General features: G+C 31.7%; 2 protein-coding genes and 3 long non-coding RNA genes across 5 annotated transcripts; 3 read left to right on the forward strand and 2 right to left on the reverse strand.

Annotated features, from left to right (window-relative positions):
• The first annotated feature begins 9,453 nt into the window (after positions 1-9,453).
• On the forward strand, positions 9,454-11,054 carry LOC132718603 (uncharacterized). The gene is made up of 3 exons (XR_009624115.1): positions 9,454-9,634; positions 10,129-10,205; positions 10,415-11,054. It is a non-coding gene; the product is annotated as an uncharacterized LOC132718603 (long non-coding RNA).
• A 9,741-nt stretch (positions 11,055-20,795) lies between these two features.
• Positions 20,796-27,613, reverse strand: LOC132718622 (ADP-ribosylation factor-like protein 11). The gene is made up of 4 exons (XM_060702346.1): positions 27,325-27,613; positions 24,280-24,444; positions 22,374-22,508; positions 20,796-22,060 (listed from the first exon to the last, which is right to left on the reverse strand). The coding sequence occupies exons 1-4, from the start codon at positions 27,389-27,391 to the stop codon at positions 21,903-21,905; spliced, it is 525 nt and encodes a 174-aa protein (XP_060558329.1). The 5' UTR covers positions 27,392-27,613; the 3' UTR covers positions 20,796-21,902.
• A 1,361-nt stretch (positions 27,614-28,974) lies between these two features.
• On the reverse strand, positions 28,975-53,052 carry LOC132718624 (protein FAM98A-like). The gene is made up of 11 exons (XM_060702347.1): positions 52,905-53,052; positions 42,792-42,940; positions 42,222-42,278; positions 41,832-41,909; positions 40,968-41,071; positions 40,475-40,585; positions 36,840-37,034; positions 36,053-36,152; positions 35,176-35,258; positions 34,345-34,447; positions 28,975-31,321 (listed from the first exon to the last, which is right to left on the reverse strand). The coding sequence occupies exons 1-11, from the start codon at positions 52,940-52,942 to the stop codon at positions 31,005-31,007; spliced, it is 1,335 nt and encodes a 444-aa protein (XP_060558330.1). The 5' UTR covers positions 52,943-53,052; the 3' UTR covers positions 28,975-31,004.
• LOC132718625 (uncharacterized) lies at positions 52,995-57,197 on the forward strand. Its single transcript, XR_009624121.1, has 4 exons — positions 52,995-53,132; positions 55,581-55,630; positions 56,743-56,798; positions 57,083-57,197. It is a non-coding gene; the product is annotated as an uncharacterized LOC132718625 (long non-coding RNA).
• Positions 57,198-62,986: 5,789 nt separating this feature from the next.
• On the forward strand, positions 62,987-66,051 carry LOC132718626 (uncharacterized). Its single transcript, XR_009624122.1, has 4 exons — positions 62,987-63,139; positions 64,467-64,559; positions 64,873-64,958; positions 65,609-66,051. It is a non-coding gene; the product is annotated as an uncharacterized LOC132718626 (long non-coding RNA).
• Positions 66,052-69,962: the final 3,911 nt, after the last annotated feature.

Consider the following 69,962-nt stretch of genomic DNA (forward strand, 5'->3'; position numbering starts at 1 on the left):
CGGCCTCCATCAGAATCTTCGTCACAACATACCAACTGTCTCTCTGCTCCTATTTCATGTTGTAAGTTTCTTTTTCAAGGAGTGCAATAAAGTAATTTTCTACAAATTCTCGATTCATAAAGTGTTCACTGTCGATCATATATCTTTGTTCACTATCGCATTCTTCGTTACCGCTATCTTCAAGTGAATAGACAAGGTAACACGCATATTTGTATCGGTGAAGACCAACACGGAGACGCTCAATTACATTATATCTATGCTCCCTTTGTCTTATAAGAAACCGCCTTTTGTATAGTTTATAAACAAATGCAACGATTATGAGAATGAAGAGAATGGCAGACGAGCATGATGAAATAATGTACAAGAGTAAGTTACACAAGTGTTCTAAATGTTGCACTGTCTTTTCACTTATGCCAGTTTTTCGACCATCATTATCTAGACATTTCAGGTTTTGCGATGTTATATTGACATAATTGGTTGTGAGAATCCATTGGATGAAATGTTTTGCGTTGCATGTGGAACATGAAATGCTGTTTGACGCAAGAATAACAGTTGTGTTATTCTTTTTGTGGTAAGAACTATCAGGTATAGAGTTTAGACAGTCGATTGAGAGATCATTCAAAATGTGTATTAAGTTGTTTCTTAGGTCTAAAGTTTTCAGTTTGCATAAATGTTCCAAACTGAATGTCACCTGTTGAAGTTTGTTGAAAGAAAGGTCTATGAACTCCAGGGCAAAATTGTTTGAAAACATGTTATAAGGAATCGTCTGTAAATTGTTTGCTGAAAAACTTATAAACTGTAAATAACTAAAAGATCCTGTCAACTTGGCAAATAATGAAAAGTTTTGCTTTTCCATTATGAATAATTGATTATTCGTAAAGTCTAGCTTTTTCATTCGAGGAAAACATGTGCCAGCAAACGGAGTAAAGAACTGGAGACCATTTTCTGAAATATCTACCACTTCAATACTTGAAATCGAATTGTTGGTGCACCGTAAGTCGAAATATCTCAGATTATTTTGCTTAAAGACTAATTCTCGCGTGCGAATATGCCAAGGTATGTTGCCTGGGACCGTGCAGTTAATAATCCATATAGAAATCATTCTCGGGAAAATGGATGTCCCATTTACGCTCACGGGTGTCAGTATACTACTTATTAAACGAATAGGTTTTTTATCTGTCAAATATTCATTTAAAAACATATATTTACCAGGAGGAGGCATTAAAGTTTTTGGGAGTACCAAATAACTAAAATCCATAGCTTGTAATGATACAAGATCACTGATGTTGAATTTTTTGCCGCCTTCTACATGACTAAGTTGGGACTGAGAAACATTAATTTTTTCTAATGTTTTAACCTGATCAAAAATTCTTAGATCAAAATAAGCTATTTCTGAGGCGATGATTTCAAGGTCTATAATTCCTTTCGTTTGTAAGATTTTTCCAAACTTCAAATTGATATTAAGCGGGTCCCTATAATTACCCAGCCTTGACATTGCTAACACTTTAAGATTAGTCAATTTATTTGAACCATTTAAACTTAATACAAAATCTTGCATATATAGTCTAACACACGAACTCACATTTAATACTCTGACTGAGTTTGCTCCCACAAAAGCGTCAGCAGATAAAATGAAATCAGCTAAATGTAAATGTAGTTCTGAAAGCATCTGCAAACGACTGAAGCAGCTTGCATTCAATGTACATGTACCGTGGAATGATGACTCGTCAGACAATTCCAAATAGTTTATAATACTCCAATTCTTTGTTGCAAAAATTGACCCATTTACCACTAGATTAACATCAACTTTCCTAAAGTTTTGTATTATAACACGAGAAACCTTCTCTGGGAGTTCATTTGGAAAGTAATTACATTTCAAAGTGGCATTATTTTCTTTGTGGCAGTATCTTTTTGAAATTGCTGATATCAAAACACATGACAATAATAATAAATATATAACATTCATTTTTGTTGATTCCTCTGATGATTTACATTCTCCCGGCCATGATAATTTATGAATTCTAGATTTACTGTTCCTTGCTAAAGATCGTATTAATGCCTTCTAATCCTGTTTTAAATCCCGGCCAGGATAATTTATGAATTCTAGTTTTACTGTCCCTTGCTAAAGTTCGTATTAATGCCTTCTAATCCTGTTTTAAATATCTGGGTGACACAAAAATGTTTGTTATATAGCAAATTGCCGAATCAAGTGGTCAGTTATTCCATATTTGAAAATATCACAACATTTACTTGACAGTCTTTAAAAGAGAAAATCAAATAAAACATCCATTAAACAGATTTATGAAGACACGTCACAATGTAATGTTTAATAAACCATTCTATCAACTTTCATAAACTATTATGAAAGACAAATTGCTTGTTAACAATCTCTTACAAAAAAAAATGTTATGCGGAAGACTTAAACGGAAATATATAAAGTGGCTTGTAACAAATACTAGTTAATACAAATTTAATGTAAAACATTTGAATGGCTTGGCCGTTCGTAAATTGCAAAAAAGGAACGACATCTGACATTTGCAAAATCATATTCAATTCAATTTAATATTTTATTTGCAATAATCAGCATACAAAATGCCTTTTTGCAAAGGTTGACAAACTACAATATATACAAATAACACATACATCAAATGACATATAATTGTTACATAACTGTTTCATCATTGCGAAGCTGATTTGGAGAAACAGTAAAGTATATGACATGCATTAACTTACTAATTAATTTCATTTCTTTTCAAAAATGCTTCATTTAAAAATTTCGATACATTCAGTAAAGTTGATTGATTTCTACTTGACATTAAACGATAAAATTAAGGTAAATATGGCCATGCTGTGTTTGGAAAAAAGTTCTTGCGAATTTCAGAATAATGTGTACAGATTAAAAGAAAATGGTATTCACTTTCAACAACATGCGTTGTATAATGTTCACACAATCTATCCTGTCTATCTATGATAACGGTCGGTCTCTTTAGTTTAAGCTTCCTTATAATATCGACATGTATTCTTGTAAAAAGACTTAACAAATTGTACATTGCCTTTAAAGCCTGGTAATAAAGAATCTTAGCTGTTTTAGCAATGTTACCATTTGAAACAAAAGTCACTCCTAGGTAGCATATACTGTCTACAATATCAATAACTTTATCATCAATGTAAAATTGTCTTTGCTCTCGAGATTTACGTTTTTCATAAGTACAAATTTTGGTCTTTTTATATTGATCTTTAGACCCCATTGTTTCGAATATTGGTATACATAGTTAAAGTGATCCTGTAAAGTATTAGGATCGGTAGAAAATACAACCATATCATCAGCATAAAGCAACATAAATACACATAATTGGTTTAGATCATAATCTGATAAACTACTAAGGTCAATATTTTTGCATACATCATTTATGAAGAGTATAACTTTATTGGTGAAAGTGGCTCTCCTTGTTTCAATCCAATATATATATCGGAAAATTCTGAAAGTGTACAAGCATTTTAACACATGGCGATAGGGACTGTACGGTAGCTCGTTCTGCTTAGTTGGAAAAATTGAGGCTACTTAATTGTGATAAAACAGAACTAAACAGGATACAATAACTAAACAGGAACAAAACTCTTTGTATAAAAATATTATGCGTAAGAAAAAATATGCGTATTACAAAATTAAAATGCTTGAAATACAAACTTTGAAAAATAGTAAGCCTAGAAATTTTTAGAAATACTTTAAATGTTGAGAATGAAATTTCGATTAAAGAATTCAAAGAATACTTTTCAAATATTTGCAATGAAATGTTTTATTGTTACAATGATGACGCTGAATTGTTTTGTGATAATAATAATTTTGATTCTGCTAATGATGCATTTCCAGAATTGGACTTGCTTATAACTGTGAGTGAAATAACGTCTGCAGTGAAATCATTGAAGCGTAACAAAGCATGTGGTAATGATTGCCTATTAAATGAGTATTTTATAGAAAGTGCTGATATTTTGTCATCGCATTTATGTGGTTAATTGTATATTGGATTCTGGATTTTTTTCCCTGACAAATGGACCGATGGGTGTAATTTTACCTTTACGTAAGAAGGGAAATAAAAAAGAAGTGAATAATTATAGGGGTATTACGCTTGTTAGCTGTTTATCTAAACATTTTACTACTGTTATTAATAAGAGAGTTTAGCGCTTTTGTAATGATAACAATACTATTTCAGATGCTCAATTTGGTTTCCGTAAAGGTAGATCTACTGTTGACGCAATATTTATTCATACGTCATTAGTCCTATCGGCCTTCGTGATTATATGAGCTGTGCCATGACAAAACAAACATAGTGCGTTTGCGACCAGCATGGATCCAAACCAGCCTGCGCATCCGCGCAGTCTGATCAGGATACATGCTGTTCGCTTTCAGTTTCTCTACTTGTAATAGAGTTGGTAAGCGAACAGCATGGATCCTGATCAGACTGCGCGGATGCACAGGCTGGTCTGGATCCTTGCTGGTCGCAAACGCACTATGTTGGTTTTGTCGTGACGCGGCTCATATTACTACGCATTTGAACTCAAACCGTGCATTATTCTACAACAATGCACCTAGAATTGATATCTATTTCCTAAATAAAAGATGTTATTTTTGTTGATATGATTGACTGATTCGCTTCAATTTATAGAAATGGATTATGATTGAAATTGTACAGTTCTGTTACACAAGGTAAAATACTTAGAATTGTTAGGGATATGTATTAAAAAGTAAAACATTTTCTAATTATTCTGATTATTTTAATTATGTTGTAGGCTTACATCAAGGGGAGGTAATGTCTCCTCTGCTATTTTCTCTTTTTATGGAAAATTTAGAATTGTTTTTGCAAAACAGTGTCGACGCTGGTCTCTTATTGGAGATTATAGTTTTAATACTTTTGTTGTTTGCTGACGACATGGCCATCATAGGTCAATCACTTGAGAAAACTCAAAAACTTTTAGACACTTTAAAAGATTATTATTATTATTAAAAAGTGATAACTCGGGACTTAAAGTAAATGCAACAAAACAAAAATAATGGTCTTTCGTAAAAGGGGTGGGCTCTTACCAAAAGAGATTTGGTATTATGATGGTAAAAAATTGAAGTGGTAAATGACTTTAACTACCTGGGAACAGTTTTTGACTTCACTGGTAGCTTTTTATTGAATCAGAAACACGTTAAAGTCTGTGCATGTGTTATTATGTAAATGTAATGAATATGATCTAAGTCCAAAGTTATTTTATCATTTATTTGATGCTTTTGTTGTTTCTATTCTGAACTATTCATTTGAAGTCTTGGCATATTCTTAGTCGAAACAAATTGAAAGAATTCGTTAAAAATTTTGCAAAAGATTATTAAAAGTGAGACAGAATACATGTAATGCATATGTATATGGCGAATTGGGAAGGGACCAATTGTATGTAAATAGATATATAAGAATAATAAAATACTGGATGAAAATTGTTAACACTGATAATAACTTATTAAAACCAATGTATAATATAACATTAAATGACAGCAATAGTGGATGTGTAAACTGGGTCACAAATGTGAAAACAATTTTGAACGCTTGTGGATTTTCATGTGTTTTTGATCAAAAAAATTACATAGATAAGAATGTATTTTGATAGAGTTTAAAAATCGCATTTTAGATGTTGTTAAACAAGAATGGTTTGCTAACTTAGAACATAGTTCTCTTTTATATTTTTATAAAGATGTCAAGAGTACATTTGATGAATTTTTTCGTACTCGATAAAGTCTTTATTAATATAGCATGTAACACAAAATACAGTCAATAGTTGATTTATTCCTTTGAAAACCATATTGATTATCCATATTTCTTTTCATATTTATAAGGCCATTGATAAGCCTATCAACCAATAATTTAGAATATATTTTTGACAAAATATCATTTAGAATAACTCCGCGAAAGATTTTGCTTCATGAGCCCCACCTTTAAAAATTGGTACAATAATACCTTCTCCCCAGCATTCAGGAAATACGCAATCATTAAATATTTTATTATAAAAGCGTGTTAGAAATGGACAAATTATATTAATCGTTTTTTTAAACAACAGAGAAAAGTGTGATATGTCATTGTCAAGTATTAAAAAAAAACAATATTTAGAATATCATAAATAGGCGAATCTACAACCTATATATGATCCGCGCCATGACAAAGCCAGCATAATGGGCCTGCGACCAGCATAGATCCAGACCAGCCTGCTCATCTGCGCAGTCTGATCAGGATACATGCTGTTCGCTGTCAGTTTCTCTACTTGTTATAGGGGCATGGATCCTGATCAGACTGCCGCAAACACACTATGTTGGTTTTGTCACGGTACGGTTTAATTATATTATGCATTTAAAAAACTCTTCAATATCAATATTAAAAACGACCGACACGATCCAACTTAAACCAATTTTAAATATAATAGCGATCTGTGTATCGTTTCCCAAATGATCCTTAAATCCCGCGTTAGACCTACGTGCATGCATTGCTTTGAAATTTTCTGTATAAATAAAAGAGAAGTTTTGCTAGATGCGTTTGCCCAAGTTTCATACCAAAAGCAAATATGAACTTTTCGGGATCACTGATTTCAAAGTATTTTGGTGTTAAACATAGAGTGCACGTACATGCAGTTTCAATCAAACCTGCAAATTTCATGTAATTTTGTGATTTTTAATGCTTTCGAGATATCAACCTTGTCCTGATTTTTAAAGTGACATTATATTATGCTCTTATGTTTCGCTGTCCAGTTGAATTGCATTCAAAATATTAGGTATTATAATGGCGATTGACCAATAATTGATACTGAAAAAAGAAACAATATAGAAATTTCCAATTATCGATTATTTTTTCATAGTAAAAAATAAAATTGATCACATTTATGACAAACTGACGAGTTTTCCACCCTGGAAATAGGTGAATTTGGCCACAACGTTTCTTACTTTTCCAATCACTTTAGCACCCGGAGAACGGTGCACACGCTTGAAACGGATCGAAACCATGATCTCTCGGGTAATCTTAAATTCGTCTTGGAGATGCAACTTCTCCGTACTGTCAAGTGTTGTTACGCGTTTCTACATTTTCATAGAAAATTTAAGACTATACCCATGCAAGGCTATAAATACTGATTTCTCCTTGTTAGTGATAAAATGATTGCTGTGCAATGTACACCTCAAGTGCTTGTATATCTTAAACAGCACTTGTTTTAAAACGAATTTTAAGTGCACAATCATACATGTAACAAAAAGAGCGTTCACACTTGACATTTTAATTCTAGTATCGAAACCATATGTTCTTCATTTCTCACAGCTTTTTGTTATTATTAAACTTCCTTTTAAGCAGAGTAAAATATTAGGGTTAAGTAGCTTTTGCTAAAAACATAAAAATGTACATCAATCTGTAAATGGAAAAGGAAACTGCTTGTTGTCATCAAGTCGTTTTACAGATTAAAGCAATGATAACGCTTAAAAAGCTGTGGGAGAAACAATAACTATTTTTACGTACTCGGTCAAAAGACGCAATAATTGTGTAACACAATAAAAAGGCTTACACACTTGAGATTCATGATTTCCATTTCTTCCATGTATTTAAACAGATTGCAATTCAAGATAGATAAGTTTTGATTCATAGGCGTATGTGTTACAGCTTTTTACCTTTTATACTTATCTAATAATAAAATACGCTACTTAAGAATGTTCTGCAATAATTAATCCGTTGATATATCAATATGAACAATTACGCAAAAAGTGATGTATTGTAAGTCCTATCAATGTAACGTTTTTTTTGCCATATTTTAACTTCTTGTGCGAATGACTGTAGACAGGATTTCATGATCAATCACAACGAAGTGTGATTTCCGGTGTTGGGAAAGATTGCTGATTTTTGTTTCGCAATCGAGCTGAAAATAAATCTGTTTAAACCAATCACAACGACCGTCTCCGTATAGGAATCAAACCCGGGTCGTCCGATTCAAAGTCAAAAGCTCTACGTACTGAGCTAACCGGACAACGCCTGATGGCCTTATTGAATGCAAGCTTTTAAATAAGGAGAAACTTTAAAGCGAAATATTTTTGGACATGCACTGTTAGCGTGCACGAATATATTTTCCGGTTCAAAAATTTGGAATCAATCAGTACAGCAATTTTTAACCAGTATGGGGGATAGCCAAAAATATACTGTTGTTTGTATTTTATTTCAAATTGATAATTACATTGTTTGGGATTTTTTAATAATGATTTAATATCTGAAAAAAGTGATTCATCGGAAGCATTAAAACACAGCAAACTTACATGGGAATTACAGACTCGGTTTGATTGTGTCTGTACATGAGAGAGGAAGGCAAGACAAATGATTTCTTATGTTGCTCTGTGTTTATGAGCAATTGCTATTAGACGACAGGCTTGGCCATCATAAACTATAACATTACAATATCGTAACGTCTAATATATTGTATTGTTAAAAAAACGTTTACATTGTATCTGAATTATTGACTTAATATAAAACATTAAGAACTATTCAAATTCCCATACTCGTTTTACAAAAAACCCAAACAAACAAGTCTTATTTCAGTCTACATTTGGGTCGGTATCGTAAATCGAATTGATTAACAACGACTGACAAATTGTTTCTATTCTTTATTTTGTTATCTCGTGTAGGTATACCTATGTAGCAACGTTATTATTGATGATGTTTTTGTGACTGAATGTTTATAACATGAATTAACCGGTAATGATGGACATAAAGGTTTTACTGTGACGTCACAAGAGGATTATTCATTAAAATAAAAGTCGTATTATAGTAAACAAAAGTGAAAATATAACTATCAAGTTGTCCAGCATCACCAATACTTTAAAAAAGCATAGTTACATTACATGTATATTTAGGGAGGTGAATTTACTGACATTTAAATGATGATTATCGTCAGAGATCATGTATATACACTAACAGGAGAATGTATTTACACTAAATAGATTACATCCCAGCAAACACATGACGTTAAAATAACGTCGGATTAATGTTAGATTTTGGTCACGACGTCGGCGACCAAAATACGACGTAAATCTGACGTTAAAATACCGATGTCTAATAGACGTTTCTTTTTGACGTCGTACTAACGTTAGGTTCTGGTCAGTGTCCTGACAGAGGTAAAAAAATAACAAAAAATAATCCTTATTCGCTGTTGTAATCATTTAAACTTTTTTTCAAATGTTATTTGGATTACAAATGAAGTGTTCTTATATAAATACAGACCAAGATCGCGGCGCTGCAACCTAATAAAACATATAGGTGGCGCTGTATATAGGCAAGTTACATGTGTTATTGTTATGAAATCTATTTATAGCCACATATCTGTTTACCAGTTCCAATCATTTAACGTTATAATATTATCATTTGTGGTACATTATATGTATCAAAGTCACGAGTTTTTTTAAATAATGCTTTAACATTTAATCATAGTGACATAAAGGGGAAAGAAAATATAATTAACCTATAATTCGAATCTAAAGTCACGTGGATGGAAATTCAAATTCGTAGGCGTTACGTTTTGGCTGTCGGTCAGGAATCGGGATGCATTGATAAAGTGAATATTATAGATTTTCTTGAACAAAAAGGTCAGTTCAATTTATTTAGATTTATTTTTACTTTGTATTTGATAAATAATTGCATGATTGCAAGCACTCTTAAATTTAATTATCATTATTTGAACAGCTGAAGTAAAATGTCACACAAATTCGCGATAATGTCTAATAATAAATCTTTTTAAAATTGACATGGTTTAACTCTGCTTGTGAAGAGTTTATAATATACCTTTCAGTACTATCAAAGAGAATGCTTAGTTTTCATATTTTTCTTAAACTGTGATGTTTTTGTCAGTTAAAATCTGAGCATTGAGAATGAATTTGTACGATTTCGAGCATTTCGGACCAAGATGTTTCGGTCCCAAATAACCCAAAACGTTCCTGTCCCAAATAACCCAAGACGTTTTGGTTCCAGACATTTCGGCATTAAATCTTTAATTTAAAACTATGAAATATTTAAGATTTGCGTAACTGTTCTATTCAAACGTAGAATATATACATAAGTTAGAATATAATTTTCTTTTCAGGTAGTTAAAGTGTTGGACATGCTCTCAAAGGCCGGAGGGACGGAAACACGTGAATATGTAAAAAGAAACATAGGAAAGTAAGATTTTTGTAAATTCTATTACATACTTTAATCCATACTAAACTGGAGTTTAAAAGCGGCTTTTTAAATGTTCAGTATTTATGTTTACTTTTAATTTTTGTTAAAGCTCTCTTATAAAAAGTTGGCAAAATTGTTCATTAAGTTAAGATAACCATGAAAACATTTTTGCTTGTTATTTTTCCATGTTTCATAATTTTTTTTTTCAGTGAAAATGATGTCACACACGCTATTGGACGCTACAAACGCTACATATCCTCCGGACAGACGAGGGGTGCTGAAAGAAGGTCATATCTTAAAGCATCACACCTCAAAATTCGTGCTAATTCTCATGGATATCTAAAAGTATAACTTTGTGAAGTAACTAAAAGGCAGCAATTTATACATTACTGACAATTATCAAAGGAGATCAAAATATGCAAAATGGCACTAAATGTTTTAGAAATGCTGTAGAAATATAGTTAAAATACTGAAAATCTGTCATTAATTGCTTGAAACATTATTATCAGAATCTTTTAACTTTTCTTAAATTATAATATTTTCATTATTTTATTTGATAAGGCAAACTTTGATAGAAATGTGCATACATTGTTTTGTTCTTTAATATGTGTACATGTTTTCTTAGTTTCATTTATGTCATTGTTTTTGTAATACTTTTTGTTTTGTAATTAACTTATTTTATGTTTTATTTTGTTTAATTTATGAAAATTATTTAACCTTGCAGAATTTACTAAAATTGTATGTATCAGCTTAAAATTGCAACTTTTATTTTAAATTAAAAAAGCATAAAACATATTTTTGCTTTTAGTTTTCTGTTATACATTTCATTGGAGGGAAAGTTACTTAATAGAATGAGATACATTAAATTCGATCATATCATGATTAGCCAGAAAATATTTATGACGTGGTGAAACAAAAAAGATTAGGGGAATGATCAGATGAAGGTCAGAAAATGATTTAGGGCAGAAAAGGGTTAATCTTTAGGTCGGAAAATGGTCAGATTGAGGTAGGAAAATGGTTAGAAACTGGTTAGGTTTAGGTCGGAAAATGGTCAGATTGCGGTCGGAAAATGGTTAGATAATGGTCAGATTTTGGTCAGAAAAAGGTTAAATAATGGTTAGATTCTGACGTCTACCTGACGTCAGATTATTACGTCAAAAAAACTTTCAAATCCAACCGTTTTTCCGACCGTCATCCGACGTCAGAACCTGACTTAAATCTGACGTTGGTCTGACGTCTTGTGTTTGCTGGGATTGACAATAACAAAAAATCATATTTAAAATAACAAGAGATAACAAGAGATTGATATACTTACAATAACAAGAGATTATACTTATAATAACAAAACGAGATTATATTTACAATAACAATTAAGAGCTTATATTTACACTAACAAGATATTACATTGACAATAACAAGAAATCTTATCTTCAATAACAGCAGATCATATTTACATTAGCAGGAGAACATATATGTACAAAAACGAGAGAGGATCCTGACAAATACCTATCATTTAGTTACTGATATTAAGATATTGACGGTTTCAATTAAGAGACCATATACACAATACGATCCTTCAGTTATCATTTTCTGATAAACACGTGCCGTCAAAAATGGCTAGACACACTTCATTCCATGAAGTCTTTAAGATCAATTCACCATTTTCGATTTTCCATTTAAATTTTTTACAATTCTTAAAAATTCTTTTAGTTTCTTCCTTCCTTATTTTATGAGCTATACCAATACCATCTTCAATCAAAAATATGATCTGTTTTTCCTGTGCAATGACTTGTTCCAACATCCAACAGTATAACGCATTACTGAAGAATTTCTCTGAAGCAATAACGACGACAGACGACGATGATGCTAAATTATTGAAGAACACATCAAAATCACTGCGGCCTCCATCAGAATCTTCGTCGCAACATACCAACTGTCTCTCTGCTCCTATTTCATGTTGTAAGTTTCTTTTAAGGGGTGCAATAAAGTAATTTTCTACAAATTCTCGATTCATAAAGTGTTCACTGTCGATCATATATCTTTGTTCACTGTCGCATTCTTCGTTACCGCTATCTTCAAGTGAATAGACAAGGTAACACGCATATTTGTATTGGTGAAGACCAACACGGAGACGCTCAATTACATTATATCTATGCTCCCTTTGTCTTATAAGAAACCGCCTTTTGTATAGTTTATAAACAAATGCAACGATTATGAGAATGAAGAGAATGGCAGACGAGCATGATGAAATAATGTACAAGAGTAAGTTACATAAGTGTTCTAAATGTTGCACTGTCTTTTCACTGATGTCAGTTTTTCGACCATCATTATCTAGACATTTCAGGTTTTGCGATGTTATATTGACATAATTGGTTGTGAGAATCCATTGGATGAAATGTTTTGCGTTGCATGTGGAACATGAAATGCTGTTTGACGCAAGAATAACAGTTGCGTTCTTCTTTTTATGGTAAGAACTATCAGGTATAGAGTTTAGACGGTCGATTGAGAGATCATTCAAAATGTGTATTAAGTTGTTTCTTAGGTTTAAAGTTTTCAGTTTGCATAAATGTTCCAAACTGAAAGTTACCTGTTGAAGTTTGTTAAAAGAAAGGTCTATGACCTCCAGGGCAGAATTGTTCGAAAACATGTTGTAAGGAATTGTCTGTAAATTGTTTGCTGAAAAACTAATAAACTGTAAATAACTAAAAGATCCAGCCAGCTTTGCGAATAATGAAATGTTTTGCTTTTCCATTATGAATAATTGATTATTCGTAAAGTCTAGCATTTTAATTTGAGGTAAACATGTTGCAGCAAACGGAGTAAAGAACTGGAGGCCATTTCCTGAAATATCTACCACTTCAATACTTGAAATCGAATTGTTGGTGCACCGTAAGTCGAAATGTCTCAGATTATTTTGCTTAATGACCAATTCTCGCCCGTGAATAGGCAAAGGTTTGTTGATTGGGAGCGTGCAGTTAATAATCCATATAGAATTTGTTTTCGGGAAAATTGATGTCCCATTTACACTTATTATTGTCAGTATACCACTGAGCACACTAATAATCCGTTCATCTGTCAAATATTCATTTGATAACACTAATTTTCCAGGAGGAGGCATGGCAGTTTTTGGGAGTTCCAAATAGCTTAAATCTATAACTTTTAACGATGAAAGATCACTGATATTGAATCCTTTGTTATCTGCATGACTAAGTTGTGAATGAGAAACATTGAATTTTTCTAAAGATTTAACACAAGCAAAAATGCTAAGACGCAAATAAGATATTTCTGAGGCGATGATTTCAATTTCTCTTACTCGTTTCGTTTGTAAGATGTTTCCAAAGTTTAAATCAACCACAAGTGGTCCTATGTAATGACCCAGCCTTGATATTGCTAACACTTTAAGATTTCTTAATTTATTTGTTCCGTTTAAACTGGCTAAGAAATCTTGCATATCCAGTCTGAAGCATGAGCTCATATTTAATACTCTGACTGAGTTTGCTCCAACAAAAGCGTCAGCAGATAAAATGAAACCAGCTAAAGCTAAATGTAAATGTAATTCTGCAAGCACCTTTAATTGACTAAAACAACCTGTATCCAATGTTAATGTACCAGAGACTACTGATTCGTCACTTATTTCCAAATATTTTACAAATCTCCAATTCTTTGTTGCAAAAAATGACCCATTTACAACTAGATTTTCATCAAATTTCCTAAAGTTGTGTATAATAACACGAGAAACCTTCTCTGGGAGTTCATTTGGAAAGTAATTACATTTCAAAGTGGCACTATTTTCTTTGTGGCAGTATGTTTTTGAAATTGCTGATGGTAAAACACATAAAAATAATGACAAATAAATAGCACTCATCATTGCTTCTTGCAAATGTACAGCTTCTTTGTGTTTCTGTCCCTCTAATCTTCTTGCATTTTAGATTAACTGTTTTCTACACCTATACAACTTTGTCTTGTTAATGCCCATCCCTCTAATCCACTGCATAAGAATTACTTTTTAGAGCGTTCCGTACATATCTACAACTTGGTTTTGTTGCTGTTATTTCTAATCGTCTTAAATTTCTGACTTGGCTATGCTGTGCACAACCTGTTCGTTTTACGTCCTCTAATTTTTGGTTTGGCTATTCTATACACAACCTGTTCGTGTTACGTCCTCTAATTTTTGGTTTGGCTATTCTGTGCACAACCTGGTCGGGTTACCGTCCTCTAATTTTTGGTTTGGCTATTCTATGCACAACCTGTTCGTATTACCGTCCTCTAACTTTTGGTTTGGCTATTCTGTGCACAACCTGTTTGTGTTACGTCCTGTAATTTTTGGTTTGGCTATTCTGTGCACAACCTGGTCTTGTTATCGTCCTCTAATTTTTGGTTTAGCTATTCTATGCACAACCTGTTCGTGTTAGGTCCTCTAATTTTTGGTTTGGCTATTCTGTGCACAACCTGATCGTGTTACCGTCCTCTAATTTTTGGTTTGGCTATTCTATGCCCAACCTGTTCGTATTACCGTCCTCTAACTTTTGGTTTGGCTATTCTGTGCAAAACCTGTTTGTGTTACGTCCTCTAATTTTTGGTTTGGTTATTCTGTGCACAACCTGGTCTTGTTACCGTCCTCTAATTTTTGGTTTGGCTATTCTATGCACAACCTGTTCGTGTTACCGTCCTCTTATTGTTAGTATGGATATTCCCTGCTCTTTTACGACTTATTCATGTAGCCGCGTCTGTTATCTTCTAGAAATTCTGATTTTGATGGTCACTCGGACAATCTTTTTCTAACTTATCGCTTCATGTGATGAATTAATGCAATTATGTGTATCTACACAAAAAATATAAATACATTTACAGTAATAACGTTTTCCATTAACATATTTCCGTCAATTATTGTAAAATATTATAGATGTTAATAACTCATTGACAAACTTTTACATATTAAGTATTACAAAATGTGAAGCCGCGACGGAAAAATAAAACGGAAATACTAAGTGGATTTTGATATACACAAGTTTTTACGATGAAAACTTCGAAACTACCGAGTTATTTTACAGTGTTTCACGATTAAACTCATCTCTCTGCTGGTATTTTAAATAGTTATTCCCTCTGTTAATCAAAGTTCTTTTTTTAAATCTATAAATCGTCTTCTAATGTAGTTGTTTCCTCTGGCTTGTGTCCAGGAACAACAAAATCTATAGAGGTAACAATTTACACAAAAAAAGTAGTTTGATGACGTCCAAATTGTATGCAAAGTAATAAATTTATGTATAATTATTTAAGTGTGTTATCAAAACATTTGTGTGCGCTTAATATTTAATACTACTAGCTCCTTTACATTAATCTCAAAGGAGCACACCAAACTATTATGCACAAATGTATAGACACTGTTTGATGTGGGACAAGAATGTCAAAATGAAGAGCTTTTCTTAATATTCGGACATTATTCCCCCTACAGAAATGGTTCTTAGAATGAGAACAAAAAAGGCAACGCTTGTTAAAAGGTCAATGAAACGTCATTGAATAGCAATATAAAACAGTGGAAAAAACGTACTTTATATAATTGCTTGTATACATCGCCTAACAATGTTCAATGTCAAATAGAGCTAAAAATAAATATTGCAACACTATTATATATGCGTCCATGATAACAAATAGCATTGCATTAACATATGATATGTTATAACAGTAACAACCATTTTATTTAAATATCCTGTATGTTGTAATTGAGGTTGCGTACCACACTTACGTGAAATTATATACATGCATATGTATATAATTATGCTTATAAAACAATTTTCAAACACCGAAGAATATGTAAAATATGTACTGCAAATATGTGTACATATTATATGTAATCATCAAAATATTAGCATGAAAAAATTGACTTTATAAAAAATAATTTTTTATTACCTTCCATTATTTACATGAAATGTTAAATTCGGTAATATCTTTATAAATAATGTGTTTTGGAACTTACAACGTTGATAAATCTTAATTTGAGCCTTATATTTATGATAAAAAAACCATGAAAAATTGTGTTACAGGATCGCTTCACTTCTACACATATTATTTGCAATATAGAATCAATGTATATAAAACCGTTAAAAAACCAATAAACTTAAAGACACTATGCAATGTAGTGAATATTAGATCTACTTTGCATGTACACATTTTAATCTTGTAAAACTTTAAATGTATAAATACATTTAATTAAAACATTTTTGTTTAAAGTGAATTTATGCCCATCCAAGAGTAAATGGTGAGTGTTCAGATTAAAATATAATAAGTTTACATTTCGTCATATTTTCAATTTTTATTTGTTTGGGTCGTCAGACCAAACAAATAATGGTAGCGAAATTTCAGACTCTAATGCTGTTAATTGCAAATGCCGAAAGTAGTCCGCTTTTTTTAAGCGGTTACTTCCCTATATATGTACACTAACGCCGAAAAATTTAGGGGAGATCACTGCGTAAAGATGGTCAAATGACAGGCGCATTAATTTTCAAGCAAAATAATTCCTGAATGGCCGAAGATTTCTAATATTGTTTTATTCTTTATAGATATATATGCTTATAGTAAGCGCCATGATTATTAACACAAGTGTTAAACAACAGTTAGCGTCGTTACAAACCCTTATTTAGAATAATATGGTTTTCTTCAGCCGTTAACATATAAATTCTCCGTGGCCGAGGGGTTTGCGCGCTCACTTTGGTAGCGAGAGGTCTGGAGTTCAAATCCCAGTTTTGGCAACTCATTTTTTTTCAAATTGTTTAAGTCAAATAAACATTGGATTGAATATCAGTGTTGCAATTAGTCTTATAGCCAATTTACTACAATTAAAACCCTGGAAAGCATTGGTGGCACTGTACAAAAACAAATTGGTTTATAATCTCACAACCTTCACCTTTCTGACATTCTGAGACCCAAACAAATTCAGCGCCTTCTGTGCTTTGATTTAATAAAAGTCACCTAAGTAACCAATAACCCCCGTTTCCCACTATAAGAATCTTAAATAGACCGGAATATCTAGCTCGAGGGTAACTGTTTACAGCGGTTACGAGGCTCTGCCGAGTTTCTACTAAACAGTTACCCGAGAGTTAAATATTCCCGTCTGCACCGACAGCCAGTGTTTGATTCTTTTTCTTGCAAATTGCATGTCAATTATTCTCGGAACAGAATTATGAAAACTGATATTGTCATTACGCACTTTTTCTTATAGTAGCGTTCATTCATAAGGAAAAATTACGTCATCATAAGAACGCGATTCATTCCTAAAAGGCGCGCGTCAATGACGTCATTTAACGCATGCGACTTGTCTCACATGAGGGGTGTATAGCACCGGTGAAAACGGTAGATAATCCTGTCTGATATGCAAGAAATAGATATCTGTATCCTTCAGAAATTATCGGTAATGTTCAATTTATAAAAAAAAGTGGGACAGTCATTTAAAATGTTAGGCAGTTTTATATTTTATCGTGAACATTTGTAATTATCAATTATTGTTCTATCGCCATTAATATACAACCAATTTTGACTAAGCTTGACAGTACGGAAGCGTCCTGGTACGGAAGAGTCCTGGTGCCAATTCATAATGTTCTATTAAAAAATAAACTCCTACGTAGCAGATAAAAAAGCCTAATTAGGAGTTTATAACTCCTACGTAGGACTTTTAAACTCCTACGTAGGACTTTGTAAGTCCTACGTAGGACTTTATAACTCCTACGTAGCACTTTATAAGTCCTACGTAGGACTTTGTAACTCCTACGTAGGACTTTATAACTCCTACGTAGGAGATAAAAAAAACCTAATTAGGAGTTTAAAACTCCTACGTAGGACTTTTAAACTCCTACGTAGGACTTAATAACTCCTACGTATAATACATATCAAAGAACTGAAAGTACAGAGTTCGACGGACATGTATGCTAGAGTATAACTTAAGATAGCATATTATGTAGGAAAATAAATTATATGAGCCGCGCCATGATAAAACCAACATAGTGCATTTGCGACCAGCATGGATCCAGACCAGCCTGCGCATCCGCGCAGTCTGATCAGGATCCATGCTGTTCGCTAACAAACCCTGTTACAAGTAGAGAAACTGATAGCGAATGGCATGGATTCTGATCAGACTGCGTGGATGCGCAGGCTGGTCTGGATCCATGCTGGTCGCAAACCCACTATGTTGGTTTTGTCATGGCGCGGCTCATATGTGTCAAGTTGTAATTGTGGCAAGCCACTTTAGTAAATACCTTTAGTCTCTAGCCAGAGATGATTTTGTCATTCTCTGCATATATCAAACGATGATTCTGTATTATGTACGTTTAGTTATATTTATTATACACATGTACACAAAATGTATGGGTTAAACTTTGTTCAAAGTAGGATATACAGTGTTATTCATTATTAAACATATGCATGCATAATGCTCCGCAAACCGTTATCTTCTTAAACTTTACGGAGCAGGAACAAGACACTTCACTACCCCCCTGCCCCCTATTAGGATTTAATCATTTGAAACGGCCGAATATGGATAAATTGCTCGTTTTGTTCAGCTAGTTCGTATTGAAATCGTAATCATTAAAGCCTTTTAAAATTTTGATATATATGCTTGATGTCGAGTAAGTTTTTTTTCGAATAGCTGTAAAGCAATTTTTCGGGATACATCGCCAATGCTTACAGACACCTCATCCTAAGACACTGTACACTCTAGAAACCTGAGACACTTTATCAAAAGGTGAAGTGTTTCGGCATGGCTGTGTGACTAGTAGCCTAATGATCGCTAGCCGCATGGGTTCAAACCCCGTTAGGCGCAGGCCGTTGTTTCCTTGAGCAAGAAACTTTACACTCATTGCTAAGTACGTACTGGTTGGTTCCAGGAACGGATTCGAAAGTGTGTCTATAAGCTTATAGCTTCCTACACAATCAAACTTAAATAAATTTTGTATGAACCAAAGGTGAAATGTCCTCTATATTTAAGATTTGAGGGGGGGGGGGGGGAGAGTGTCTTGTTCCTTCGCCGATATACCGGTCCGGAATGTTGAGATTTGCAAAGCATTCTGTATGCATTTCTCATAAAGTCATAAAGTCCTACGTAGGAGTTATAAAGTCCTACGTAGGACTTACACAGTCCTACGTAGGAGTTTAAAAGTCCTACGTAGGAGTTACAAACTCCTAATTAGGCTTTTTTATCTCCTACGTAGGAGTTATAAAGTCGTACGTAGGAGTTACAAAGTCCTACGTAGGACTTATAAAGTCCTACGTAGGAGTTATAAACTCCTAATTAGGCTTTTTTTATAAAGTCCTACGTAGGAGTTACAAAGTCCTACGTAGGACTTATAAAGTCCTACGTAGGAGTTATAAAGTCCTACGTAGGACTTACAAAGTCCTACGTAGGAGTTTAAAAGTCCTACGTAGGAGTTACAAACTCCTAATTAGGCTTTTTTATCTCCTACGTAGGAGTTTATTTTTTTATAGAACATTATGAATTGGCACCAGGACGCTTCCGTAAATATCTTCTATGAAAGTATGAGTAAAATATTTTTTTCTTCTTGCGGCTAAACATTATTGCAGTATTTTGTGACATGTATCTACAATATTCTTCGGTGATATACGAACATTTCAGAAACATTATAATCAGAAAATCCTTTCCAGCTATTTGTTATGGGTGATATGAGTTCTGGTCTGGTCTCATTATATAGTACATATTCTACATGTACTTCTTTTTATTTTATTTCTTTAACATAGTGAAAGCATGTCCGACATAATTATGATAGGTTCTAATGTGCTACTTCAATCGTTTATGTACATATTGAATTGCGGGATGATCAAACACTCCGGTTTTAAGCCGATTTTAACGTCAAATGCTCATTTACACGTACCCCACATTTGACATTGTTATATTAAGATTTGAGAGCACGAAATATGTAACCATTTAGACCAATGTGTTCGAGATTTTTCCAGCTAACAGTTTTATCAATTATGTCGACATCAGTAGTAGAACACTTGTTATTTAAATCAGAAATGTATATCATATATACATGACCATTCTATATACAGTGTAGGTACCTACTTATTCAACACTTCTGTACATGTATATAATATTGAACTTTCACGTGAGGTTCAAGTCGTTTTAGGACAATTTTTCTTACAGTATGTATTCTAGCCTGTATTTATTGGTCGTTAAACATTTCTAACCGTTGTGTTAAAACACTGGAATTCATGGCAAATGCATAGCTATACAGGCACATCATCGCTGAACCTTATACAGATTTCCGTTCATATGTAGGTTCTTTTTTACTTAACGTTTCACTCCTGAACAAAGCACGTAGCTATATAATAATGTAACATTCTTATTACCATTAAGAATTAAAACTGGCAGAATTGTTGGCGAAACTCCCGGGCAAAGACTGTGTATTCTGCCAACGAAAGAAAATGTATTTTTGTCACTTTCAATTCATCTTTGAAAAATAATAAAACGAACATCTTGTGGACATCTCCATAAATATAACTATTCCGACTGAATCAACAAAATATTGAAACATATGATAGTATGTGATAGTGTCATGTTGTAATGTTATTTCATCAAGAAAAAAATCATGTTTTCACATTTTATTTAAGAAATTTAACAAAGTACATGTACATATATTATGGCAAACCAAAAAGTACGTACTAAAAAGCATTTGAAAGATCGGTAGATATTTACACTTCATGTATGGTGGTATATCAATAAATAAATTTCAACATATAATAACAAAACATTATAAATACATGTATAATGCTGCTTGTCCGATACTTATAATATTATTGTAAACAGTATCATATACATGAATTTATTATAAAACAAATACAATAAGTAAACTAATCTTCTACGATGACTGCTTATTCCAAACACATTATATCAATATCTACCTCCGTACAATAACTGTTTACAAAAAAAACCTTAAAAGTGAATTAATCGCATGTTAAGATGAATTATGCTGTCTGAACAAATTAAATACATGACATATTTGAATTTTATAAGCTACACCATTAGAGGGGTAATAAAATAGCACCATTAAAAGCACATACGTTTGTTTTTTACAGTCAAAGCAAAGTTACATAAAATCAAAAAGATAATGCCAAAAGGGCATACAGAAAATGACTTAACCACGGATTTACATCACATTGTAATGTAAATCCGTGACTTAACTAACAGCTGAATTCAGACTTACTCGTCATGTAAAAGTGATTTTTACACCGAGCAGTAAAAACTCTAACTTACGAAGTTACAAAATATATATTTTCCTGAACATGTAACAGTAAAACACAGTTTGAGCGACAGATACAGAAGTCATGCTAATCCCATACTTTAAAATAAATAACTTATTTTTTCCAAAGACATATGTAGTGATTGATTGCGTGAAAAATGACAGAGCACTTCCTCTACCGTTAATATGGCATTTTACCTACACACATACTTTTTTATAAAGTGTAAAGATTATCCCATATAAACACTCTCCTTGATATTGTCTTTCAATACTTGTATAACTTAAGTCATTCGAAAAATATACATTCTGCCCTTAGTGATGGAATGTTATTCCCATATTTCGCTCTTTATAACGTTTTTCTCTGTGTTGTTGATAATAACTAACCACGTTTTTGTGGATCAAAATACCGAACGCGTGACTGACCGATATTGTATACTATAAAAGGCTTTCACTTTCAGAGAGCTGAATCAAGGTGTATTATTTCACCAAGATGTCTGAACGCTTGCTTGTAAGTCTCAGGATCATCTTTCCTTGTTCGTACGCACGCATAATGCCTGTGGTCGGTTAGATTTAATATGCTCAGAATAGTTTCTGCTTTCTTCGGTGACATGTCTGAAGCAAAGAAATAAAACAAAGCATGTCTTGTTTCAGTAGTAACAGTTGTAGAATATGACATTTATGTTTGGTATACAAGCTCAAACATGCATAAAATTGTAGCATGAGGACAATATTGTACTTTTTAGCTTCCATGATCATAAGAAGAAAATTAATTTCATTGTCATCCACTGTACAAAGACAATATAACCGCTAAAGTAAAAAAAAGTATTTATAGCGCCATTGATACATTCTTAACCTGCCTAAGTAGAAACAAAATACATGTAGTACCATTGACATCAGAGGTATAAGTAGAAAGAAAATATAGTACCATTGAGATCCTGCTTGCTGACTACAAGAAGAAGAGGTAAATTGTGTAAATCTCTGTCACTGAGAAGTTTGGTCAGATCACTCTTGACCGTGTTCATCTCTGCTTCATTACCTCCTTCAAATACATACACAATTGCTGCAATATAGATTGTTTCTTATTTGTTAAACAAATTATAATTATGTGACATTAATTGGAGACAAAACGATTATATACAAATCATATAATGCATAAATGTTGTCATCAGCTATTCTAACCTTCCTATTTTGCTATATACCGGTAATGATATTACTCATCGTTTGCTGAGCACCAAATGTTTCTCACTATATTATGAAAAGTTCTTTTTTTAATGTAATTATCTATTTTGCATAGTTTGATACAGCAAAGTTTTGAGTTGGTACCAAAGCTAAATAAAGCTAAATGCATGATGTTATATCAGAAAGGTCTTGCCACGGAGTACTTGAAGCAGAGACACGTTATTGTCCGTATACACCGGTAAATAACAAAATTATGGTCATTAAAAGGCGAGACTCTGATAAGACGGCATTTGAATGTAGCAGATATGTGGAGGGCTGTAGTGATTTAAGGAGTAGGTGAGCACAGAATGAGGTAGCTATAGCGCATGGTGTATATCACACCATTGACACCGGTAAAGCCTGGACAAGGTATCAGCTGTATGGTACAACCGTCAGAAGTATGGCAGAGAAGAGAGCAGCTGAAGACGATTCTTGATTATCCAGGCCCTTCTAGACCCAGTATAACAATTGCAATGACTCGTTTTCACCGCCAGGTCCGGAAAAGGTTTCGATCCGGCAATATTGCTGAGTAAGATCGCTACGGGGTTGCTAAAATGTGTCTTGGAAAACTTCAATTTGCAAATTGTCCATATGTTTTCGATTCTACCATCGATACCTTTATGACACGCTCTGGACCAAAATAGACGATATATAATAATTTTAAAGTCCAAGACCACGGAAGACTCTAGCTAGCTTTCAAAAGACCTCTGGTTGTACTCGACAAACCTCTCATACTTAAGATAATTAATGTACAGATAGATGATAAGAGTTCTTCGTTGGAAAGCCCCAAACAAAATGAAATATACAACTTTAGGTCATTTTTGAAATGAAAGAATGAAATGATAGGTAAGTAACCCAAAAGATCATTGTATCAATAATCAGCAGTTTTTTTCCTGCAACAATTTAGTCTTCTTGTAAAATTTAAAAGCTTTATGTAACATATAGTGTTACATGATAAACAATGACCATTATATAGATACACGTAGCGTCTCTAGTGGACACCTAATGAGTGAATAGCCACCATTTATATATCGTCTAGGTGTTGACAAAATTACGATATATCGAAGAAATTGCAGGAAGTTTAAATTGAGATTCTTCGCATATTGCCTAATTATTATGGAATCACTAGATTCATTGATAAGTGGTAGAATCTAAATGAGAATTTTCTCGGGGTGGTAACAGTATAAAAAATTTCCGATGCGAAGAGACTGAGGAATGTAACAAGCTTTCTTTTGGATCTTAATATATCAAATAGAAATGTTAATGTTATAACTGTAAATTGATAACCAAATTAGCAAAATTTTCTCGTTAATAAAAATGTTAATAGGCGGTTAAACATATATATACGTTGACAATCGATTGTCACGTTGCAGAATGTTCTACCTTAGTACTATTTCACTGTAAGAACAGATTAATACATGTATCACCTGAACAGAATGGTGCACGCGATCATGTGTTTGTTAAAGTCTTCCTAGCATTTTGCAAGATTAATAATGATTTTTCTTATTGTATGATTTGCCAGGCACAAATATTCTTACATCTTCGAACTTTTAAATTGCCTATTCAATATTGCAGACATGCAAATATTTCTTTGTATAAATTTTTATATTGACCTTCTGTTCCGTGGAAGAATTGTCGTCTGCGTGATGTATCTGTGACGTCCCAGATGAGTAGAGGACCTATCCTAGGTCGTGTTACTGTTTCTACATTAAAACTTTCTGTAGGTAACGTGTCTGTAATCATATTCCGACACCAAAAATATAATAGAGTTGTCTTCCCTGAAAGAAAGTGCGTTACAAACGTTTAACAAGACATATTTTATGCACAGCATCAAAATGAAGCTGTATTTTATTTGGTTTACTATATGGTATATAAAATCTTAAAAATATAGTGGTGTTTGCGACCGACAGAATCATGAATGGCAAATCTGTTCCAGCAATCCATGTGTAGGGAATCTGATATACGGCTTTAACTAAATAAACAAGTAGAAACAAGTTGTAAAAATATAAAACACATTTACCATCTCGACTTTTAGCTATAAGAGTTTGAATCTGATGAATATGGAATTTTGCTTGGCCAGAGTTTCTAACTTGCATTAAAATATCATATGCAAACAACATATTATTTCTGTTCTTTTGTTTTGATTTGCTATTTAAACACAACCATTCTGTTACCTTTGCATATCTTGATACATTTTTGAGAACAAATGTTCATATCACTTAAAAAGACAAACACAAACAACAAAAATAATTAAAGACAACAACAACAACAACAAAAACGTTTTTATATAGCTTGACTCCAAACTTCCCAAACGTGTCGGGGGCCTCCGTGGCCGAGTGGTTAAGGTCGCTGACTTGAGATCACAGGTCCCTCACCGCTGTAGGTTCGATCCTCACTCGGGTCGAAATCTTTCATGTGAGGAAGCCATCCAGCTGGCTTACGGAAGGTCGGTGGTTCTACCCAGGTTTGCTCGTGCCTAAAATAATGCCCGGAGGGGCACCTGGGGTCTTCCTCCACCAATAAAGCTGGAAAAAAATCGACGAAAAATCTCGGCGGACGCTCTAGGATGGCCCGACTTGAGTGTACGGTCGCCCATATGGGCTTTCCGGCGGCGACCTTAAATAAACGCATAAAAAAAAACCCAAACGTGTGTTGCCACTGCATCACAGGCCTCCGACTAATGCAGATGGCGATATATAATATTCACGTGCCAAAACAGTGGGGTGGGTATTTATTTATATTTTATAGAAGTATTTCAAGAAGTTAATGGTAGGCTAGTGTAGCTCTCAAATTTCAACATTAGTTTTCTTAAGTATTAATAATTACCAGTATTTACCATGTTTACACTTGTTTTCTAATCCAGTCTTCCTTTGGTGGAAAATGTAAATGTTGTAAATGTACAATTTAGCAATTTAATACAAATGTATTTTGTAGTTTAAATCTTAATTTTAAATAAACCTACATGCACTGGTCACTATGATGTTTTAAATCATCTATGTCACGGTTCAGAACTGTTCACTATTTAGAGGAGAAAATGTGTAAGCGGCCGGATAGCTCAGTCGGTAGAGCCGCGGAACGGTATTCCGAGGGTCCCGGGTTCGAGTCCCGGTCAGGCTGCACATTGTTCTCACCCTGTGACATTTGGCGCCCAACGGGGGACTGTGACTGCCTCTAGCTCAGAGTTCAATTAGCATTGCTCTGTAGCACGAATTTCAATATTGTGGTGAAGTATGTCACGGTTCAGAACTGTTCACTGTTTAGGGGAGAAAATGTGTAAGCGGCCGGATAGCTCAGTCGGTAGAGCCGCGGAACGGTATTCCGAGGGTCCCGGGTTCGAGTCCCGGTCAGGCTGCACATTTTTCTCACCCTGTGTTATCTATAACTTTAAATTACCATCAATAACGACAAATGTCTAAGCTAAAGCAGTTAATTCGTTTCCCCTTTACGTTTAATACTAAAAGTAACTCGGATAAAATTTATTAAAGAAGGTATATCAAGTCATAAAGCGGATTGTCAAAAATGTCAAAATATGCACGTCTTGAAGAGATTTTGATTTCTTTTAACTATTTTATTTATTTGAAGAGAACACTTAAAATAATAGTACAAGTGTAGTCTTGATTTTCTGATATCTTCTGAAGGTGTGCTGCTTTAATGTCAAATATAACAAAATCTTTTCAAATTAATATAGCAGCAAATCTGTCGAAATAGCTGAAAGTAATATACGATACATGTATATAGAAAAGCAATTATTTATTGCGAAACACTAACTGCTTAAATATATATACATGTAGTAAATTACGTTTAAAGCTGCCCATATCCAGATGAGTGAAATTATGTGTCAGTAAATGTAGTCAAAATCTAATTGACACAACTTTGCTCTTGGTTGTCGTGCGAAAGTCATGTAAAACATGACTGAATGAATTCATTTAACAGCAATATATTCATCTCCAACTTGAGTATTTTGACAGTAAGCGTTTGTACACGACGTTACTAGCAGAGAAAGAGTAATTTCAGAATTTATTTAAATAACTTCTGTTGATACTGTCACAGAAAAGCTTTTAAGTCTCTATTTGTACACAAGCGAATATTGTTAAAATACTAGCTAGAACATTTTATCTTAAACTTTCACAGTATAAATCTAGAGAAATGTTTCTTAAATACATAGCTTTAGAAATAAATGCACTTGTACTTAGAAACTTCGTACGCAGAGAAAAAATGTCCATTTCAAATTAGTTGGTGTCTGACATCACTTTATAGCTACTTCTCTGATAAAACCAATTGAAGGAATTATGTACAGTGTTTCAGTAGCTTGTCGTTTAAAACAATACGAGTGACTTTATCATTACACTAGATCTATTGATCAGAATAAAAAACTTGAGACAGAATTCCCGCTCTATATGTGTTCGTCTGCTGGGGTCATCATACGATTAATTGAGAATTTATTTTTCTGGGGCTGCGGTATATCGTTTGTCAAATAGTCTGAACTATCATTCTTATCTTGGTTTCAATTTGACAAGTTTATCTATACAGTATATACAATTTACATGTCTATATCAGACTGACTTGTTATTCAATATACCACGCATGTTTAAGCACGTTATGAATGCGGTATGTGCATTTAACGGAAAGTAGTCGAATAATTAATAATGTATGTTCACCTGATCCCCTTGGTCCAGTTAAAAGAACTTTTCTAGGAATCCTTCGGGCACTGCAGACTCCGCCCATCCTCAAATATCACTCACCAAAACCAAGGAATTTTGCCATTAATTTTAATTTTTATTCACATTTCCATTTTTTAAAAGTATGTCCTTATCTGTGAATTTACTGAAACACGAAATACAGCATTGATTGTAAACAGACACCGAGATATTTTCCAATATTCCAAACATGTCCCTAGATGTTACTACTGTTCAGCAGAATACAATTGTTTATATTGGATACACCGGAGTCACGCAAGGGAGGTAATTGGAAATTTTCATTCAGCGGAGTAAATACGAGTAATGTTCCCTAAAGGACATTAGAAATAAATGGAAGCAGCATGCCGTCAGATTTATCCTAATTTTCACAATTTTGAAAATGTGTTTAAAAGTAAAATATTGTTAAGTGAACAAAGAAAGTAATTAAAATATTGCTAACGGCAATTACAATCCACGTGAATTACAAAAAATGGGTCGAAAAATTTCCGGTTACTAACGCAGTAGAAATATGGTGATCAATACTGCAAAATTAATCAATAATCGCACAAAAGATATAAACTATTACTTGAATTTTGAATCTACACATGTATTTACTTTTCTTAAAATCTTAGTGCGTTTTCCAAAAGTTTGATTTTCTTGAAATAATTTGGCTCATCTGGAGGTATGCAGCTACAAAAGAAATAATGGGTAGATTAAATAAAATAAATGCGGAGGAAATAAGAATTGATCTTATGCATGTTTATTTAGTTTATACACATTTATTTAAGTTCAATTGTTTTGGAAGCTGTTAGCTTATTGAAACACCTGAAACCAACCAGTACTAATTAAGCATGAATGTGAAGTTTCTGGCTGGAGGAAACAACGGTTTGTCCCATGATATTCAAATTTAAACGTGCTTTAAAAATCTCCTGCTACTGGTTTATTGTATCCCCGACTGCAGTGCAACATAAAAGTTATTTTTTATATTTTCAATACTGACCAGTTAAATTTAAATGAAACAAATGTAATCAGCCTGTTGTTTTAACAAACTGTATTTCATTTTAACACATTTGATTAATTGTAAAAGATTACATGCACAATATACATACTTGTTCTACTTATCTTCGTTTTCCCCTCTGATTTCAGTAAACTTTTAAGATGTTATTATTTTTTATAATTATTTCCCAGGATGTAAATATTGAAATAGAGTTGAAGCGACTTTTATTGACCAGTTACCTCCCCTTAAAATCTAATCACTGGAGTTTTATAATGCTTCTTCCATCAAATTATTTCTAATTTTAGAATGATCTGATAGAAAAAGTTCTCAAAATGGACATTAATCTAATATGTGGTATAATATGTACTACATTAGAAATCATCTAAGATGACTATGGTAGTGGTCTGGTTAATAGTCCTATTAGTATATAGCTTTACTTTGGAGAAGCTATTGCTTGTGAAAATACAACTGTAGCCTCTATAAAATGGAAAACCTAAGATAATATAGTGTGATTGTGGGGCTACAACACTTCAGGTCTTTAATAACGCAGACGATATCAACTTAGATCATTTTACAATACTAAATATCTAACTGCATGTTATAAACGTAATTAAAACACAATAAATACAAAACACTGGTATTTTTCAATTTATTTGCAATTGTCCATAACAAATTAAGTACATTTAGAAAGCTGTATATAGTATGAACACCTAGTTACCTGTTATCAATCATTTAAACAAAGAAGTGCACTCTACAAATGTATCACTTTAATATCACTAAATCAATCAAATATGTAGTTCACATGTTAACTTGATAAAAGCAAGTAATACCTGAAATATCATCAGTTAAAAAATGCCATTCAAAATTTCTCTATTTGACAAATTTCACATACATAACATGTACCGTTGTTGTTCTTCTTGAGTTAATCTGTATTGTTTGTTTGCTTACATGTCATTTACAATAATGAATGAAATTATAAATCTTGACATATAGATGTATAACCGTCATAAAGTTGGACAAACCAACAATGAATATTACCAGGACACAACTTTTATTATCTGTGACACACAATCACCAAAACTTCAATCACGGTTCATGAATACACTTTAATGCCCCTTAGAATAAATGCACATCTTTAACAAACATTGTAAAGTGCAGTATTAATCAAATGTTATAAGCAATGTTGAAACAAAAGGTAAGATCAATAGGAACAAGCAATTATCATAGTATTGCAAGCAATCCATAAGTCCCCTACCGGTTAGAACCCCAGCAGCATTCTGATGGGCCATTGGCCATTCAATTTTACCAGTGGATGAATGACATGAATGAACTTAAATCTTTTGAGTTCTAAGTTTGTCTATATCACAGTAATGTGTTAAGTTTCCCTGCCTAGTAAGGAAATTCTGTTTAAACAACCTTGTCATATTATTATGATGTGGGATTTTAAAGTAAATCCTATAAGGAATGAAGAAGTTGGAGTGAAAAATACCAATTTCTCGAAAAAAATCTAAGTTCAAGGGGGAGATAATTCTGGAAATAGTCTTGCTAGAGTATTTAACCTTCTCAAAAATGTTGAGTGATAATAAGAAACATATATATGAAGTTTGAAGTAGATACATTAGGAAATAAAGAAGTTATTTAAAAAAGACAACATTTTTTTTCATAAAAATTCTAAGTTCAAGGGAGGTAATACTGATAATTTTTGTGCTAGAGTTGTAAACCTTGTCACATATGATGTGGTTGATGGCCAGAAACTTATATTTAAAGTTTGAAGTAAACACCTTAAGAAATAAAGAACTTATAGTGAAAAAGCTGAAAAATTTAAATCAGAAATCTTGAAATTCAGGCTATTTGTTGCCATAGCAACCAGAATTTTCAACATAGGAAGAAAAGAAAAAGATGTGCATAATCTCCAGACTGCCATCTACCCATATTTGAAGTTTCATAAAAATATTTTCAGTACTTTTTGAGTTATCACTGGATCCAGTTTATGTGTTAAATTTGCCATATTTTCAGACTATTTGTTGCCATAACAACCAGAATTTTCAACATAGGAAGAAAAAAAAAGACGTGCATAATGTCCATACTGCCATCTATCCATATATCAAGTTTCATAAAAATATTTTCAGTACTTTTTGCGTTATCGTTGGATCCAGTTTTGTGGACGGACGGACTGACAGACGGACGGACAGACGGACAGACAGACGGAGGGTAAACCTAAAGTCCCCTCCGGTTAAACCAGTAGGGGACTAATAAAACATGATTATCATTACTTAAATACATAAATTTCGAATACATTTCATCAAAAAGTTGTTCTTCTGCTGGTAAAGTTCTTATTCAATTATAAGATTTAACAATAGCAATATCTTATAATTCTACTTCATATTCAGTTGGTACTGTCAGCAGAACATGTATATGTAAATGAATTATTTGTGTATATAGTTTTCAGTATAAACTACTCAAGCTATTATGCTCAGTTAAGCACTTATAATATTGAACATTTAGCACATTTCTGGGAATAACAACATTTCACTTCCATCAAGTTTATTATAAATAACATCAATATCTCCCACCTCTACCCCTTCCTCCACGCCCACCTCTACCTCCTCTTCCACCCCCACCCCTATCATTATAACCTTGATTATATCCACCACCCCCACCTTGATTATATCCACCACCCCACCTTGATTATAACCACCCCCTCCTCCACCTCCCTGGTATCCCCACCTCCCTGGTATCCTCCACCCCCACCCTGGTAACCTCCCCCTCCTCCACCTCCCTGGTATCCTCCACCACCACCCTGGTAACCTCCCCCACTTCCACCTCCTGCAGTGTGGGGGCGACTATACCCTCCTCCACCTTGGTTCCAGTTTCCACCAACATTATCTCCTCTGCTGTCTCCCCAACCACCTTGAACCTTCCCTCCCCTACCACCTTGATAATCTTGTCCTCCCCCTCTTCCTCCACGACCACCTCGTGCAGCTGAAACAAGTTAACATAAGTTATATAAATCATTCAGTTAATGTTTCCAACAAATATGTCTATAATTTAAAAGATGGTATACATACCATATTTTCCTTTAACCCATTGCTTCATGAGCATTTTGTGAAAAATGGCTGTTTTCATTGAAAAGTCTCCCGTTACAAGTTCAAATTGCTATAATACTATAAAAACTGCTTCAACACTCATCAAACTTGGCACAAATGTTGACTGGACCATTGTCCTTGCAACAACATGCTCAGACTTAAATTTTCTGTTACCGTGGCAACGAGGGGACATCTCAAAATTGCCAAAAATCACTATTTTGCGTTGATTTTTTTCCATCAAAATTGATTTCAAAGTGCTGCAACTTATCAATGGATTGAGATAGAGTCAAATGCTTTTCAGCGTTGGTTACACGTTACCTTATGATCAATCTGGGGTCATTTACAGCCTCTCACAAGTCCAAAATTTTCTTGGCGATGAGGGGGACTCCGCCCCCCTTCAAACCCCCAAAAACAGAAGGGGGCACATCCCCCTTCTGGCAACCCCCTGATGTATCTTTTGGTTGGGGGACCGCGCCGAAAAAGAGGTCAATTTTTTTAACAACATTTCTTAAACAAAAACAAGTGTTTAGGGCCTAAATAAGGCATTTTTTCATCATTTGAGACAACAAAAAGGGGGGGGGGGGTGAAAAAGGCGTTAAAAGGCGTGTATATGAAGTAATGGGTTAAATATTTACTTACTCATGTTTATTGCTATGGTTATAAAGTGAATATTTATTTTTATTTAATTTTACCCATGAAATATGGTGCTATATCAGTCAAATATATTTCATATTTTTAAAAAATAAATATGAAATATAAATATGAAAGTGGGCGGAGTCAAAACTCATATTTATTTTAAGGGACTTCTTTTGCCGTTTTGTTTGAAAAATTTGATAAATACAAAACAACTTTTTCTTGAATATTGTTTTGAAAACTATCTAGCATGATAGAAAATGGTCTAACTAAGAAAATTAATCCGAACACCAATATCTTTAATTCAGTTATTAACGCTGTACAGACGTTTAAAGAGTTGTTTACATGACGTCACAATGTAGCGCCAAACAGCGCGTGCTTACGCATAAATTACTGCGCGCTGTACAATTGCAGTTGGTAGCAAGCAAGGGGATTCGTTACCATTTTCTTTGATAATGAAATTAAATAAAAAGGTTATTTTTTCGTTTTTTGTGAAATATGGTATATATTTTCACTCAACATGATAAAATGCCACATATTTTCACTCGCCGTACCGGCTCGTGAAAATATGTGGCATTTTATCATGTTTCGTGAAAATATATTCCATATTTCACGCAAACGAAAAAATATCCTCTTATTATTTAATTTTACCCATGAAATATGGTGCTATATCAGTCAAATATATTTCATATTTTTTAAAAATAAATATGAAATATAAATATGAAAGTGGGCGGAGTCAAAACTCATATTTATTTTAAGGGACTTCTTTCGCCGTTTTGTTTGAAAAATCTGATAAATACAAAACAACTTTTTCTTGAATTTTGTTTTGAAAACTATCTAGCATGATAGAAAATGGTCTAACTAAGAAAATTAATCCGAACACCAATATCTTTAATTCAGTATTTAACGCTGTACAGACGTTTATAGAGTTGTTTACATGACGTCACAATGTAGCGCCAAACAGCGCGTGCTTATGTATAAATTACTGCGCGCTGTACAATTGCAGTTTGTAGCAAGCAAGAGGATTCGTTACCATTTTCTTTGATAATGAAATTAAATAAAAAGGTTATTTTTTCGTTTTTCGTGAAATATGGTATATATTTTCACTCAACATGATAAAATGCCACATATTTTCACTCGCCGTACCGGCTCGTGAAGATATGTGGCATTTTATCATGCTTCGTGAAAATATATTCCATATTTCACGCAAACGAAAAAATATCCTCTTACAATTTTTTTTCTTTTATACACAATATAACTCAATATTTTTACAGATTGACCATCTGTGATACTTTGTGTACTAGAACTTAAAACTGATATGGAACATTTTCCTCATTATACAAATTAAAAAAACTTATGCAGGATCTAAACTGCCTTGAGGAACAAATGAGTCTGCAACATTTTCATTATAATCACTAAAGCCCTCAAGCTGTTAAACAAAACTGAATATTGCATAGCAAAGAAACAAGAGGGTCATCATGGCCCTAGATTGCTCACCCGCTAAAGCTGAGATACACTGATAGAAAAGGTCATAATTCTTCAATTAAAAAGGTGATTAGTGTGTTTCATTTTTTACCAAATAGGTATAAATTATATAATTTTAGTAGAGATACTAGCAAAATAACTTGTGCTCTGGGCATTGAAATTTTCAACCAGGAAACTTAAATGTGTTTCCCTTTGTTTAATAAAGAAAGCTACAGACTACCAGGTCAGGTCATTTCTGACCCAAGAGGCATTTTGGATATACAAATGTAACTTTAATAGAAATCCACTAAACAATGCTACATGTTATGCCAACTATCTATGCTCTGGGCATTGAAGATTCAGTGATTTTAAAGATATGTTCACTTTATAAGACTCTGCAAAGTAAGCTCTGGGCATTGTAGTTTCACACATGAAGTCCATATAAACTAAGCGTGGAAAACAATAACACCAGGGTCATGTTTTATATAAATTTTTACAGGACTTCAAGCTGATGCTACATGCCTATTATCTATGCTTTGGACATTAAGTTTCAGAGGACATTTTTAAGGTACATGTATGTTTACTTTAAATGTCTATGTAAAATTGGGGCCAATTTTCATCCCAGGGGTACAATTTATATACCTTTAGTAGTGGTGCACTAGGCAATGCTACGTTCTCTTGGCGTTGTACTTTTACACAACAACAATTACAAGAAATTTCATATATAAGTCTATATAAACTAAATGATCCCAAGGGCTGTGCAAACATACATCAGCTCACTTCTGGGCAAATATAGTTTAAATGTTTGTAAGATATACGCACATTGTGGTCTTTGACCTTGTGGAGCATCTTGTCTCTTCATAAAAGATGGCATTTCTGGAGGGGGAGGTTCTAACTCCCAGGCCCGCCCTCCTCTATCCGGTACCTACAATAAAAACACAGTTATTATTTACATCTTAGACATAAAATTACAATTTCAATATTTTGCTTCATGTATATTCACATCTATTTTTCTTGCGTTCTAAATATTTTGGACCAGGTATCAGTATCATATTTGAACAAATTTTCTTTTTATTTTGCATTTCAGGATTTCAAAATTACTGAGTTTTTGAAATCTGTAATTCAAGATATTTGTTTTTGAAATAAGAAATGCAAACAAAATAAGACTAGAGGAGTTACATTTATGCTGTTTGCTTAAAATAATATCCCAGCAAAATTAAATCTGATATATATCACCGCTAACAACACCATCCAATATATTTCCTGTATTGGACTCATCTGTATCCTACCAGTATATTGGATGGTTGACTGCACCTTTTCTAACAATGATAACAGCTATCAATGACAAAAGTATCCAAATTACATTTTTAAGAACCATTTTGAAAAAGTAAACTTGACAAACATTTCCTCATACACATCTTGCATTTTACTCAATATGATTTGGATATACAATAATGGAACTTTAAATTTTTCTGTTCAATATATGACAAATATAGAATAGCACAAAGCTTGAGAAACCAGAGTGGACTTGCACTTGGTTCTGATTTCTCCAGCTGTGTACTTGTCCAAATATATTCCTGTATTGTACAATTCAATCTTGTATAACCTATACTTCTGGAGAATGAAGAATGTCTATATTCATTCTATACTAACCCGTGGAATTAGTACTCTATTTATTGCACATTTTGTTGCTTCTCTAGCTGAACCACTGCTTGTTTTTTGTATACGAAGTAAATCTGTAAAATGTCATAAATTCACAATAGTGAAAAACAAGAAACCATGAAAGGAAAACAAGTTACAATTGATAAAAGATACACTGTATTTAATCACAATTGAACATTTATAGACTAAACTGTACCAGTGGTCACCAATACATAACATGAATCTGCCTGTTATATGGTCAATTTCAAGTCAGATGACAAAATATTCCATATAAATATATATTCTGTTTATAACATAATCATAGTTACCTTAATCAGCATGAACTATGATTTCACGATGACAATAAGAACAGTCAGAAGAAGAAAATCGTTAAATGTATCGGAATAACTAACATGCAAATATTACAGTATCTATTTGGAAATGTCAAACATCTCATCCATGCAGATTACATGATCTTAATAATGCCAATAATGTATAACAACGACATGAGAAAAGGCATCTTGGCAAATTTGTTTACATTGAATAGTTTTGAGCTATAACTTATTTAGTGATTTTATTCTTGCATCCAAATAGTAAGTTTCAATATAAAAGTTAGTATTGAAGTAAATGACCAAAAATGAAAACTTAACCGTAGAGGTTGACTGAAAAGGAAAACAAAAAGCTGACACCACCGCATGGGTCAGGACAATTATTTGCTGTTTTTTCAAAAAGTGGAGCTAAAAATATTCTGTCTACATATATCTTTTTAACATTGTTTAATAAATGATTATAAGTGGTAATATATACCAAATTAAATAGATGCATGTTTTTTTTTTTTTTTTAAAGTGCAAAATTATCAGGAAAAGGTTAACCAGTAAGTATTTTATACCATCTCTAGCAGACAGAATCTGTGGTACACCAATTACTGTTGTGGATTTTAATATTTTCCTGATTGGTTGATATACTTCTCCTATTTTGTTTTCATTTTGCTGAAATTAAAACACTTTTCATTACAACAAACTTCTCCTGTAGATTAAATCATTCTTTACAATATATTGTTAAAGCAGCACGCCTCCAGATTCCTGCTAATTTTCATTAAAATTTTGAAAATGTATAAAAAGTAAAATATTGTGGAGCTGACAAAGAAAATAATATGTACATTGCAAACGGCACTGACAACCCATGTACATTAAAGAGGTCAAAATATGCAAAATTAGCCCTTACTGCTTACTCACGCAGTAGAAATATGGTGAAAATTACTGAAAAATATCATGGAAATTATTACTTTTAATCTTCATTCTTTTTACTTTTCATAAAACTTCAATACATTTTTCTCAAGTTTGATTTTCTTGAAATATTTTGACTCATCTGGAGGCATGCACCTTTAAACTTTAGAAAACAACATTTTTTTCATGATAGTTATCTTGGAAAAAACTAAATTTCTAACACAACTCTACAGAACATTTAAAATCCTGGACTTCTTAAACACATTTAATATCAATGAAATCTAATGAAGTTATGGCAAAAAAAATTTGTAAAGGCATAACAACAATACATCTGCTAAATCATTAGATTATGACAGTGTTATAACAGTTACTAAAGATCTAAAGATCAAAGAAACACATTATGATACTTTTTATACAAATTTTCTCTATGATATAAACAACACTGGGTACCTTAGCTTTCTCTGACCACATAAAAGACTGTATGGTAACATCAAGGCGTTTAAGGATCATTTCTCTCCTAGTTTTGTATTCATCACATAAAGCAGTGTTAATTTTGTGCACCTGATCCCACTGTTTGTCAGATAGGCGAACTTTCATTAATGGTTTACCAATAGCATTTGGATGTTTACTCATCAACTCCTTAATCTGAAATAGAAATGTATAATATAACAAGAGGGCCATGATGGCCCTAAAGTCGCTCACCTGTATATAGGCCCCCAGAGCGGGGCCAGTTTAAACCCCAGGGCTTTTATTTGAACAAACTTGGTAGACACCCATTAGAAGATGTTTCATGGTCTAGCTTCTTGGGTTTTTTAAAAGAAGATTTTTTCCAGTTTTTTTCTTTACACATATAGTTTAAAACAATGACACACCTGGGGCAGGGCCAGTTTTGACCCGAGGGCTTTTATTTGAACAATGTTTGTAGACACTTACTAGACAATGTTTCATGCTTAATATCTGAACTCTAGCTATTCAGGTTTTTTCAAAGAAGATTTTTAAGTTTTTGCTCTCCACATATAAGGAAAATCAATGTCCCTTGGGACGGGGCCAATTTTGACCCCAGGGCTTTTATTTGAACAAACTTTGTAGACACTCACTAGAAGATGCTTCGTGCTTAATATCTAAACTCTAGCTATTTGAGTTTTTTCAAAGAAGATTTTGTAAGTTTTTGTCATACACATATAAGGAAAATGAATGACCCCCAGGGCGGGGCCAATTTTTACCACAAGGCTTTTATTTGAACAAACTTGGTAGACACTCACTAGAAGATGTTTCATGCTTAGTATCTAAACTCTAGCTATTTGTTTTTTGTTTTTTTTTTCAAAAAAGATCTTCTAAGTTTTTGTTATAAACATATAAGGAAAATGAATGACCCCCGGGGCGGGGCTAATTTTGACCCCAGGACTCTTATTTGAAAGAACTTGGTAGACATCCATTTAGAACATGTTTCATGCTAAATATCTTAACTCTAGCTCTTTGCATTCTTTAAAAGAACATTTTTTAAGTTTTTACTATATGCATATAGGGAAAATCAATGACCCCCTGGGGCGGGGCCAATTTTGACCCCAGGGCTTTTATTTGAACAAACTTGGTAGACACCCATTTAGAACATGTTTCATGCTAAATATCTTAGCTCTAGCTCTTTGGGTTCTTTAAAAGAAGATTTTTTAAGTTTTTACTATATGCATACAGGGAAAATCAATGACCCCCTGGGGGGCCAATTCTGACCCCAGGGCTTTTATTTGAACAAACTTGGTAGACACTCACTAGAAGATGATTCATGCCAAATATCTAAGCTATAGCTCTTTGGGTTTTTTAGAAGAAGTTATTTAAAGTTTTTTCTTTTGGTTGCGTTCTGCATAGAATGGAATTCTTTGAACAACTTTGTTAAGGCTTCACACAAGGAACATCCCTGTGAAGTTTCATTATGATCTGCCTTATGGTTTCAGAGAAGATGTCGTTTTAAAGTGTGAACGGACGACGTATGACGGACGAAAAGTGATCCAAATAGCTCACCCTGAGCATATGCTCAGGTGAGCTAAAAATAGATAAAATGATTTATGCCATTGTTAAACTGTCTGGTAAATCAAACAAGTTCTATTTCTAGGTCAATGTATGCATGCCTCATCCATTCAGTGTTTAATTCCAATCAAAAGGTTCAAATAAACAACTTGTCTAAATACACAACCCAGTCTGAAATTCCTTAAAATAAATCATCAACAATTTCAACTACATGTATAAGCAAAACTTGCACACTTAAGAAAATTAATTTTTTTAAATAGACATTATGCTTTTTTTTTTTTTTTTTTTTTTTACTGTAAAATTTAGATAAACAAGATATGTTTGTAAAACATGTATGCCCCCTATCGGCAGCCAATTTGTCATGTGATCAGGTTATTATGCATGACTTCTGACCCAGTGAACAAGCAATTAATAAGGGTTATCTAGTATCTACTGGTCATGACTAGTCACAAGGTAATAATTATTGTGACCCCATAGGTTGTGTGCAGCAATCTTACCAAATAATATATATAAATTTTATGAATCACATAGGCCTCATTAATGACAGCCAAGTTGTTATATTACATAAGACCTTCAAATGTGTATACCAAAAGCACATAAAAATATCAACCAAGGCAACTTGAGTTGTTGAGTTATTGGTCAGAAACGGTCATTAAGTACAAGGTCACTATGTCATTGACCCCTTGACCCCAAAATCAATAGGGGTCATCTACTGGTCAGGACCAATCATCATACCAAGTTTGAAGTTCCTAGGTCTAAGCCTTTTTTAGTTATTGATCAGAAACCTTTTTACCTAAAAGGTCAATGTGACCTTGACCTTTGACCCCTTGACCCCAAAATCAATAGGGGTCATCTGCTGGTCATGACCAATCATCATACCAAGTTTGAAGTACCTAGGCCTAAGCCTTTTTTAGTTATTGATCGGAAACCGTTTTTACCTAAAAGGTCAATGTGACCTTGACCTTTGACCCCAAAATCAATAGGGGTCATATGCTGGTCATGACCAATCATCATACCAAGTTTGAAATTCCTAGGCCTAAGAACTTTTTAGTTATTGATCAGAAACCTTTTTTACCTACAAGGTCAGTGTGACCTTGACCTTTGACCCCTTGACCCCAATATCAATAGGGGTCATCTGCTGGTCATGACCAATCATCTTACCAAGTTTGAAGTCTCTAGGCCTAAGGGTTCTTTATTTATTGATCAGAAACCGTTTTTACCTACAAGGTCAATGTGACCTTGACCGTTGACCCCTTAACCCCTAAATCAATAGGGGTCATCTGCTGGTCATGACCAATCATCATACGGTTTTACCAAGTTTGAAGTTCCTAGGCCTAAGCGTTCTTTAGTTATTGATCGGAAACCGTTTTTACCTTCAAGGTCAATGTGACCTTGACCTTTGACCCCTTGACCCCAAAATCAATAGGGGTCATCTGCTGGTCATGACCAATCACCATACCAAGTTTGAAGTTCCTAGGCCTGAGGGTTCTTTAGTTATTGATCGGAAACTGTTTTTACCTACAAGGTCAATGTGACCTTGACCTTTGACCCCTTGACCCCAAAATCAATAGGAGTCATCTGCTGGTCATGACCAATCACCATATCAAGCTTGAAGATCCTAGGCCTAAGCGTTCTTTAGTTATTGATTGGAAACCGTTTTAAAATACAAGGTCAATGTGACCTTGACCTTTAACCCCTTGACCCCAAAATCAATAGGGGTCATCTACTGGTCATGACCAATCACCATACCAAGTTTGAAGTTCCTAGGCCTAAGGATTCTTTAGTTATCACTCGGAAACCATTTGGTCAACGGACCGACGGACGGGACGGACCGACAAGTGCAAAGCAATATACCCCCTCTTCCTCGAAGTGGGGGCATAATTAGTAAAGTATGAATAAATCGTATTATTAAAAGTATCTTAAATCATTGCCTGGTCTTAGACACTTAGTTGCTTTTTCTAATATGTTCAAATCTTATTCTGCTGGATATTTTAGCTGAAGTTTTTTTAATCACCATTCCAACATACATGCCTTTACAATTATTATAAAATCATAAACATTACCTTGGTTTCTAATTTACTGAAGAGTTGAAAGGCAGTGATATTGGCAGGAGGTTTAGGAAATCCTAGAGCTATCAACATAAGCTTTAGATATCGAGCTGTGTCACTCTCATACTGTAATAATAAAACCAGACTTCATGTCACAATACAACCAGTCTTCATGTCATAATACAACTGTTCTTTATGTAATAATATAACTTGTGTCATTATACAACCAAACAATGACCATAATAACCCTAGTTAATCTTCAGAATGAACACACATATAAAAAGGGTTACAAAAATATATCTTTTCATGATTTATTTCTTCTACAATCAATGTTTATATTTGCTAGAATATATGTACTGGAAAATACACAAATAAAGCTGATAAAAATTGCTAAAAATACCTATATTTGTTTGGTTATTTACTTAGGAAATGCAAGAAGAATAACATCAAAAAGCTAAACTAAATTTTATAGAAATTAGTGTACCTAGCATATATTTAAAATGATTACCTGATCAGGGACATCAGCAGCTGCAGTTGGTGCCGTTGTTTTAAGGAGGGCTGGATTTCTGGTGGCTACCATGGTAACACCTTGTAACTCAGTAATAAGATAATCTAAACAAAATAAATAGCACATCCTAAAAAAAATTACCCTGAGTAGAAACATACAATAAAATAAAAATTATTCATAAAACTTAGTCAATTTTACATGAGTGTCAATTCACATTTCATATTTAAACAAGCTAAATGAAAGTGATAATTTTATCATTCTTATTCAGCAAGTTTAAGACATGTATGATTCTTTTTACCAAGAACCAAACTAGCATTAGAATATGCCAATAAAAGATACACTTTCCCTATATAATACCTAAGGGGGGCCGAATTGGCACATTCAATCACATTTGTTTATTTTGCCAACAGGGCATATAAAAACCTTAATAAATTGATCACAGTTATTGCAATAGTGTATTATCTATATAATGGATTTATAAAACTCCTGCTCAATGGTTTATGTTACTTATTTTTTAAAAATGATTCATCTTGATAACAACTAAAACATCACATCTTACTTAGTAATGAATGCAAAAAAACACTTTCCAATCAACTCAACCACTCTTGCACAAAACTGGTATTTGACAAAAACAATAGGATAATCTATTAACTCATAACATTTTACAGCTTGCTTTGTTTAAATTGAAAGGCACAAACTAGTTAGAAAATTTAATTATTCAATTAGTAAAAAGTTAAAAGTATTATTTAATTTATGTAAATTTTCAGTATTTGATGGGCTAGAAATTTAATCATTATTCATATATATATAAAATCATTTGTGCTCAAATCAGAAGACATAAAATAAATTTGAATAGAAACAAACCTAAAAGTTGAAGTCGAGATTCTTTTGTTGCCAGTCTTTGTGTAATAGGTCCATCATTCAATGCATTATAGGGACAACCTGAGGCAACAAAATATACAAGTCACTTTTTTAGTGAGTACATAAGTTCATATTTACAACTTAGTGCAAGCGTAAGTAAGATTTTTTATTCTATGAGATTATCATTTAAACATTTGTTTTTCAATAAATACAAATGCCTCTAATTCAAGTCATGATAATGTTGAATGTTATTTAATACTGAATAATTTAAGATAGATCTCGCTAAACTGGAATACAAGCACAGAAGTGTTATCCATGGAAAACACTAAAATAAATACAGAAACATTTTAAAACTTACACAGCTACCAAATATTGAGAGAAAAAAAGAATTACCATATTCTCTGAGGAATCCACTAAGTTCCATCAAGAAGTTTGAAGCATCATCAGGACCTGTAACATATTTATGTACATGTAGTTTTAAGAATGATAATCAATAATGTACATCAGGAAATGTAAGCAATTAAGCCAATTGTTATCTACAACCCTAACATAATTTGAACCTAAATTTCGAGTCTTTACAGTTTTTTCTGTATCCAGTTACCTTATCAAAGGCTAGAAGTAACTTTATTTTTTCAAATCAATTTTGCTTATTTTTAAATTGTTTCCTCACATACTTAAGTACTGAACACACTTGAATGATTTTTATTCTGTCTAAAAATGTCAACAGGATTCTTTATACCATTTGTAGTTGCTTTATACATAACTAACTAAACTAAGTTCTTTAATTGTTGTGAATTCGCTGGGTAATTACTTTCACTTATTTTGTGGCAACTGATCTTACATGTACCCTGCTGACTTAGTGTATAAGACAAGGTCTGCTTTGAATTCGGATCTGCTTATTGTTAAAGGAAGAGATTTGATAAATGTAATGACAACATAAAGTAAAGCAGGCTGATATCTTACCAGTGATAGCATTCACTGACTCTTGTAAAGAACAGAAATCCTTGAGTTGGTGTGTAAGCCATGACACAAGATTAGTATAGTCCAAAGAACAAGGTCCATCTTCTAGTGCCCGTTGTAAAACTTCCTCTTGTAAAATCTCACCAGTATATCTGATAATAATGAAATATACTCATAAATCATGCTTTTTTTTCAAAGAAATAAAAAGAGTAAATTATTGTTTATCAATGCATACATTGTATTACAATAGGTTCAGCTAACCTTTTTTTACATGTATATCAGTTCCCTTCCAACATCTAAGAATTTGTTACAATTTAATAACACAATCAACTTTACATTGTAAATAAATTTAAAAATTTTTTATTGAAAATTTGGCCAAGATTTAATCAAAATACATTTCTAATTACCTCCCTTTATTTACATTAACTGTTAGATTTGGACATATTTTAGTATGCCTTTTATAATTTAGATTTAACTCAATACAGTGTTGGAGCAGCACCTCTAGACGCTTGCAGAAATCATGATCATAAAATAGACAGATATTGTTTATTTTGTCAATTCTTACGTTTTTAATTCATTATCTTATATAAATCAGTGTGAATACAATGAATAAGACGCCATTTAGACGTTTCAAAGTTCATTCTCTAGGGTGTCAGAAACTGAAAGGGCGAGATTTGAGCATTTAATTATTCAAGCTTCTTGTCTGGTTTATACTGGAATACAGTATATAGTGTGGTGCTCCAATGATCAATACTTTTGTTATAGTCATACTCTTATAATTTATGATATTGGTCATTCTTCATTTAAGCATCAGGATTGTCATGTAAGAGCATAAACTTTTTAGTTAAACAACTTAAACCTTCTTGTTGCACAATAATTTTTTGTTTCAATTTGCACAAATTTACACGTACATCACATTTGCCCAATTCCTACAGTATTTTTGTTTACTTTGATTTATGTTTAAAGGCCCAACTGGACTATAAAAGCCAGCAGATGGCGCTAGGGCAGGTTTCTTATTAATTTTATGCATGCTTCACTTCAGGGACCCTTTTTCAAAGATTTAAGATTAATTACCAAATGCATTAAAACAACACTTGGCATGTATGTAGGCATAGATATTTTAGATAAAGATTGACCAAAATTATTCAAAATGTAACTTTGTTAAGTGTATTTTTGGAAAAAAATACTGGCTGTCAATTTGAAATTTGAATTTTCCTGGGAGAAGCCATGTGATCATTACAGGTCATGAACCTTCAGTAGTAAACAGAAGCATGTGGCAGTGTTTATTTTAGCGAGCAGACGATTTATATTTCAGGGAAGACGACACTTTGGATTGCTGAATACATTATCATGATAACTTTTACTGACGTTACTTTATCAAAAAGTATTAATATCCAACAAATTTACAATAATCCATTAATCTATGAGTTTTTTTTTAAATTTCAAAGTACTGATTTAACTTGTATTTGAATGGTTTAAACTTCATGAAAACAGTAAAAGTAACTTCTAGGTACTATATTTTGTTGTAAATATCTTGTAGTCAAAAATTACATTTCACAATGTTAATCAAAGCATATCTGTGATCAAAGTAAATGTTGGATATGTATAAAAATTTTATTGTTCCTAAAAGAAATGTCCCATTTAATGCACATCCTTTGGATTTGGATATAATTGTCTGACTTGATGAAGGACACTGTCACACATACAGGATTCCAGTGAAAAAAAGAAAAACAACTGACTTCAAAAATAATATCTGGACAAGATGGCTTGATAACGTCTTTAATTAATCTCCTGTGTAAAATCAGCTGTTTTTGTTTACATTCTCTCTGCAGGTTAACACTGCATGCTATTTTTAACCAGGTATGTATATTAACGGTATCCGCAACTAGATTTTAGACCTTGATTGGTGTCGTGCCATTTACGCGCATGCGCACATGGTACGAAAAACATTGGGTATAGATGGATACCGAAAATAAGCTATTTTCGCGAAAATAAGATCGCGGCTACGAAAATAAGATTTATTTTTGAAATAGTGCATTTATCTGTTGAAATAATTATGTAAAATATATATTTATGCATTCATTGAATGATTTTACATCAAATTAAAATTTCAGAACCAAAAAAAATATTTAAAAAAATGAAGTTTGAGCCGAAAATACTATCGTACGAAAATAGCTCAAATTGCCGTGTAAATCGAAAATACGATCGGGTCTACGAAAATAAGATTTATTTTTTTATATAATGTATTAAAAACGTATTTTTTGTTTCTTAATAATTGATTTGTATGAATGAAATAATAAATTTCAGAACTGAAAATATATTTAAAAAAAGTGAAGTTTGAGCCGAAAATACTATCGTATGAAAATAGCTTGAATTGCCGTGTAAATCGAAAATACGATCGGGTCTACGAAAATAAGATTTATTTTTGATAAAATGTATTGAAAACGTATTTTTGCTGTTATTAAATGATTTGTTTGAATGAAATAATAAAAAATAAAATGTTTTGTAATGAAATATTAGACGTTTGTGCGGCAAATATGGTAAATATTCCAAATTTAGTATAGTAAGAACGCATGAACATCTCAAGATGGCATCTACGAAAATATATATAAGATTTACATGGTTCATAACTCATACTAAAAAGTAACAGAACAGAACAGATACTTTATTAAGATTTGTACATTGTACATCATCTATAATACAATTAATATTTACAAGCATAACGTCAATATAATTAACTTTACTTTTAATGATTTTGCAAATAAGTTTTAAGAATGAAATGTTCTCTTATAAGACAAGAAATGTTTTTGATGAAAAAGTATCAAAATATAAAAAAAGAACTTTTGCAAAAACAACTACGAAAATAAGATCTAGATCTATATAAGAATATGTACCGTACGAAAATAAAATCATAACAGTGCTCTACAAAAATAAAATCTGTAAAGAAATAAAAGCTGTATGAAAATAATGTTCATACGAAAAAAGGTATATACCAAAATAAGATCTTGCTGTAAATAGTTAATACCTGTATGAAAATGTATATTATTTATGAAAGTACTACATGTACGAAAATAAGATCTGTAAACAGTTCAAAGTCAAAACCTGTATGAATTGATATTCGTACAAAAATAATTGAGAATATGATCTGTATGGAAATACTATTGTTTGAAAATAAGATCCTATTGAAAATACAAGAGCGATCAGTAATCACATGTGTCGCCTCATGATGGCCAATTTCATGTTGGGACAAATTTTGTGACAGACGGACAGACAGACGGACAGTGCACAACTAGACTAACCACTTTGTACTGATCATTCCTGTAAAATTTGGATAAAATTGCACCAGTAGTTTATGAGGAGTAGTCCGGACAAGCTTTTGCGTATCTGGCAACACACAGAAAAAAACACCTTTTTATCAAAGGGCCATAACTCGGCCAAAAATCATTCAACCGGAAAACCCGTGCAATATGCGCAAGGACTTGAGCTACAGATCAATCCTGTAAAGTTTCATTGAAATTGCATAAGTGGGTATAAGAGAAGTAGTCCGGACAAACTTTAAAAATAAAAATTATTAAAGGGCCATAACTCTGACAAAAATCATTGAACCGGAAAATGCTGACAATATGCACAACTAGACTTGGTACTGATCATTCCTGTAAAGTTTGGATGAAATTGCACCAGTAGTTTATGAGGAGTAGTCCGGACAAGCTTTTGTGTATCTGGCAACACACAGAAAAAGAAACCTTTTTTATCAAAGGGCCATAACTCGGCCAAAAATCATCAACCGGAAAACCCCGTGCAATATGCGCAAGGACTTGAGCACAGATCAATTCCTGTAAAGTTTCATTGAAAATTTCATTAGTGGTATAAGAGAAGTAGTCCGGACAAACTTTAAAATTAAAAATTATTAAAGGGCCATAACTCTGACAAAAATCATTGAACCGGAAAATCCTGACAATATGCACTACTAGACTTGATACTGATCATTCCTGTAAAGTTTGGATGAAATTGCACCAGTAGTTAATGAGGAGTAGTCCGGACAAGTTTTGTGACGGACGGACGGACAGACAGACGGACAGACAGACAGACAGACAGACGGACAGACAGACGACGGAGAAGTGATCCCTATATGTCGCCACTACTCCGTAGAGGCGACACAAAAACTAATCGAAAATAAGATCTGTATGAAAATATTGTCTGTATTCGACTAAGATTTTCACAAATGTAAGATCTGTGAAAATGAAAGTTGCATGAAAATAATATCCTTACGAGAATAAGATACATATGAAAATAATATACATGTATGTAAAAAAAATAATACCTGTATGAAAATACTATATATACGAAAATAAGATCCTATAGAAAATGTGATCTATACGGGAAAAAAAATAAGATCTGTAAGAAAAAATAATACGCACGAATATAAGATCTATATGAAAAAAAGATCTGTATGAAATAATGTCTGTTTTTTACTAAAGATTTTTACGAAAATAAGATCTGTGAAATAAAAGCTGTTATGAAAATAATATCCTTGTGAAAATAAGATTTTTATACGAAAATAATTAAGATGTGCGAAAATAAAAGCTGTATGAAAATAATATCCTTGTGAAAATAAGATTTATACGAAAATAATTAAGATCTGTACGAAAATAATGTCTGTATGGGAATAAGATTTATACGAAAATAATATTTGTAAGATAATAATATCTTTATCAGAATGATATGAAAAACGACTCTATATGAAAATAATGTCTTTATAAAATAAGATCTTTAACGAAAATAAGATCTGTATAAAAATATATCTTTTTGATAACAAAACCTGTACAAAATCTGTAAAAAACAAGATATGTTTGTAAAACATGTATGCCCCCTATCAGCAGCCAATTAGTCATGTGATAAGGTTATTATGCATGACTTCTGACCCAGTGATCAAACAATTAATAAGGGTTATAAAGTATCTACTGGTCATGACCTTGACCTTTGACCTCTTGACCCAAAACTCAATAAGGGTCATCTGCTGGTCACGACCAATCATCATACAAAGTTTGAAGTTCCTAGGGCCTAGGCGTTTTTAGTTTAAATTGATCAGAAACCGTTTTTACCTACAAGGTCAATGTGACCTTGACCTTTGACCCCTTGACCCCAAAAATCAATAGGGGTCATCTGCTGGTCATGACCATCACCATGCCTAGGTTGAAGTTCCAAGGCCTAAGGGTTCTCTTATTATTGATCGGAAACCGTTTTAACATACAAGGTCAATGTGACCTTGACCTTTGACCCCAAAATCAATAGGGGTCATTCTGCTGGTCATGACCAATCACCATGCCAAGTTTGAAGTTCCTAGGCCGAAGCGTTCTTTAGTTATTGATCAGAAACCGTTTTTTACTTACAAGGTCATTTGTGACCTTGACCTTTGACCCCTTAATCCCAAAATCAATAGGTAGTAATCTGCTGGTCATGACAAATCACCATACCAAGTTTGAAGTTCCTAGGCCTAAGTGTTCTTTGAGTTATTGATCAGAAACCGTTTTTACTTAAAAGGTCAATGTGACCTTGACCTTTGACCCCTTCACCTAAAACTCAATAGGGGTCATCTGCTGGTCATGACCAATCAATCACACAAAGGTTGAAGTTCCTAGGCCTAAGCGTTTTTAGTTAATTGATCGGAAACCGTTTTTACCTACAAGGTCAATGTGACCTTGACCTTTGACCCCTTGACCCCAAAATCAATAGGTCATCTGCTGGTCATGACCAATCACCATACCAAGTTTGAAGTTCCTAGGCATAAGGGTTCTTAAGTTATTGATCGAAAGCATTTTTACCTACAAGGTCAATGTGACCTTGCCCTTTAACCCCTTAACCCCAAAATCAATAGGGGTCACCTGCTGGTCATGACCAATCACCATACCAAGTTTTTGAAGTTCCTAGGCCTAAGGGTTCTTTAGTTATTTGATCGGAAACCGTTTTTTTTACCTAAGAGGTCAATGTGACCGTTGACCTTTGACCCCTTGACCCCCAAAATCAATAGGGGTCATCTACTGATCATGACCAATCACCATCTCAAGTTTGAAAGTCCCTAGGCCTAAGGGTTCTTTCATTATTGATCGGAAACCGTTTTTTACCTACAAGGTCAATGTGACCTTGACCTTTTTGACCCCTTAACCCCAAAATCATAGGGGTCATCTGATTGGTCATAACCAATCACCATACCAAGTTTGAAGTTCCTAGGCCTTAAGGTTCTTTAGTTATTGATTGGAACCGTTTTTACCTACAAGGTCAATGTGACCTGACCTTTGACCCCTTGACCCAAAATCAATAGGGGTCATCTACTGATCATGACCAATCACCATACCAAGTTTGAAGTTCCTAGGCCCCCTTAAGGTTCTTTAGTTATTGATCGGAAATCGTTTTTTGCTTTCAAGGTCAATGTGACCTTGACCTTTGACCCCTTGACCCCAAAATCAGTAGGGGTCATCTACTGATCATGACCAATCACCATACCAAAGTTTGAAGTTCCTAGGCCTTAAGGTTCTTTAGTTATTGATCGGGAAACCGTTTTTGCTTACAAGGTCAATGTGACCTTGAACCTTTGACCCCCTTTGACCCCAAAATCAATAGGGGTCATCTACTGATCATGACCAATAACCATACCAAGTTTGAAGTTCCTAGGCCTGAAGGTTCTTTAGTTATTGATCGGAAACCGTTTTTTGCTTTCAAGGTCAATGTGACCTTGACCTTTGATCCCTTGACCCCAAAATCAATAGGGGTCATCTACTGGTCATGACCAATCACCATACCAAGTTTGAAGTTCCTAGGCCTTAAGGTTCTTTAGTTATTGATCGGAAACCGTTTTTGCTTTCAAGGTCAATGTGACCTTGACCTTTGACCCCTTGACCCCAAAATCAATAGGGGTCATCTACTGGTCATGACCAATCACCATACCAAGTTTGAAGTTCCTAGGCCTAAGGGTTCTTTAGTTATCACTCGGAAACCATTTGGTCTACGGACCGACGGACCGACGGACCGACGGACCGACAAGTGCAAAGCAATATACCCCCTTTTCTTCGAAATGGGGGCATAATAAGATATCTATATCTTTTCGTTGAGAACTGTACAGTATAGATTTAATTTTCATGCAGTAGATCTTATATTCTTGTAGTCGTTGTTTCTGGTTATTTGCACACTAGCTAATTCTTGCTTTTATTTTGATACTTTTTCACCACTACCTTTTCTTGTCTTATAAGAGAAGATTTAATTCAATTTATACAATCTTATTTGCAAGTAATACAATTTTATAAGTTATGATCTTATTTTCGTAATCACCATCTTGGGTTATTTTCGCATGCCTTCTTTGTAATTTGGGAAATTACCTTGTATGCAGCACAAACGTCTAATATTTCATTACAAAATACTTCATTTTTTATTATTTCATTCATACAAATCATTTAATATCAACAAAAATACGTTTTCAATACATTTAATCAAAAATAAATCTTATTTTCGTAGACCCGATCGTATTTTCGATTTACATTGCATTCAAGCTATTTTCGTACGATAGTATTTTCGGCTCAAACTTCACTTTTTTAAATATTTTTTTGGTTCTGAAATTTCAATTTGCTGTAAAATCATTCAATGAATGCATATAAATATATTTTACATAATTATTTCAACAGATAAATGCACTATTTCAAAAATAAATCTTATTTTCGTAGCCGCGATCTTATTTTCGCGAAAATAGCTTATTTTCGGTATCCATCTATACTGTGGTGCAAAATTAAATTCACGACCTATTTTAGCCGAAGCATCAGAGGTATTTAAAGACCTTTAAAATATAAATGAAAGCTGAAAAGTTAGTCACTACATCATAGTTAATCAACTTAATGGTTTATGATATTATTTATAATTTTCAGCCGAGTAATTTTGATGCTATGTCTTTTTGAAAATGGATGAATTTTCCCCCATTTTTTTCATTAACTTATAAGTTATATTCAACTTCTTTTTTGTTAGTTATTCCAGGTACGTATATTAACATTAGTACATGGTTATTCTGTGTTGATAAAACAAAATATGTATATTAAATGTCATTTCATCTATTTTAGATCGTAACAAATGTGTTTCAAGGGTTTCAAGTGGTAGATCAGCACGAGAATTTCACTGAATGCTGATACAGCCCAAAAGTTCAAAGATTTGCAGCTTGTGCCAGGAGAGTCCCAGAAGTGTCAAATAAATTTCGGGAATAAAGTGACACTAAATGAAATGACTATAAACAGTCATTTTATAGCCAGTGCGATGCTATTGAAGTTTTATTTAAATCAACTTATAAAATAAAAGGCAAAACTTATGTGTTTTCATTTTTATTTCTTTTTTTACTACCAGGTACCTGATACTACCATTTTGAATACCTTTATGTCTATTCTCTCGAAAACATGTACGTTCATTCAAGAGAACATGAAAAGATACTGGTGAAACAGTTTACTCAAAAAGCAACACAGAGAATATGTTTTAAATAAAAACAACTGGATATAGTAATTACAATCTAGCCTTACCCACTAAAAAGCAGTTTCAAACCGGACCGACTTATAGAAAAAGTGTGAAAACTATCGCAATTGAACAATTAAATAGATGCACATTAATAACCGTGATTAAATAAATTACTGAATCTGCAGCAAACATCAATTATGACGGTACAATGTACGGTACTTATTTTTCACAATACTTTCATAACAAAAAATGTTTAGGCCGTTTTTCAGAAAACGAACATTTTTATAAAAGCTCTTTTCCGGTGCAGTTTGAAAATTATACAATCATACTTTTATTCAATTTTAAAAATAGATAGATAACTTCATTCTTTAAAGTAATGTTCAAATAAAAAGTATAAAGGGCTTAATAAGTTAAATATATGGTAAAAATTGCGTTCGAAATATGCAAGATGATTTTGGCCATGTGATTCTTCACGATATCTTATCCGCATTTATTTAAGATACGCAATAGAAATTGAAAATTGAAAAATTTAAAACTACAGTTTATAAGCTTTTTATTAATATTTTTTCACAAATTTCGGCCAAAAATGATGAAACAATAATAACATGTTACTACATGTGTATAAAATTACTTTCGTGTGCAGTCGCGATTTGGCTGATAGTAAATTGCGTTTTTTACTCGTAACAATTCCAGAAATAATTTAGCTTTGTTACGGTTAAAAAGATCAAATTCTAAGCTTTCTTTTGATAGGTATTTTGCGAAATTCGGACCATAAATGACGAAAAAATCTTATATTTGCTCGAAGAGGGCATCTTTATTTTTACTGAAGTTTTACATAATCGGGAGACAAAAAATAAAAACTCATGTGTTTAACTCGTCGTAATTTTCTTCATACTAAACGCACTGATTTATAAAATATATATTTGAAAAAATCTATCTTTCAGCTTTCTAGAATATGTTACTTTTAAAAAATTGAACAGAAAATAACATGTTGACGGTAATTTAAATAACCAAGGTCAAATATCACACCGCTTAATGCTATGTAATCGTCGATAAAAATCAATAACGATCGTCAGTCTGGATGGATTATCTGCCACGACAGCATAATTTACCGTTATTGATTTACTGTATAGAGTTGCGGATACCGTTAATATACATACCTGTTTTAACTCAGGGTTTATAACAGACAGTTTTACATCACTAATTAGTCACACCCACAAATACTCACTGCCAGGGCAGCGAATGTTGTCCCTTTAAGACATTGATAAGCAAGTGAAAAACATTGATAAATTTCTATGTAAGATGAAAGGTAATACATGTATGACCAGTATAATTGGGGGTCTTTAATGGCCATACAACTGCTAGAATTTGAACAGATGGTTCCAGAATACACTATAAGGTATATTCTATAAGTGCAAAAATTGTTTGAAACCCAATTTTATCCGTGTTACAGATATCCAATTCTTGTTTAATGTGAACAGATTTTTGATAGAATTTTGCGTATTACGTCCCGGCAAGCGTCTATGGGTCGAGTAGTTTTGAGTACAAAAAATATAAAAATAAAAAACATAAAAATAAAGATATAGTGCGCCATGGCAGCTGCATATTGCAATATTTCTTCAAATTTTCACTCACCCGATATCCTCTAATGAATCTAAAATATCGTTTTCCATCGAAAAAATATTAAAATAAAATTAGTCGGCGAATTTCACGTTACCGGAAGTCTTAATTATCAAGTTGCGCATGTCAATTAACTCTTTTCATTTGAACGCTCTAGGAGAATAAATAACAAATGCGTTTGTTTGACCTGGAAGAAAATAAACATTCCTAAAAAATTTAGAAAACCTTTAACTGATACAATAGGTACGTGTCTTATATACATATAGTTTGTGTACAATTTTTCTTGTTTTATTTAGTGCAAAGAAATCTATTCCCCATGGGTATGGCTCATAATTTTTATGTTCACAAAATATGTTACAATTTTGATGACCTAAAACATTATCCAACCCTCAATTTTTAACAGCTTCAGCTGAAGGAAGTGGCTAGCCGTACGGGCCCGTACGGCTAGCCAAAAGTTCTAGCCGTACGTGAGTCACGTACGACTAGCCAGGACACACTGTATTGTCTAGCCGTACGGCACTTTTCAAAATTATATAGAAGTCGACCATGTATATGTTATTTTGTGCCTCATGATTATGATTTGTTGTTTTATTTGACTGAAAGATGATTTTTTTGTTAATTAAGCACATGGATCGAATAAATAATGATCGGTATGGAATAAATAAATAAATAAAAAGAACATTGAAAAAAAAAAGAAACGGTGAAAAGCAAAAAATAATTATATAATTTTCAAATACAGCAGATAAATATCGAGCATAACAGCACAAACAATTAATAAGCCTTAAATAAAGCCTACCCAAGGACTGACTAAAGAATTTTAAAATGCGTTTCACGGAACATGCAAACTTTCCTTAATGATGGACAAACTTCTATACCATCGGTAATTGACGCAAATATCAGAGCCTAACAATAATTATTTTCTTCTTTTTTTTCATTTTAAAGGTGTCGAAAATTAAACTTTATGAAACTTCCTCAGCTGAAGGCCATACACAATCATGACAATGCCTACTCTTAAAAATCTATTGGTCAAAATTGTCAATCGAGGTGCAACAATGCATTCTGATGCATCAAAGACTGGTTCATTGGGAGCCGATAGGATTCCCATAACAAATATAACAATTTTGATTTGACTTGCAACCAAAAATAAATAAGGAAAAAATTCGAGTTTTAGTCCCTCTCTTACTATAATACCGCTTTATTACGCGTAATTTCAATTGGTAAATTTAACTCACTCTTTCAATCAATGAGCGTGCAATTTGTTGTATTTTCTCAGGAGGGCTTTTGTCCGCTTTTTCACTTTTTGACGGGAGGGCTTTTGTCCTACACTCGATAAACAGTTACTGCCAATAATTGACTGCAATTAACACATTTATGTGACCTGATATGCAGCTCCATATTGCCCCTGTGCTCATGTAGCTGAAGCTACCAAACACAGTCCTAAGCCAAAACCTTGTCATTTCTGCATCCATATTATTATAGTTTATATTCAAATAATTGGTGAAGTGGACTGAAAGAAATGTTATCATTAATCGGTTTAACAGAGCACTACAACAACAAAATGGTTATAACTCTTGACTTTGCCCACTCTAAGATCATTGAATATTATAGTACCATGTGGAAAAATGGGATAGAAAACATGTCAAAGCTAAAAACTTTATTCAAAACAGAGTTTGAGACTGAAAAATATGTATCTTTGAGTATGAAAAGAAACAAACGATCACTTCTTGCCCAGTAAAGATGTGGCATTTTGCCATTAGGCGTTGAGACAGGATGTTACATTGGCGAAGGTGTTGAAGATAGACTCTGTAGATTTTTGCACGGATCAGTGTATCGAAAACGAAGAACATTTTGTAGCCAAGTGCTCATTTTTATAGACATATATATTCTGAATACTTTGGTGAACTATATAATACAAATGATTTTAACTCAAAGACTGATCCAGAAAAATTAGTTTATTTGCTAAATAACAAATCTAGAACTTGGCTAGCGAAATACATTGTCAAAGCATACTTGTACAGATGACAAAGCATTTACAGATAAATTTATAGAATAAATCGCATATCTTATAAACTATTAATTAAACAAAGATTATATACAATACTTTTCAATTACGTTATAGCTATGATTTTTACAAATGAGTTTGTTGATATAGTTACTTATGACGTTTATAATGTTAAGTAAATAGGCCCATTGGGCCGGTTGTATTTAATATGTTGTAAAATTTAATTTGTAAAATATGTTTACACATGTCACTGTAATGAATATATTACTTACTCACTTATTATTGACAATGAATAGAAGACAAACTTTTCCTACAGTTAATTCATTCTTTAAGTTGAAAAAAGTATATTTCAGTACTCATTTTTGGCAGCCTACATGTATAACTATAGACTTGCATACAGGCATAGATTTAACCCCTTCTGAAATATTCCAAGCAAACCCTCAATTACATGTATGTAAATTTGAAAGTTTGCTCTAACTCCAGTATTCTTACCACCCTCTGTACCTACCTCTTCTATCAGCTACACTACAAATGCTCATCAACCCCACCCCTCACCCCCTCTAACACCAGAACACAGGTATGCTGGTCTGACTTTGTTCAGGTTACATTGACAAGTCTCATTATCACATCTTCCTATATAACAATTATTTATGTCTAGTTCTCATATTGGTATTTATATTTGTTTCTAGGATGAATAACCTGTGGGATATTGCAATTGAGAAGTCACACAGAACCGAAGGTCAGTTTATATAAGTTAGTAGGAAAAAATGCATATTTTAAAGTTTCTTTTCGATTAGATTTTAGTTTTATTTTTTGGTTGTATTTGATTTGATCCTTATTTCCCAAATGAATGAGAAGGTGTTTTTGTTACAGTTACAATTATTTAGCATTATAGCTAACTATTAAGAAAAGCAGGGCCTGTATTACATCATAGGGGATTGGGAGCCCAGATAGAGGAATTTCAGGGTGATTTTTTATGAAAATGGGAATTTTGTCTGTCAACAATAAAACTTGCAAAATTAAATATTACACGTTTTATTTGCAAAAAAGCAAATTTTTATAAGATATTGTTAAGGGACTCGTGCTAAAAAACTGTTTTCTTTAAGAGGAATATTTTCAAAAAAAGGGTTATATTCAATGGGATGGAGAATAGTGTTGAATTTCAGTCATAAAACGGCAAGTACTCTCAAAAGAATTAGTAACAAAAAATACTTTTTTTCGACAGATTTTTGTGTGTTTTATTGTTATTCCAAACAAAATTAATTTTTGATGTTTATAAAGTTAACATCATGTATTAATATGCAGTAAAACCAAACAAACAAATCCAAATACAAACAAGAGGTTTTGCCATTAATCTCAAATTTGTGTACCACACGCTAGATGGAGGGTAAAATACAAGTAATTTGATGTGATCTATGACAAATTAAATGAAGGGAAAAATTTACAAGTAATTTGATGTGATCTATAAATCTTAGACCAGCTGTTTGTCATAGGTAATAAGATTGTTAATAGTGTATTGTTACATAAAATCAGAAGCTGTTTAAAACTACTTCAGTTACCAGAAATTAATTTTATTTTCTATGTGAGTGACTTCATAAGAAAACTCTCAGGCCAACAATTTTTAAAGCCCAAAAATTTTCAAACTATGGCTAAAAATGTTGAGCCAACTTCATATGGTTTACTCTTTCTTAAATTTCCTCAAAAGCATGGATAAGAACTTTCATAACACTTGACAAATAATTTACTCAGCATTTAAATTAGATTGAAACAGTTTGATATATTTTAAACAGATTTTTTATATTTTTTTTGCTATTATCATGACATATGTAAATATATTTTAAATAATTTCAGATTCTGGAGCAACGTCAGCAGAAAATGCACTCTTCCTTGTTGGAGGTAAAAATGCTGTAAGTATCTATACAGAGTAGAGTGCTTTTTATAAATTTCATTCATATTATCCACAATTATTTGAAATACAGTGACTTTGTGTTCATTAGCGATTTTGATGAGTTTTATGATAATTCTGCATAAAAAGCAATTATATTTAAGTAACTGGAGTGATATAATAAACTGATGTTGTGATTTATAAATTTAATAGATTGATAATCTTTGCTGTACATTTCTGTAAATATTGAGTATAATGATATTGTCATATTTATGATTTTCAAGTGTAAATATTTATCTTTTAAAGGGGAAGACTTCTATCATTATGAGATTTCTTGACAGGTAAATCTTTTGATTGATGTATATGTTAAATATATAAATAACATTACAGTTTAATACTCAGGTGTGCTTACTTGAAATATTTTATAAAATTTTAATTTCAAACTTTTGGGAAACACTTTGGGCCAAAATATAATTTTTTTTTAAAATTTTCCCTTTGGTATAGCCCGGGTTTATTATTTTTTTCAAACGCCCTTTTTGCCCCCCTTTTTTTGTAAGGGAAATTTTTTTTCGGGTTGCAAACTTTTTCTTTTTATTATTTTTTGATTGTCAAGCCAAAAAAAATTTATATTCAGTACTTTTATTGGTAAAAAAAAAATTTTATTCTGGGGCCCTTTACCAGGTAACCCACAGTTTTTAGGGTTAAATTTCCTTTTTAAATTTAAAAACAAATTAAAAACTTGGGGGGTATAAATTTTATAAAATAAAAAGGAAAAAGTAAAAAACCCAAAAAAAAAAACTTTTTTTTTGTTAAAACCATAAAAACAACAAAAGGGGCCCTTTTGAAAAAATTTTAATTTTGAAAAAGTGTTTAAATTTTCCATTTCCCTTTTAAATTGAAACTTTTATGTTGGGTTAAATTTTAAACAAAAAAAAATATGTTTTAAAAATTTTTTTTTTAAAATTTTTTTCATAAACCAGGTTGGGGGGCTCCCAAAAGGGGCCTAACGGGGTTAACCCCCTTGGAAAAGTAAAACCATTTGGCAAGGGAGGGCCCCAAAAGGGACAAAATAAAAATGGGGTAAATTTTTTTTTAAACCTTTTAATACCCTTTTTTAAAGGGAAACCTTTTGTTTCTATATTCATTTATACTCAGGGATTTTAATATATAAAATAATCAAAAATTTTTGTGAATTTAGTGGGAAATTTTTTTGTCAATAAAAATAAAAATTTTTAAAAATTAACAAATGCCCTTAAAAAATTTTTTAGGAAAGAAATGTTTTTTGTGCTCAAAAACAAAAAAAGGAAAAACCGGGTTTTTCTTTTGGTTTTTTTTAATTTAAAACTTTTAAATTGAAAAGGTTAAAAAATTTTAAAGAAAAAACTGTTCAATGTAAAAAAAAACCAAAAAGTTATTAACATTGATTTCTTGAAATTTGGTTAAAAAAATGAATTGGAAAAAACAAATTGGGGGCCTTTTTTGTTTTCAGTTTTTTTAAGGGTTTTTTAATTTTTATTATTAAATTTCCCAAATATTATTTTTTTAAATTTTCCCTAAAGTAAAGTTTAAAGAAATATATTTTCTTAACAAATAAAAGTTTTTTTCTTTTGTTTTTTTAAAGGCCCCAAAGGATATTGGACATATAGGGGAAAAGGCCTAAGGAGGGGGAACCTTGGTTTTTTCCTAAATTTGATGGAAAAAAAAACTTTTCCTTTTTTCTAAATTTGGTTTTTGAAAAATTTCCCTTGGGTTTTGTAAAGATAAAATAAAAATTTTAAGAAATTTATAATTTTTTTTTAAAAATAAAAAAAATTCCAAAAGGCTTTAATTTTTTTCATTTCAAAAAAGGGTTTTTAAAACCAAAATCCATGCTCCAAACCTTTTTAAACCATGGGGAAACTTTTTTTTGTTTAAAAAATTTTTTACCAAAAAAAACCCTTTTCATTTGCCCCTTTTTGTTGGTGATTTTTTTGCTACCCAAAAAAAATTTTTTTTGTTTTTTTTCCCCCAAGAAATGAGTTTTCCGTTTTTGGAAAAAAAATTTTAATTAATTTATTTTAAAATAATTAAGGTTTTTCCTTTTTGTACAAAAAATTTTTTGTTTTTAAAAACAAAAGAAATTTAATTTTATTTTTTTACCAAAGCAGTTTAAAAAACCCATTTAATTAAATTTCTTTAAAAAAACCCCATCATTAAAAAAATTTTGGAAAATTTTTTAAACCCTTTTTCCCAAAATATTTCTTTGAAAAAAAATTTAATTTATTTCAGTAGTTGGGTTTTTGTTTGTTAAAAATCATTTTTAATTTTGAACCCTTTTAAATTTTAAATCATTCCCCTTAAGTTTTTTTTTTGGGTTTTAAAAAAAAACCCCAAATTTTTTAAAGACACACAGGTATTAGGGGTTTTTTGGTTTTTTTAAAAAAATTTTAAAACAAACCCCGGGTTTGGAAAAATGTTTTTCAACCCCGGGGAAAAAAACTTTTTGGCAAACAGGGGAAAAAGTGATAAAAAATTCTAAAAACTCTAAACCCCCTTTCCAAACCCATCCAAACCATCCGTAAGACCCAACTAAACGTGGGGGTTGGGAGGGGCCCCTTTTAGGTGGGGAAAAAGTTTACCAAAAAAGAAAATAAATAAAAAAAACCCTTTCCTTTTTCCCCCCTTCTTTGTTTGGGTTGGGGGAAAAGCAAATAGGGGAATTATTTTCGCAGGTAACTTTTTAAAAATTTTTTTTCTTAAAAAGGTTTTTCAAAATTTTAAATTTTAAAAAAGCCAAAAAATTATTTTCTATTTTTATTTAAGGCAAAAATTTTTAAAATTCATATAAAATTTAAATTTAAATATTTGTTGAAATTTTTTGAGCTTGGAATTAAAATAAAAAAAAACTTCAATTTGTAATTTTAAGGAAAGAACCCAATTTTAAAAATTTTTAAAAAAATGAAAAAATAATGGTATAAAAAAGGGGGTTTTCCCACCCTTAAGGGGTATAAAAACTTTAAAAAAAAATAAAATGAATCCCCATAAACACCATTCTTTTTTCGGGGAAATTTTAAAGTTTTCCAAAAGAAGAGGGAAAGGTGATTTGTAAAACGTTGAGATTTTGGAAAAAGCACTCCCAAATGGGGGCTATTTCTACTGAGAGTACCATAAAATGTATGTTTTGGAAAAACTCATAAAACAAGGGGTTTTTTTAAATTAAAACTTTCTTTTTTTTAAATTTAATCCCCTCAACAACAGTTTAACTAGGGGTTTTGAAATTCTTTTTTTCGCAGAATAAAAATTGTTTTTATTTTTTTTTTTTTACTATTTTAATTAAAAATTTTTTTTTAAAAATTTTGGGGGGAAAAAACATTAAATTGTAAAATTGTGCTCAAAAACCCAACCACCCACATTTGAAATTCCTAAAAATTAAAACAATTTAAAAACCAAAATTGTAAAATTTCCAGGGTTTTTTTTGTGAGGAAATTGGGGCAAGGGCCCAAAATAGGTCAAATATACTGGGGGGGAAATGTAGAAAAAATGGTTCCTGTTTAGCCCCTGCATTCAATAATTTTTCAATTTTTTTTAAAATTTTTTAAAAAAAATTTTGTTTTTAACCCTTTTATTCATTTTTAGTTTATTGGGGAAAAAGAATCTTTTGTTAAAGGGGTTTTTGAATTTTTTTTTTGGGGGGAAACAAAGGGGAAAAAAAAATGAAATTTTTGGTTTTTTATTTTTTCATATTTTACTGTATTTTATAAAAAACCGGGGGGGATTCAAACACGGAAAAAAGTAAAAATTTAATTTTTAATTAAAAAAGTTTTTTAAAATTTTGGCATATAAAATTTAAAAAAAAAGGGACGGGGACCGGGTTTTTAAACAAAGGGGAAAATTTGGGGGGAAACCCCTTGGGGGGTTCCAACCCTTTTTTCTTTTTCAAAATTGGTATTTTTATTTTTTATTTTTTTTTCCATTCTATTTTTATTTTGCTTTTAAACCTTTGTAACAAATTCGAAAGGAAAAAAATAAAAAAATATGTTTAAACAAAACAAAATATATTAACATTTTTTCAGTACACAGGTTGTGTATATATTTTCGGGTTTTTCATTTAAACATGTTAAAATCTTTAAATGACAAAAAAAGAAAAAACTTCTCATGACAAATCATCTGTTCTCAACAACACCAAGGTTTGTAGTAATGTTGTAAACTATCTGTAACATCAAATAAATCATTTTTTCTTATGTATTTTTAGAGCTGTCATCAATAGAGACAAATTTTTTTTTAAAAATTTTTTTAAAACAAAAAAAAACAAAAAAACCTTTTTTTTTTTTTAAAAATTTAAAAATTTTGAAAATTTCCCCCAAAAAAAATTCAAAAGCAGGGGGCCAAAAAACCCAATTTTTGGTTTTTTGGGGTTTTTTAAAAAAGGAAAAAAAATGGCAGAAAAAACACTTTTTTAAAAACATTTTAAAAAAGGGGAAAAAATTTTAAAAAAAATTTAAAAAAAAAAAATTTTTTTTAAAAACAAAAAAAAAAGGGAAAAAAAACCCCCAAAAAAAATTAAAAATTAAAATTTTTAAAAAAACATAATTATTTTTAAAAAGGGGTTTTTTTGGGGGGTTTTTTTTAAATTTTAAAATTTTTAAAAATAAAATTTTTTTTTTAAAAAAGGGGGGAAAAAAATTTTTTTTTAAAAATTTTTTTAAAAAAAAAAAAAAAATTTTTTTTTTTTTTAAAAAAAGGGTTTTGGGGAAAAAAGGGGATTTATTTCTTTTTAAAAAATTTTTTCCCCGGGGGCCCCTTTTTTTTTTTTTTTTTTTTTGGGGGGTTTTTTTAAAAAAATTTTTCCCTTTTTTTAAAAAAAAAAATTTTTTTTAAAAAAAAGGGGGTTTTTTTTTTTTAAAAATTTTCCAAAAAAAAAATTTTTTTTTAAAAAATTTTTTAGAAAAAAAACCCCCCCTTAAAATTTAAAATTTAAAAAAAAATTTTAAAAAAATTTAAATTTTAAAATTAATTTTGGAAAAAAAATGGAAAAATTTTTTAAAATTTTTGTTTTCCCTTTTTTTTTTTAAAAATTAAAAATTTTTAAAAAAAATTTTAAAAAAAAGGGGGGGTTTTTTTTTAAAAAAAAAAAAAATTTTTTTTTTAAAAACCTTTTTATTTTTAAAATTTTTGGGGGGTAAACCTTTTTTAAAATTTTTTTTTTTAAATTTTGGGGGGGGAAATTCCCAAAATTTTAAAAAAAAAAAAATTTTCCCCCCAAAAAATTTTTTTTTTCCCAAAATTTAAAATTTTTTTTTTTTAAATTTTTTTTAAAAATTTTAAACAAAAAATTTTTAAAATTTTTCCCGAAATTTTTCCCCCCCAAAAAAAATAAAATTTTAAAAAATTTTTTTTTAAAAATTTTTTTTTTAAAAAATTTTTTTTTTAAAAAAAAAAATATTAAAAGAAAATTTTTCGATTTTAAAAATTTTTTTAAAAAAAAATTTTTTAAATTTTTTATTTCCCAAAAAATTTTTTAAATTTTTAAAAAAAAAAAATTGGTTTAAAATTTTTTTTTTTCCCTTTTTTATTTTTTTTTTAAATTTTTTTTTTTTTGGGTTTTTTTAAATTTTAAATTTTTAAAATTTTTTTAATTTTTGGTTGGTTTTTTCCCGGGGTTTTTTGGAAAACCTTTTTTAAAAAAAAGGGGTTTTTAAAAATTTTTTTTTTAAAAAAAATTTTTTTTCCAAATTTTTTTTTTTTTTTTTTTTAAAAAATTTTTTAAAAAATTTCCAAAATTTTTTTTAAAGGTTTTTTTTTTTTTAAAAAATTAAAAATTTTTGGAAAAAAAAAAAAAAGGGTTTTTTTTTTAAAAAAAAAATTTGGTTTTGGGAATTTTTTTTAAAAATTTTAAATTTTTTTTTCCAAACCCAAAAAATTTTTAAAAAAAAAACCAAAAAAACCCCTTTTTTTTGGGGGAAATTTTTAAAATTTTAAAATTTTTTTTTTAAAATTTTAAATTTGGAAAAAAAAATTTAAATTTTTTTAAAAAAATTTTTTAAAAAATTTTTTTTTTGGGGGGTTTTAAAAAAAAGGGAAAGAAAAATTTTTTTTTTTTTTAACCTTTTTTAAAAAAAAAAAAATTTTTTTTTTTTTTTTTTAAATTTTTTGGGGAAATTTTTTTTTTGGGGGGAAAATTTTTTAAAATTTTTCCCCTTTTTTTAAATTTAAAGATAGAGTGAATTATTTTCATATCAGACTAAAAACATGTGTTACACATGTATGTAGAATAGGGATGGATTGTGTAACTTTATTATTGAAACACAAACATTGTGAATTTGACATTCCAGGAAGCCTATTGAGTTATGGAAGCACTGTTTTACAAGTTATTTCCCCCAAACAGTAAGTTTATCTTTATTTTGTAATGAAAAACATTTTCTTTTATCATGGCTATATATCTATTGTTAAAACAATTGTATAGATTGAAGAGAATTTAATGCTTATCATGAAATTAAAAGCCAGCTTTGGTATCTGGGTAGTATATGTGTTTGGTGAAATAACTTTGGTACTCATTAGTTTTAATCCATTGTCTGACAGATTGTCTCAAAGTATGCAATGTATTCAACACATTTAAAATGGTGCAAGTTGGGTTTATATTTAGAGAAGTTTGCCATTTCATGAGGAAAACAGATTAGATTAGTAATGTAGTTAGCAGTAATTAATTTACAAGAAACTGAACTATTGGTTACTTATATTGTAATTTGGTGGCTGGTATATGACATGGATAACAACGGTAATGTAAGAATTATGTTACCAATATAGAACTTGGTCAACCTTATTATGTTACCAGTATAGAACTAGGTCAACTTGTTTATGTTACCAATATAGAACTAGGTCAACCTGTTTATGTTACCAGTATAGAACTAGGTCAACTTGTTTATGTTACCAATATAGAACTAGGTCAACCTGTTTATGTTACCCAATATAGAACTAGTTCAACCTGTTTATGTTACCCAATATAGAACTAGGCCAACCTGTTTATATTAACCAATATAGAACTAGGTCAACCTGTTTATGTTACCAATATAGAACTAGGTCAACCTGTTTATGTTACCCAATATAGAACTAGTTCAACCTGTTTATGTTACCCAATATAGAACTTGGCCAACCTGTTTATATTAACCAATATAGAACTAGGTCAACCTGTTTATGTTACCAATAGAACTAGGTCAACCTGTTTATGTTACCCAATATAGAACTAGGTCAACATGTTTATGTTACCCGATATAGAACTAGTTCAACCTGTTTATGTTACCCAATATAGAACTAGGTCAACCTGTTTATATTAACCAATATAGAACTAGGTCAACCTGTTTATGTTACCAATATAGAACTAGTTCAGCCTGTTTATGTTACCCAATATAGAACTAGGTCAAGCTGTTTATATTAACCAATATTGAACTAGGTCAACCTGTTTATGTTACCAATATAGAACTAGGTCAACCTGGTTATGTATACAAATATACAACAAGGCTAAATTGTTTATGTTAGCTGATACTTGTCCAGTTTTAAAGTTGTAATCTTTGAATACCTGACATAAGCAACAGTCAGTTCTAATTTCAAAGAGGGAAAAGCTGACAAACAAGTCAAGTCGGAGGCGGAAGAGGTTAATTCAAAAGGACTTCTGAAGTTAATGTTACAACATTTAATGTATATATGTTTGTTTCAGGCAACAGATAACCCAGCTAAGGTTGATGATCCAGCCAAGGATGTGAAATATGCTGAACCAACAATAGATAACTTACGAGCACAGAAAGATGATGTGAGTGGATTTTTAATTACTAGTAATCAAATAAAACTAAACTATCAGATGATTGTAATGTCATAGTAATTTTCAAATTTTACTACCATTTGAATGAAACTTCATGTTAGAAGCTTGTAGAATGCTTGTTTATTGCAATATTTGAATGCTCAATAAACTATAAATATCTGTTTCACTAGCTTTAAAAATAACAAATAAATAAGACCAAATCCAGTGTATTGTATAATTTTTTACAAAAGCACTGTAATATCATTGCCCTATTAAAATTTTTCTCCAAAGATAAAAGATATATATGTTGTGAATTTATTGACAGGAATTAGAGAGATATCGTCGTACATCAGAGAGGCGAGCACAGAAGAAAGCACAGGATGTTCAGTCTTAGATAATAGTCTGTGATCAGTAAGTTTTAGCTCATTTATGGACAGCTTATATTATTGATAAATGAGGAGAAAATAGTCAAATTTTGGCTCCACAATTCTTCAAATTGTCAGTTTGGTGGACCGGCTGCTGAGATATGGCCTAAAATGTCACAGGCATTAAAACCAAACAATCTATATGAAGGCATTAAAAAGATAGTTTTATTTAATTTTACCTATGAAATATGGTGCTATATCAGTCAAATATATTTCATATTTTTTAAAAATAAATATAAAATATAAATATGAAAGTGGGCGGAGTCAAAACTCATATTGATTTGAAGGGACTTTTTTCGCCAATTTGTTTGAAAAATCTGATAAACAAAGAACAACTTTTTGTTGAATTTTGTTTTGAAAACTATCTAGAATGATAAAAACTGGTCTAACTAAGAAAATAAATCTGAACATCAATATCTTTAATTCAGTCATTAGTGCTGTACAGACGTTTAAAGAGTTCTTATCGTGTAGCGTCAAATATCGCGTACAAAACAAGACCAATCCTGGCTCGTGAAAATATGTGGCATTTTATCATGTTTCGTGAAAATATATTCCATATTTCAAGAAAAATAAAAAAATATCCTCTTATTATTTACTATTTATATAAACACACACATACATATATTTGTGTTTCAGATTCTGTCTTGTTCCACATTCCGTCCAGTGTTTGCTGTTACATAATCCATGGATTAGACATTTATTGTCTATATACAGATGTTAACTTTAACTTATAGACCTTATGCAGTTAGCTGCAATTTAACTGACAATACAAACTTCATTTTTAGATTTAATATAATAAATTAGATCTGTGAACTGTAAAAATAAGTGTGTTTTATAGAAGTTGTAACTCAAGAGGTTCGTTGGATACTTGACATCAAAAGATAACATCTATTTTGAGATGTTTTTGAAAAAAAAAATGAAAAAAAAATGGAGAAATGATTTTGAAATATCTGTTTATAAATAATGTTTAAATTGAATGAGTGTAGATCTATCAGATATTGTGATATTTTTGTTTTGTTTTCAATTTATATTTATGATTTCTATAGTGGTTAATTTTCTAATAAAGATCAAATCATTTAGTAAGTTTTTGTTTTACATGATACAAATTTTACTTCCTCTTATGTTAAGTGATGTGTTTCAAATTGGCAGTAACAGCTTCATATTGTACATGTATCTTATAAGTGGATGCAATTACAATTTGTGTTAAATTGGATTTGAGCCAAATTTTTAAATCCTTTAATTATTTGACATCTGCAAAAAAATTGTTTAGATATCAACATTTATTTAGTAAGGCCTTTCAGCAATAGAATACAGCTTAATGAAGTTAAAGTGTTTTATTTCGAATATAAACAAAATTCTTTTTAGATATAAATTAAAGTAACTAATTTAATAAGAATAGTCTTTGAATGACTGAGATCCCATTTTATGAAATGGTAAAAGCTTGATATCACGAAAGGTTGCCAGTGAGTATGGTCGCTGGTTTAGAAGGAATGATACATGTACTACTATAATTATGCCCCCGCCATAAAATGGCTGGGGCATGTAGTGTTACCCTCTTCTGTCCTTCTGTCATTCTGTCAATATCAGTTTCCGTTAATTATCTTAGTAACTGTTGCACACATTCAACTCAAATTTGACAGATGGATATATCATGAGAAAATACTGGTCAAGTTCAAATTTGGTCATGGTCCGATTATTTTTGGCAGAGTTATGCCCCTTGATGAAATTTTCAGTTTCCATTCATTATCTTTCCAACAGTATGACACATTCAACTCAAATTTGACACATACATACGTCAAAAGAATGCGTAGGTCAAGTTTGAATTTGGTCATGGTTCGATGATTTTAGGCAGAGTAATGCCCCTTTCGCTTTGAGAATAACATGAAATTTTCAGTTTCCATTCATTATCTCCCCAACGGTATTACACATTCAACTCAATTTTGACATATGGATATGTCAAAGGAGTAGGCAGGTCAAGGTCAAATTTGGTCATGGTTCGAAGATTTTTGGCAGAGTTATGCCCCTTTCACTTTGAAAATAATATAAAATTTTCAGTTTCCATTCATTATCCCCCAACAGAATTACACATTCAATTCAAATTTGACATATAGATACCTCAAAGGAATGCACAGGTCTAGTGCGAATTTGGTCATGGTTCAGTGATTTTTTATGCAGAGTTATGCCCCTTTAACTTTGAAAAAAAAAACAGAAATTTTCAGTTTCTGTTCATTATCTCCCCAAAGGTTGTACATATTCAACTCAAATTTACTATTTATGGATATGTCATAAGAATACACTGGTCAAGTCCAAATTTGGTTATGGTTTGATTGATAGCTGACACAGTTATCCCTCTTGAACTTTGAAAAAAATCAGAAATTTTTAGTTTCCGTTAATTATCACCCCAATGGTTGTACACATTCAACTCAAATTTGACATAAAGATATATCTTGGGTAAGGAATAAGCAGTTCAAGTTTGAATTTGGTTGTAGTTCAAGTATTTTGGACAAAGTTATCTCTCTTGAATGTTAGAAAAATTTTGAATTTCAGTTAGCAGTAATATTTTTGTGGAAATGTATGTAGTCATTAATTTGGCTACAAATAAGCAATATGCAATTTACAAAAGGTTAACACTGAATAGTTTCAGTCCCTTGAACTTTGTATGAAAATGGTTTCTGTTTACATTGAATAGTTTCAAGGGCTTTGAACTTAAAATGAAAAAAATACTTTGTGCACTAAATAATATAACATCTGAAATTTTGGCTGCATGCGGGGGCATCTGTGGCATGACGACACATTTAAAAATTATCTAACAAAGTCATTTACAATTTTGTTCTTTTTATTTCTATGTTTAAAACTTAATGGCACTAAAAATTCATCTTTAAATTTTGTTCATACAATATTATATTCAATGATGTTTTATTTATTGTATTTTTAGACAAAACACACTTGAGCTGCGTCACAACAAAACCAACATAGTGCGTTTGCAAACAGCATGGATCCAGACCAGCCTGCGCATCCACGCAGTCTGATCAGGATCCATGCTGTTCGCTATCAGTTTCTCTACTTGTAATAGAGTTGGTAAGTGAACAGCATGGATCCTGATCAGAATGCGTGGATGCGCAGGCTGGTCTGGATCCATTCTGGTTGCAAATGCATTACGTTGGTTTTGTCCTGACGCGGCTCAGTTTTATATTATCATTACTAATGTTGTTTAAGATTCACAGCAATTGTGAGACATAATATGACCAAAGACAAAAAGCATGGTACAAGAATGTTCAAATTACCAAAGTGTAACAAAAGAAAGTACTTTATTATTCAGAGTACCAATATTGTATTTCAACATCAGATTTTATAACATTATTTGGAACTCTTGCTCATTAATGAATACTGTCTGGGACATAATATCATGGGATAAGGGACTGTTGATTATTGCCGTGTTATATGATCACATGTAGTCTGGTTGATCATTGTGACATGGTATACTTTGTCTTTAGTACATAATAGAAATATAATCCAAATGGTGAAAGATTTAGTCCCTTTGTATCTGAATGGTGTTTTCATGATTTAATAAAAGTGTTTCAATATAAATTTATCATATTAAATAACAGCAAAAAAGTATGATTTAAAACACTATTTGAAGTCAACACAAGACCACTATTTTAGTCAGCATTTGCTTGTCTCGTGAAATGATATCCCAGATACAGTGATAACCAAGATAAGTTGTAATACATCCTCATCTACGAATAAACTGTTCATGACATTGGCATAAAATTAAGAAATTTTAAATCATGGTCACAAAAGTAAGTTGCATACATTAATACCCTGAAGAACAATACCATCTTTAATAAACAGTTAAAGATGTTGATTAATAAACACAAAAGGTGATATATGCATTTTATGTTTTACTTTACTTTACAAAATGTATATACAAGTATACAAAAAAAATGAGTACAGGAAAGTTATAGGGTAAACTTTGATAACCAGTCATTTTGCTGAAATGCTGAATTTGAAGGATTTCAAGTATTTATTAAGTCATTAAACACCCTTTTTATAAAATAATTAAAAAAAAATAATTAAAATTAATAAAAGTAATAATCAGTTTTTTGTAAGTATTTGAGGTAAAGAATGGAGTTGTGAGTTATGACATTCATCAGAAAATGCACAGAGATTCACTCATGTAAAAGTAAAACATAATTCAAAACTAATATCAATAATCTTAGCAACTATTAATTTTAATATATGTAAGTGTTTATAAGTATACAATTATTGCATTATTTAACATCAACTATAAAACCTTTTTGTTATAAAAAACATATAAAAAGCACATCACATAAAGATACAATGTTTAAAGATACACAATTTATATGAAATGAAATGAAATGTGACAGAAAATGTATATGATAAATACTGGTTTATAATAAATGCTGGTATGAGGAAACCATCTACATGTACTATATATGTAAGAGTCATGTTTAGTTAACCAAGTACTATATTTGTCAGTCATGTGACGTTAACTAAATACTATATCTGTAAGAGTCATGTGTAGCTATCCAAATACTATATATGTTAGAGTCATGTGTAATTAACCAAATACTATATTTGTCAGAGTCATGTGTAGTTAACCAAATACTATAAATGTAAGTCATGTGTAGTTAACCAAATACTATAAATGTAAGAGTCATGTGTAGTTAACCAAATACTATATCTATAAGAGTCATGTTTAGTTAACCAAATACTTTATTTGTCTGGATCATGTTTAGTTAACCAAATACTGTATCTGTAAGAGTCATGTGTAGTTGACTAAATACTATTTTTGTCTGAGTCATGTGAAGTTAACCAAATACTATATCTGTAAGAGACATGAGGTGTAGTTTACCAAATACTATATCTATAAGAGTCATGTGTAGTTAACCAAATACTATATCTGTAAAAAGTTGTGTGTAGTTAACCAAATACTATGTCTGTAAGAGTCATGTATAGTTAACCAAAA

This window comes from Ruditapes philippinarum, unplaced genomic scaffold (genome assembly GCF_026571515.1).
Source record: "Ruditapes philippinarum isolate M1 unplaced genomic scaffold, ASM2657151v2 ctg856_1_1_1_1, whole genome shotgun sequence".
Taxonomy (NCBI): Eukaryota; Metazoa; Mollusca; class Bivalvia; order Venerida; family Veneridae; genus Ruditapes; species Ruditapes philippinarum.

Excerpts from the sequence above, each read along its gene's own strand:
- LOC132718622 (XM_060702346.1), bottom strand. The coding sequence starts at position 27,391 with ATGGGCGGAGTCTGCAGTGCCCGAAGGATTCCTAGAAAAGTTCTTTTA. Across the intron at positions 22,509-24,279 it reads ATTCTTCCACGGAACAGAAG|CAATTGTGTATGTATTTGAA; the intron begins GTCAATATAAAA and ends TCTATATTGCAG. Across the intron at positions 22,061-22,373 it reads CAGCAAGCAGGATCTCAATG|ACATGTCACCGAAGAAAGCA; the intron begins GTACTATATTTT and ends TCTTTGCTTCAG.
- LOC132718624 (XM_060702347.1), bottom strand. The coding sequence starts at position 52,942 with ATGGAAAACGATATTTTAGATTCATTAGAGGATATCGG. Across the intron at positions 42,941-52,904 it reads GATTCATTAGAGGATATCGG|ATATACTGGTGAGATTTTAC; the intron begins GTGAGTGAAAAT and ends CATTATTATCAG. Across the intron at positions 36,153-36,839 it reads TGTGGTCAGAGAAAGCTAAG|CAAAATGAAAACAAAATAGG; the intron begins GTACCCAGTGTT and ends TTTTAATTTCAG.